This window comes from Zingiber officinale, chromosome 6B (genome assembly GCF_018446385.1).
Source record: "Zingiber officinale cultivar Zhangliang chromosome 6B, Zo_v1.1, whole genome shotgun sequence".
Taxonomy (NCBI): Eukaryota; Viridiplantae; Streptophyta; class Magnoliopsida; order Zingiberales; family Zingiberaceae; genus Zingiber; species Zingiber officinale.
The window spans coordinates 15250140-15321640 of record NC_055996.1 but is presented as its reverse complement, the minus strand read 5'-3'; the positions used below and the strand labels follow the sequence as shown (position 1 = coordinate 15321640).

The 71501-nt window shown below is 39.6% G+C and overlaps 5 protein-coding genes across 8 annotated transcripts; 3 read left to right on the top strand and 2 right to left on the bottom strand.

Annotated features, from left to right (window-relative positions):
• The first annotated feature begins 30028 nt into the window (after positions 1–30028).
• On the top strand, positions 30029–32508 carry LOC121992079 (scarecrow-like protein 6). Its single transcript, XM_042546218.1, has one exon. The coding sequence runs from the start codon at positions 30386–30388 to the stop codon at positions 32414–32416; it is 2031 nt and encodes a 676-aa protein (XP_042402152.1). The 5' UTR covers positions 30029–30385; the 3' UTR covers positions 32417–32508.
• A 157-nt stretch (positions 32509–32665) lies between these two features.
• On the top strand, positions 32666–42263 carry LOC121992078. Of its 4 annotated transcripts, none has more exons than XM_042546217.1 (6): positions 32666–33027; positions 33268–33380; positions 39254–39321; positions 39391–41025; positions 41251–41389; positions 41497–42263. In XM_042546217.1, the coding sequence occupies exons 3-6, from the start codon at positions 39310–39312 to the stop codon at positions 42174–42176; spliced, it is 2466 nt and encodes an 821-aa protein (XP_042402151.1). In that variant the 5' UTR covers positions 32666–33027; positions 33268–33380; positions 39254–39309; the 3' UTR covers positions 42177–42263. The 4 variants fall into 4 exon arrangements, with proteins under 4 accessions (XP_042402151.1, XP_042402150.1, XP_042402149.1 ...); XM_042546216.1 differs by having other exon boundaries at positions 32667–33027; positions 39181–39321; XM_042546215.1 differs by lacking the exons at positions 32666–33027; positions 33268–33380 and adding an exon at positions 38564–38912.
• Positions 42264–42788: 525 nt separating this feature from the next.
• Positions 42789–48191, bottom strand: LOC121992080 (tetraspanin-18-like). Its single transcript, XM_042546219.1, has 6 exons — positions 47782–48191; positions 47578–47677; positions 45160–45240; positions 44970–45074; positions 44264–44452; positions 42789–43046 (listed from the first exon to the last, which is right to left on the bottom strand). The coding sequence occupies exons 1-6, from the start codon at positions 47946–47948 to the stop codon at positions 42987–42989; spliced, it is 702 nt and encodes a 233-aa protein (XP_042402153.1). The 5' UTR covers positions 47949–48191; the 3' UTR covers positions 42789–42986.
• Positions 48192–51148: 2957 nt separating this feature from the next.
• LOC121992077 lies at positions 51149–53726 on the bottom strand. The gene is made up of 7 exons (XM_042546211.1): positions 53433–53726; positions 52878–52964; positions 52535–52786; positions 52291–52455; positions 52166–52219; positions 51868–52014; positions 51149–51783 (listed from the first exon to the last, which is right to left on the bottom strand). The coding sequence occupies exons 1-7, from the start codon at positions 53604–53606 to the stop codon at positions 51406–51408; spliced, it is 1257 nt and encodes a 418-aa protein (XP_042402145.1). The 5' UTR covers positions 53607–53726; the 3' UTR covers positions 51149–51405.
• A 699-nt stretch (positions 53727–54425) lies between these two features.
• On the top strand, positions 54426–59166 carry LOC121992076. Its single transcript, XM_042546210.1, has 3 exons — positions 54426–54799; positions 56485–56837; positions 56927–59166. Exons 1-3 carry the CDS (start codon positions 54595–54597, stop codon positions 59066–59068), a joined length of 2700 nt encoding a protein of 899 aa, XP_042402144.1. The 5' UTR covers positions 54426–54594; the 3' UTR covers positions 59069–59166.
• Positions 59167–71501: the final 12335 nt, after the last annotated feature.

The following is a 71501-nucleotide window of genomic DNA, read 5'->3' as shown; positions in this document are numbered from 1 at the left end:
TTGGCTCGCCAACGTTGTGCTGGTCTCCAAGCCAGGTAATAAATGGCGAGTGTGTATTGACTTCAGATATTTGAACAGGGCATGCCCCAAGGACTCCTACCCCTTACCGCGTATCGATCAGATGGTGGATTCGACAGCCGGGGACGAGCTGATTTGCATGCTCAACGCCTATCAGGGCTTTCATCAGGTACCTCTCGCGCGCGAGGACCAAGAAAAAGTCAGCTTCGTTATGGCCAACGGGACGTTCTGCTATAGGGTCATGTCGTTCGGGTTAAAGAACGCCGGCGCCACTTACCAGCGGATGATGAATAAAGTGTTCAGGAAGCAGATCGGGTGAAATCTTGAGGTATACGTCAACGACATCCTCATTAAGTCCCTCCAATCTGTCGACCTATGTGTAGATGTAGAAGAAACTTGCCAGACTCTAAGACATTACGGGATCAAACTCAACCCGGCCAAGTGTCTGTTCGGCGCTAAAGTCGGGCATTTCTTGGGCTACATCGTCACCGAGCGAGGGATCGAAGCGAACCCGGGCAAAGTAAAAGCACTCCAAGACATGCCCCTGCCTTGCAATTTAAAAGAGGTGCAGAGGTTGACTGGAAGGATCACAGCTTTGTCAAGATTTATCTCCAAATCATCCGACCGGAGCCTGTCGTTCTTCAAAATTCTGCGGCGAGCAACCAAGTTCCAATGGGACGAAGGCTGTGACCGGGCTTTTGAAGAACTCAAGCAATATCTCAGCTCCTTGCCTATTTTAGCCAAGCTGATCGTAGGAGAGCCTCTCTGAATTTATTTATCATCCACTGAGTACGCGATTGGATCGGCATTAGTCAGGCAAGAGGAAGGAATACAACAACCGGTGTACTTTTTGAGCCACATTAAAAGATGCCGAGTTGTGTTACACTGGTCTCGAAAAGCTTGCTTATGCATTAGTTCTGGCCGCCCGAAGGCTCCGGCCTTATTTCTTGGCCCACTCCATAATTGTAATGACCAACAGCGTCTTGGGCCGAGTACTGCTCAATCCCGAGGCATCGGGTCGGCTAATCAAGTGGACTACTGAGCTCAGTGCGTTTGATATCCAGTGTCAACCTCGGTCGGCCATAAAAGCACAAGCACTGGCGGACTTCATCACAGAAGTACAAAGTCCTGAGCCAGAAACCGCATGAAGGATATACGTGGATGGATCGTCAGCTCGTCAGGGGAGCGGAATTGGCATATTACTCATATCTCCAAGAGAAGATCGGATGCAGTTATCCATTTGGCTGGATTACTGAGCCACCAACAACGAAGCTGAGTATGAAGCGCTCATAGCTGGTTTGCAAGCTGCTCGACATGTCGGTGCCACCAAGGTACTCCTACACTCAGACTCACAGTTAGCAGCCCAGCAGCTAAATGGAATGTTCGAGATCAATAGCGCGCGGCTCAAGCTATACGCGGAGGCCTTCGAAAGGCTTAAGGGGAGTTTCCAGGAGGTTGTTATACAGAAGATTCCCCGGTCAGAGAATCAAGTAGCAGACGAGCTGGCTAAGCTGGCTAAGCTCGCTAGCACAGTGATTCCGATCGTCTCCAGTGGCCCAATCGAACAGGTCTCCCTGGCGGCTCATGTTGACCGAACGGGAGGGATACTACTTCCAGAAGATTAGCGAACACCCATCATTGAATTCCTCCAGTCGAGGAGTCAGCCGGGGAGCCGAGAGGCCGATCGAACTCTTCGAAGGCGAGCCGCTCGATTCACATTAGTGGGTGAGCAGTTATATAAAAAGGCGTTCTTTCGTCCCCTGCTCAAGTGTGTGGATGTTGAAGATGCTGAATACATCCTTCGAGAAGTGCATCAAGGTTCTTGCGGGGGACATCCGGGCGGACGATCACTTGCAAGGAAGATTATTCTGGCAGGATATTTCTGGCCGACTCTCCAAGAGGATGCGAGCCGCATGGTGGCCACTTGTTTGTCCTGTCAAAAGTATCACAATTTGACACACAGACCGACCACCGAAATAAAAACGTCCACAGTCGCATGCCCGTTTGACCAATGGGGGATGGACATAATCGGCCCTTTTCCTATGGCAACCGGCCAAAGAAAATTCCTGCTCGTAGCGGTGGATTATTTCTCAAAGTGGGTGGAAGCCGAGCCGCTAGCAAGGATAACAGAAAGTATGGTCAAGAAGTTCATATGGCAGAATATCATATGCAGATTCGGCATTCCTCGCCGATTCATCTCGGACAACGGAAGACAGTTCACAGGACAGGAGTTAAAGGAATGGTGTGATGGTTATGGCATACAGCAAGCTTTTACCTCCGTGACCTACCCCCAGAGTAATGGACAGGCTGAGGTCACCAACAGGGAAGTCCTCCGAATACTACGTGTGCGACTCGACCATCTGAGAGGTAGTTGGGTGGATGAGCTGCCTAGCGTATTATGGGCGATCCGAACGACCCCCAAAGAAGGAATCGGTTTTCCTCCGTTCCATCTGGTGTATGGAGGGGAAGCTATTGTCCCCGTAGAAATTGACGTCGAGTTCGATCGGGTGGTGCATTATGGCGAGGGAAATGACGAAAGGAGACGGATAGAACTCGATATGATCGACGAAACTCGTAGCAAGGCGGCTGCTCGGCTTGCAGCATACCGACAAAGAATGCGGCAAAATTATAATCGGCGAGTAATCCCCAGATCTTTTCAGGTGGGCGATCTAGTTTGGAGAAGGGTTAAGCCGGTCGGTGACGTCAGAAAGTTGGAGGCCCCATGGGAAGGCCCATACAAAGTCATGGAGAGGCTGCAATCGGGCGCCTACTATTTAGAAGATGCGGAAGGAAGAAGGCTGGATCGACTATGGAGCGCCAACCACCTCCAACCTTACAGAGCTTGATGAGAGGTGCGCAAATGAATTCATGTACCCTGGCATGTATGTATTCTTGTTGAACGCAGGAAGAGAACAAGATAATTCGATTCCCCCCAGTGCATTTCTTATCGAGCGCGTCATCGACGGTCGAGCGGTGACCTTAAACCCTCGCGTCATCGACGGTCGAGCGGCGACCTTAAACCCTCGCATCATCGACGGTCGAGCGGCGACCTTAAACCCTCGTATGATCGATCGACAAGTAAGAACAAGACAATCACTTGATCATATTCAAAGACCATCGAAATATCGAAGAAAATTGTAAAAGATAAGACAAGAGCAAGTTACGCCTTAAAAGTTTATGCCAACTGGGTACACACGGTGGCAGACAAGTACAGCTCAAAAGATCACTTGGCAAACCAAGCAAAAAGGAACACTTTAAAAGGTTCACTCCAAATAAGCCAAGGCATCGTCGGGGATATAGTCATTGAGTTGGTCACGATCAATAGTCAAACCGGGCAGATCGGCAGGCAGATGACCCTTTTTCTTGAGTTGATAAAAAATGTTGTCCACGGTGCAGCTAAAGAGTCGGAGAACTCGGGCAACGAACTTATTCACGAATGTGTCGGACGGGATGTAAGCCACCTTCATCTCTTCGAATCGGCTAGGCTCGCTTTCTTTATGGGCCTCCAAGGCCGACCGGGCTCTCTCCAGATCTGCCTTCACCATCGCAAGATCGGCGTCCTTGTCGGATAGCTGGCTTCTTAAAGTGGCTTCTTCGGACTCGCGCGCTTGCCGCTCGGACACCAGCAGACCTTTGACATTGTTCAGTTTGTCTTCTGTCTGCTTTAACTTCTGCTCGAGAGCCTGGGCTTCCACATTTTTCTTCTCCAGATCTTCAACAGCCCTTTACTTGCGGTTGGTGGCCAGAGTGATTTTGCCCTCGAAGGTGGAGATCTCTTTCTTGAGTCGGTCAATATACCTGACCTGCTCGGCGCTCTTACCCCGTTCGGCGGTTAGCAGCTCTTCACTCTTGGCCAAGTCGGCCTGCAGTTGAGCCACCTGAGTGTCGTTTAGACCATGAGTGGTACCCGAATGGCCGGGGGTTTCCTTCAGCCATTTCAGCTCATCCTTCACAAAGGCGAGCCTCTAGCTCATAGCCAGGTCGTCCACCCAAAACTGCGAAAGTCAAAATCGGAGGGAGATCAGAAACAGGGCCAAATTAAGCGGTACGGAAGTTAAAAGAAAAACTCACGCCGGCAATTTGCCTAGTGTAGTTGTTCGCTAATACACCCGGAGGCGCGGCAGCCGCCTGGGCACGCGCATCTTCCCATATGTCGGCCAACTGGCCTAGAATGATGATCCAGTGTTCAGTCTGATCGACCGAGCCTCCCGGCACTGAAAGATCTTCGGTAGGAAGGTGGAGGGTGGTTGTGACGTGTCTCCGTCGGGTCGTGGCTGAATGGGAAGAGGCTGATTGGCTCGCATGGGAGGAAGAGGGTACGGGGTTGATGTTTGACCTTAGGATGCGGCCCTGAGCCGATAGTGGAGGCAGACTAGCGGCGGGAGAGGCAACGAGAGGGTCGGAAGGTGTTCGGTCAGAAGAGATATTGGCGGCCTCCGGCAATATCTGGCCAGAAGCGCTAGTCTGATCGGCGACCCTCGCGACTAAAGACGCGGAACGAGCAACTTTCTCCGCTCGACGCCTCTTGCGCGTATTCTCAAGTGGCGCTTCTGAGTGCGAGCCCTCTTCTGGAGCTAGCTGATCCGCCGGAAGCTCTGTGATCAGCGCTCCCACCGCTGCTGTTCCAACCGGCATCAAGTTCGACTCCCCACCGGCCTCCTGAGTAGGCCCCTGTTCAGGCAGTATCGGTCCGGGGAGATCTTCTGGCTGAAACCCCCGTTCGGCCAAGACTTCAACCACTACCTGGTCAACATCGGCAGTGGTAAGCTTCGATTGCCCGACCAAACGCGCTTGCATCATGATGTCGGCTGCAAAATAATGAAAGAAATCAGTTAGATAAAGAGAAAAGAGGTAAATTAATGGTGTACCTAGGTTGATTGGTTCGTCTGGGTTGATCGGACTAAGGCCAAAAAGTGCCAAGACTCCTTTCTCCAGCAGCTTGTGAATGTTGAACTTCTGGCCAGCTAGCATGGAGGCAGCAAGTAAGTAGGCAGGAGTGTTCTTGTAGTGAGGCAATGAAGGTTGAGGCCCCAGCGAAAGTTGCCAAGTGTTTGGAAGGAGGGTCGGTCGGGGAAGTGGACAAAAAAGAAGTATTCTCTCCAATGTTTATTGGAGGAAGGCATCCTGTCGAAAAAGACCAAGCCCGGTCGAGCTTGGAAGAGGAAGGTGCCCAACTGATCGAACAGCTTGGGGTAATAAAAAAAGTGAAAAATCAAAGGGGTTAAGGGGATGCGATGTAAGCGGAATAAGATAATTACCCCGCACAAAAGGCGAAAGGAATTCGAGACTAGCTGAGAAAGGGATAGACCGAAGTATTTACAAACATCAAGGATGAAGGGATGAAGAGGAAGTCGCAGACCGGCAGCAAATTGGTCGCGGAAGAAGCAGACACAGCCGGTCGGTGGAGTGGAAGGCCGATCGGTGGCTAGCAGGACATGGATCTCGTAGCCGGGAGGGAGTTCAAAGGTATTGGCTAGGGTTCTAGCATCATCCTCGTCGAACCGGGACTCCATAGTATCGTACCAAGGGCCCGAGGCAGAAGACGAAGGCTGCGATGCACCGGCCATGGCAGAAGGAAGGAAACAAGAGGAGTCGGGAAGAGGTGCAAAAAGAAAAGGGGGGCAAGGGCTAGAGAAGGGCTCGTCGGAAAATCGAAGAAGACAGAGCAGTAAGGAGCTACAGAAGAAGGCAATAGACTCACCCAAGATGGGAACAACAAGGGAAGCAGAGGGATTTGCTGGAGAACATGAAGGATTCGCCGGAGAACACAAGGGAAATCGCTAAAGAACACGGATGAAGTCGTCGGAAACAAAAGCACGGAAGAAGGAAGGCGGCGGCGACGAGCTTATAAACATCAAGAGACCTCGCCTAGCCGTCCGATCGACAGCGCGAACACCTAGAGGTAGATCTGGCCGTTAAAATTCAAATAACCCAAAGGTCACATTCCAGCCTGTCACTTCAAACGTGTGCCGGCAGGTGGCGACGCGTGGCGTGCATCGATAAGGCAGTTGTTAGAGTAATTAAGGAAGCGTGCTTCACATCAATGTCTCGGGTTGGTGCGGGTTTCAAGAGATTTTACGAAGAGTGCCCTGGCAACGGCTCCAAGAGCCAACCGAGCAAGGATAGAAAGCTCGTGGATAGACAATCCTGCATGCCGGCCGATCGACTCGCCAGAAGCATCCCTTCGAAAAAAAAGGGGAAGGAGTTCGATGAAGGTGGGCCGACCAGCATAGTTGACCGACACACCCGTAGGAAATCACATCTTCGCAACATTTTCTCCAGTCAGTCAGACTTACAGCCTCCTTCGACTAGACTTAAAGGGGAGGCATGTGATCCGGTGATAATCTAGGAGGGCCCACCTCCAAGGAAGTTCAACGCTTAGGTGGTCGTCAAAGTCAAGAGGTGGTCAGCTAAGGGACTAGCCGAGCCGAAGTCTCTACAAGCCGGTCGGCCAGAAGAGTTCGGCGATCGGCCGAAAGAATTCGCGGAAGGTGGGCCAAGCCTACAACCTGATCGGCCGGAAGAATTCAAGAAGGGTTGGTCGAGCCTACAACGCATTGTGACCAAAGGCACTCACGCCGCTCGGCTCAGATATACTCGAAGGAGGTTAGGGAATTGGCTGGCCAGGTCGATCAAAGGGAAGTTCAACCAGACTAACGGCCGACAAATCAGATGGGGGATACGTGTCAACATCCTTTTGGGAGTCAATGCCGCTGGCTGACGGCGCTGATGGACAGAAAATCGTACGGGAGAAGATTCCGCCGCCTTGACAGGGATGTGTTCGTCTCGTTATAGTAAGACGTCAGGGACCCTTTCTCGATGTTAGCTTTTGGGGAAAGTTTGGGAATGCGCGTCTGCCCGGGAAGTGTGCAGTCAGCTCGCCGAGGCTCTATATAAAGAGGGAGGTGGTCATCCATGGAGGTACGCGCAGACGTCTTTTGGCACCACTATTCACTTCTTTACTTGCTCTATTTTCTCCTTCTGCTATTGTGTGACTTGACCGTCTGAGGGCCATCGCCGGGAACCCCTTCCCAGCTTGGTACTAACGACTTGTGATTGTAGGAGCGGAGCACCTTCACCGCAGACGAAGACCCACGTCAGCGTTATTTCCCGGTGGCCATCTACTCAGCTTCAGGGCAGGATCAGCTGATATTGCTGAGAATGAACTATAAGATGACTCTGAAAATGATGTTGATTCTGTTGATGTTGGAATGATGGCTGAGTAGTCTGATTTTGTGGTGGTTGCTGATAAAATGTCTTCCCATACCTTAAATTCGGGTGATCCCTCCATCCTGGGTTATAAGTTGAAGAATTGGGATCATATTTGTGTTGCTGAAATTGAGGTCTTGAGATGGTTGCAACATATTCATCTTGATGTAGGCTAGGACAATAGTCCGAAGAGTGATCTTGGCCCGAACAAATACCACACAACTGTTGGGATGTATACTAAAAGTCTAGCTTTTGGTATAAACATTTATAAGAATCACATTGGTTAAATGTCTACATTTATGATAAATGTAGTTGTTCAATTAATTTATATTGTAGATAACATGGTGTGTGGTGTCACACACAGAGGATCATGTTATTAGTACCTTATAAATTATAAACAGTAGCTCACAACCAAAATGGAAAGGAACAAACCATTGGAAGGTCATAGTGTAATTAGGTATTAGTTTATGTTAACTATATAATTACACTAGTACACTTAGAGTGTATTGAGTAGGACCATTAGAGGTCGTTTCTTTTATACTGACTTTATAAAGGAACAAAGACCTCAGTTATTATGGAAGTGTGTGCTCTTAATCCTAATATAATAACAAGCACATATATTTGACATTTATTTCTTTAATTTATCAATGGGTGAGATTTAGTTCGATAAATCAATAAGCCCGATAAGTTGGGAAATGATATCACTTATAGTGTGTGTTGTTGGTTATAGAAGGAAACTGTGTCCTAGTAATCTAGGTTGAGAATGTCCCCAAGAGGAGCTCATAAGGATTGTCATGTTAAACCCTGCAGGTGGACTTAGTCCGACATGACGATGAAGTTGAGTGGTACTACTTGAGCTAGATATTAATTAAGTGAGTTGTCAAGAACTTACTTAATTAGTGGACATTGTTATCTTAAACACAGGAGACTAACACACTCATGATAAGAAGGAGTCCAAATGTAATTGGGATTGCGGTAGTTCAATAATAGTTCTCTAGTGGAATGAATTATTATTGATAAAATTAAGTTGTGTGCAAACACGGATGCTTAATTTTATCGGGAGACCAAAACCAATTCCTCCTCTCGGTCCCTATCGTAGCCTCTAGTATATAGAGATTTATACTCACCGCATACCACCTTCTTACCCATCCAATGGGGCCGGCCAAGCTAGCTTGGAACCCAAGCTAGGGCCGGCCAAGACCAAGTGGATGAGCCATGTAGGTGGCCGGCCAAAGCTTGGGTCCCAAGCTTAGGTGGCCGGCCACTAGAATATTAAAAAGGATTTTTATTAAAATTATTTCTTATGTGGATATCATGATTTTAAAGAGAGTTTTAAAATTAAAAATTTTCTTTTATAGCTTTCTACAAAAGATTAAGAGAAGAGATTAATCTCTTTCCTTATTTGTAGTTTAAAAGGATGGTTTTAATTTTTGGTAAAAACTTTCCTTATTTGTAAATCATCTACATGTTTAAAAGAGAGTTTAAAATTTGAAATCTTTCCTTATTTGTTGATTAAAGGAAGATTTTAAATTTTAAGAAAACTTTCCTTTTTAATCATGTTCATGATTTAAAAGAGAGTTTAAAATTAAATATTCTCTTTTATAAGTTTCTACAAAAGATTAAGAAAAGATTTGATATTTTTCCTTATTTGTAGATTAAAAGAGATTTTAATTTATAGAGATAACTTTCTTTTTATCCACATGTTTAAAAGAAAGATTTTAATTTATTAAATTTCCTTTTTATAAACCAATCATGAAGGATAAAATTATTGAGAAATTTTTATAAATTTCCGGAAGCAAATAAGGAAGTTTTAATTAGTGTTTAAAATTTATTTGCTTGAGATTATGGTGGCGGCCATTGAAAAATTGAAAAGAAAATTGTTTTAATTAAATAAATTTTCCTTTTCAATGGCAAAAGAATTAAGGAAGTTTTATTAAATTTTTCTTATTTTCCAAGACCAAGGATTATAAAAGAGGGGTAGAGGAGGCTTCAAGGCTAAGGACTCTATTCTATTTTTCTCCCTCTTTTCCTTGGTGTGGTGGCCGACCCTTCCTTTCTCTTCTCTCCTCTTGTTGTGGCCGAAATCTATCATCTCTTGGAGCTTGGAGGATGTGGCCGGATCAAGGAAGGAGAAGAAGGAGAGAAAGCATGCATCCCTTGGAGCTTGGTTGGTGGAAAATTCTTCATCCTTTGGAAGTTCTTGTGCTTGGCCGAAACTTGAAGGAAGAAGAAAGAAGGTGCCTAGGTGGTTCTCATCTCGGAAGATCGTTGCCCACACAACGTCCAAGGTTAGAAGAGGAATACGGTAGAAGATCAAGAGGTCTTTCTAAAAGGTATAACTAGTAATTTTTCTTTCCGCATCATACTAGTTATTTTTGGAAATAATACTAAATACAAGAGGCATAAGATTCTAATGTTTCAAATTTGTTTTCGATATAGTGTTCTTTTGTTTTTCTTTTCCTTGTCTTTTCGGTTGACCTAAAGTTATTTTAGGAAATTAAATATTAGCTTTCCTTAAAAGGTTTTGTCTAGTCGGTGGTGGTTGCTCTTATATCCAAGAAGGTCATGTGCCTCGCCACGTCAGTACTGGGAACCAATTTTGGAAATTAATATTTAATGAAATTAATAACTTAGGTGATTTGGATCAAACATGTTAAGTTCCGCAGGAGATCCAAGTCAAAACCTAAAAGAACAAATAGATTAAGTTTTGGATCAAACGTGTTAAGTTCCGCAGGCGATCCAAAATTTAATTTAAAAGAACACATGGTAGCTAGGAAAAGGTTCAGACCTTTGTACAAAATTTTTGTACAGTGGAACCTCTAGGTTTTCCGAGTACCAACCAACAACAACTTCATCATTGGTAAGGGAAAATTTGAAACTTGACAAGAATTCTGCAACGCCATTTGCTTTACTAGAGAGGTCAATTCTTGCAAATTGTTTCTAATTTCTTGTTGCTCAGTCGAAACTAAATGAGTTTCGTTAACCACTCTAGTGCCAAGAGCTCTACTCCTAAATTGCTGTGAGTTTTCCGCCATATTTGAAATTAGTTCTCTTGCTTGATTTGGAGTCTTATTCACCAAGGCTCCTCCAGCTGCTGCATCTATCATGCTCCTATCCATAGGAAGTAGACCCTCATAAAAATACTGAACAAGAAGCTGATCACTAATTTGATGTTGTGGACAACTCAAGCACAGCTTCTTGAATCTCTCCCAATAGTCATAAAGAGTCTCTCCCACTACTTACTGAATACCACAAATGCTCTTCCTGATGGTTGCAGTCCTAGAAGCTGGGAAAAATTTCTCCAAAAATGCTTTCTTCATATTAATCCAACTTGTAATGTATCCAGCTAGAAGGTAATATAACCAGTCTTTTGCTGCTCCCGTCAAAGAGAATGGAAAGGCTCTCAACTTAATGTCTTCTTCTGAAATCCCCTGTGGTTTCATGGTAGAACAAACCACATGGAATTCATGTAAATGGCGGTTGGGATCCTCTCCTGACAAACCTTGAAATTTGGGAAGCAGATGTATAAGTCCTGATCTGAGTTCAAAATCTCCTGCCAAGTCTGGATAAGTGATGCATGAGTACTTGTAAGCCACATCTGGAGCTGCAAGCTCTTTCATGGTTCGATTGCCTTCTGTTATCTGATTATCCATCTCTAAAATTCTGCTCTCACAAGTTGCTGCTGACCTAGCTTGTCTCCTTAAAGTCCAAAAGGTTCTCTCAATCTTCGCGTCAAGTTCAAGCAATGTTGCTAAGGAAGACCTAGTCATGCAAGCCAATAAACAATCAAAATTCAGTAGATAGTCAATAAAATCAGGAAAAAAAATCAGCGAACTAAAGCTGAGAAAATTATTCACAATCCAAAACAAACAAACAATTCTAGCAAAGTTTAGGGTCCCCGGCAACGGCGCCAAAATTTGGTAGCTATCAAAATTGATGTCACAAATTAACTTCCAAATTAATGTTCAGATCGAAAACCCACAACTACACAAAGCAATGTTTTAGTATAAGGCCCGATTTGAATTTTCCGAGGATTATGCTAGCATCGTGTTGCTTTGGATTTGGAACACACATTTTTGGGTTTTCTGGATATGAAATGGGGGTTTGGTATTAAATGTAAAAGAGAACAGAATTGAACTTGCTGGCAAATCGTTTATTGCTGCAGAAATAAATTTTAAAACAAGCTAGAAATCAAACACTTAAAACACATTTTCATTAAATGGAATTCAACCAAATTGCTCTTATGAAAACCACATATTCTAAATTATTCCCAAACAAACTTAAGAACTAACCTTAGGTTATCAGAAATTAATTTGAACTGAATGCACTCAACTAATTAAATTGACCAAATGGGAATCAAATTGCATAATTCAACTTAATTAACTGCAGAACAAAACGTGCAAGAGATTAACACCACATCTAACTCGTCACACTACAAATTCTCTATTCTATAACTCCAACTAACTTATCAACTAATAGAAGGCTAAAACAGAAACACTGCTCAAACAAAGGAAACAAAATTGCAGAAGGAACTGCTGCACAACCAAAACAAAACAGAACACCAAAGAACAAAAATAAGTAGAACAAATTCGTGCAGAAATTAAGACTACAAACTAATCTAAGCTATGAACTAGTAAATTCAGAAACAAAAAGTGCAGAAACAAGAAAATCTAAACTACGAATCAAACTGCAAAGAAAACCTAACATCCCTACAACTCAAATCTTAAATCAGTTTATCTCGTCTTTGCCGTCACACAAAGAATCTACAGAGAACACTCCAACAGAAGTCGGTCTGGTGTCCTCAAGCTTCAAAACGAACTCAGATTCACTTGTATCAGCTCACAAATCTTCAGCGAGATCAGATTCTGACATGGTACTCTGTTGCACGCTGCTGGTTTCTCTGGAACTAGAATCGCAAGCTGGAAAAAGGGCTACGAAGGATGGAAAGCTGTCGGAAAAGGTTCAGAATCACCGGAGGACCACCGCCGATAATCCCGTGAAAAAATGGAAGCTCAACCCAAAGAAACACTGCTGGGCTGAGAAAGAAAACACACCCCGCAGCTACAGTGCTTCGCCTGTAAAAACGCTCGCTGGAGATGTGCTGAAGGTCGGAAACTGGTCGCCGGAAGCTGAGGAACTCCACGCCGATGATGACAACTTGATTCGAAGATCTGGGAGAAGGGAGGGAGTTGCGTTCGCGCCGTCACGAAAACTAGCACGATGAACAGTAGCGCAAGCTCACTGTTCACCGTGCCAAATTCCAGCTTTTATACCTAGGGTTTGGTCCAGCTGGGGTTTGACTCGAGTCCGAGCTCAATTGGGGTCAGTTAGGGTTTTGGGCTCCATTTGGTTGAGTGAACCATGCCTCTACTTGAATCATGAACCCATTAGTACCCTACAAGACCAAATTCACATAATGAGAAATAAATCATGCATAAGATGGAAAAACATCATAAAGCTCATAAAAACCTTGTTTGGGGAAACATGATCAAAATTGGAATTAAACATGTGCAAATATATAAAGAACACCAAATATTAACCCAAAATTAATGTGACAATTCATAGCTTATAGAAAAGAGATATTGTATGAAATTTTAGATATCAGGATCAAAACTTTGGTTGTGATCAATGAACAAAGTGGCCATGATACCAACGTATTAGACCTACGTTAGGCCTGATATGATCCCATATTAGGCCCACATTCAAGTTAAAATTTATAATAATGTTGAAGCACTTCTGAAGAGCCTTAAATAAGTAATGGATAGCGTTGGAATCCTTGCAACACCAGTAACTCACAAAACTTGAAATGAGTGTAATCGGAGTTCTCTAGGTCCATCGGTAGATTTTGACCAAAATCTACTGATGGACCTAGGGTATTTAGATTTCTACAAATTCATAATTGCTAGGAAGGGTTAAGCGAGGAGAAGCAAGATATGGTACCAAAACTTAGTTCTTACTACTACCGATGAAGTTCTTGTGCGTGCAGTTGGCACGGAATAGTGCACTTGATGGATTTCAATGAACAACACACCCTATCAAATTTTAATTTACAAACACAACGACACCATTTTGTTTAAGTCATAACTTAGAGTCGAAAATAAATTTACAAGATTATTTGAAATTTCCAAGCACACTATGTAGATTTGAATCCCACTGTTAGACCTAACCTATTTGAATTTCTGAAAAATCGCAACCACTAGCAAGTTTTTAGTTTACAAAACGGATATATCGTGTGAAGTTTTAGATATTGGGATTGGTTTATATTTCTCATATCATAGATAACATTGTATTAAACAACAAATACTATATACAAAGATATAAAAGTAACATCACTCTACACAATTGTAGCTTTATAGTCCCTACCCAAATATTTTTCTTATAACAATATAGATAATTAATCCGATATTTTGCATAACTTGTCCCTCAAAATTGATACTAATACATCAATTCTATTTTTTTTTCATGTCTCCTTATTTGAAATTCATCTTTAGATCATATAGCATATATAGAATATATTGCATCACAAAGAAGCCATAGTTAACATTATAAATAACATCAATAATTTAATGTTCAATAATTTATATTCATATATTCATATTGTTTATTTTTTACTTACCTACTTCTTATTGTGGACATTCTACTGTGAGAGAGATACATTGGTGCAAGGGATGATGACTTTCAAAATATGAATGAATAGCAGCAAGTTATTGACTACTATATTGTTTAAAATCCTATACCTGTAAGAATGAACACAAAATTAAAATTATACATTAATTAGAATTTATATTGCAATACTAACATACACATAAATATTGGATACTCGTCGCTGCTTCAATTCATATCTTGATTTACTTCCACTCGTAAGAGAATTGTAATGATTGAAAGTCATTGTTTTGGTGTCCACTGACAACAAGTGAAAGTGTGCACTATCACTACACAAAGGTATCAAAATATATCTAAACCCTTCATCTTCCATATTTGTCTTTATCACTTTTTGCAAGGCAAACTTGCTTGAGAATTTTATTGTTGACTACAAAGATGCAAAGTCATACATACTTAACCAAATAATAAAATATATTCTAATATTATATATTCTCAAATCATTTATAATCCTTACTGTGAAGAAGGTTGAATAATATATAAACTTGTTGTATGACCTAACAGACGAGGATGCCTCCTGATCCTGTCCGAAAGTCGAAGAGATGGAAAACTAGGGGCGTGGCGCTCCCGCTGACCGCTTGTAGACTCCGCTCCGACCTGCAACACATATGACATCAGTGTCAAGCCAGGGAAGGGGGTCCCCGGCGTTGGACCTCCGACACTCAAGTCAGTCACCGGCGATGAAGTATAAGGCGGAGCAACAAGAAGATTACAGCGCAAATAGTGAATATCGCATACCTCTGCTGATCCTTGGACCCCCTTTTATATAGAACTCCTGTAGTGTGCATTCACGGTCCCCAAGGTGAGCACGTTTCCCAAAGTTTTTCCTAAAAAAACTTATCAGTAAAGTATCCCTGACACAGTACCTTAACATGCCGAGCATATCTCTGAAGTGACGGTGGAAGCTTCAGTCGTACTATCTTTTGGTTGACCATGCCGGGTGTCAGCTGCACTAACTCCCAAAAGGATGTCGATGGATAATAGAGAGAGTATGTTGCTGGGCCGAGCGGGCTGGCCGCTCGGACTCCACTGTCCTTGTGTCCCGTTCGCTTGATCGGGACTTCGTTGCATGGGTCCGCTCGGTTGAAACTCCTCTGTACTCGTGCTACGTCCGCTCGGCCAAAATAACAGTGTGCCAGTGTCACACCCGCTCGGTCGTGGCTCCATTGTGCCAATGTCGAATCCTGCTGCTTGTCCAAGCGGGGTAGCCGCTCAGCCCGGATTATGCATGTCATCTCCTCTGGCATCCTCCCTTATTGAACGTTGGTTATTCGACGTATTACATGAGTCAGAGGTGGGGTCGGATCGGGCCCTTCTCCTCCCGGTCGATGCATGATCGTCCCGATCAATCGATGACCTCTGAGCGTTGACCACCTTGACTTTGACCTTCGCTGCGGCAGCTATCCCCTGTAGGGTGGGCCCCGCCTTATCACCGCATCACCCCCTAAACAAAATTTTATAATAGATGTCAATTATCTCCCTTTTGGTAAAACCCTCTCCATTCACACCTGATAAAAAAAATACATATTTAAACCAAAGATGGTTCCTCCAAAATTAATTCAGTTGTAAACCTGCAAAGTAGTTTAATATAAATCAGGAAAATAAATTAAATAACCATAAATTATATCAATTTATCACTTAATTAAGGAAACTATGTATATTACTATACTTTAGGTTCTTCAATTGTTTTAACAAATATGTCACATCTTCATCTTGTTTTTTCTTTTTCAAAGTCTTAAATTATTTTTTCACAAACTACGACGTTAAACATAAAATATATTTAATTAATGAATTAAATCAAACAATAAAAACTATTTTATATGCAAATACACACTTATTGTAATGGCTTATTTCTTCATTTTGTTAAGTTGGGCAATGCTAGTTGCTTCCTTCTCTGAATCTTCTTCGAAATTGCCTTCCATAATTGTGATGTCGTCTCTTTCTTCTTCCATATCATCCTCATCAAATTTTCCTTTCCTCTTGCCCACAACATCAAGTTCTTTTACAAATTTTTTACCCTATACTTTTGGTAAAACGTTCTCCACATGCTCATATATTTGTATCTTGCTCTGCTTCCTCTTAGGTAAAAGTTGTAGCCACAATGGACTATCAATTGAAGTATTCCTATAATTATAATGATTTTGGTCACATCCCCTCCTACTCCTTGTTCTAAAAGCTACTGGTTCAAAATAAGGATTGACTACAAGATCACTTGATTGAACTTGCATACCTTTATTTTCTATTATTTTGAGTAATTCTTTCACCCTTTCATTCAAATGCATGTTTTTCAATGTTAGATCCTTTATTTGGTTTGCTTGAATAATAAAATTACAACTCATTATTGCCTTGGCTTCTTGCTTCTGTGTTATCTAATTGTGATGTTTCCATTGGACATGGAATGTCATTAACAAAATCAAGGTTCTCAATAATTGTTTTTTCATATTTGATCAATGCTTTTTCATATTGGGTTGGGATTAGTTCAATCATAATCTGTCAAATTATAAAAACAAATGCGGCATATTAACCTATGTTAGGTGACAATCTTCAATATTTACCTTTTCAGGTGAGACTCGGTTGAATAAGGCTCTCACCTTACTAATATGTGAAGGAATATTAATATTCCTCCACTTGTTTATTCACGCTCCTTCAATATTGTATGATTTTTGGATTGGAATATGCTCCAAAAACCATGCTTGATTCATCGAAACAAGTGTTACATATTCATAAATGCCTCTAAAATATTATCAAATTTAACATCAAAAATAAACTCACAGCCAAAAGATTAACAAATCCCTTTAGATAAGGGAGGTTGGTGTTGGAGTAATATATTTGAGTTGATGAAAATATGTCTCCAATCTTAAGTAATTATAGAACCATAAATTTATGGATTACTTCAACCCAGTTGAATTTAATAAGATTGTCAAAATCATCTGTTATATCTATAAGATCTAAAGGGATCTTATATATACTAGAAGAAAATAAGACACAAATAAATATATATATATAATGTAGAATTTGTAAAATAATAAAATATCATCATCTACTTCAACTCTATTAGTATAAAATTTAAATAACTCCTCAATTCTATCTGGTAGCTTCTTTTTTATTTGAGAAGTAAACAAAAAAGAGGTCACCTGATGCTTTAGTTGAATTGATAGGAACCAAAGCACCTAGGGGTGTAATACAGCCGAGCCGAGCCAAACTCTTGAATGTTTGAGCTTTGCTTGTTTATAATCGAGCCGAGCTCAAGCTTTATTTAATGAATATATTCATAGCTCACGAGCTTATTCGAGCTTTTATCGAACCTAAACGAGCTTAATAAATATAAATCATAAATTTAAATATTCATTAAAAACTAAATTATATATTTAGAGAAAATTATAATATTATTATTAAAATTTATAATTTTATTCTAATAAATAAATTTAATATATTTGTCTATATTTTTCATAAATAGAGTGTAAAATCTATAAATTCAATATCAAAACTATTATTTTTTATTTAAAAGTTGCTTAATGAGCTTAACGAATTTGTTCACGAGCTAACGAGCCGAATATTGCGAAGCTTGAGCTTGGTTTGTTTATCTTAAAGAGCCTCATTAAACGAGCTCAAACGAGCTTTTATCGAATCGAGCTTCGAATAGCTCGCGAGCGGCTTGGTTCATTTACACCCCTAAAAGCACCATGGTTTGTAATACCAAGCAACAAAGAAAGTCTAACCAGTACACCTATAAAACTTAAATGATTAGTTATCTTCTATGACATGATGAGCCTAATATAAGATAATATCATGCCCACATTGGGCCTGATATGAGATCATATCAGACCCACGTTGGACATGATCCCAATATCAGGGCCATCTGCTAACCAAAATGAAAAAAAAAGATTAAGTTTTTTAAGGTACTTTATTTTACTATTCTACTTACTAATTCATGCTTAAAATTCACAATTATAAGTTGTACCTGAGAATCTAAAGATTTGAGTAGTAGAATCTCAATTTTGAAATATATTAACCAATATACTATGGATATACTACATATCTTTATGTCTAAAAAAATACTAAAGGGAAACTGTTTGATCATCGCTATGTGTCGATCATATAAAATAATATATCCATGATTCTTCCTTTCATTGTTGATGCTTAAAAAAACTGTTTAAATGACCTAACACATTGTTCTAATGTAATTTTTGCCCAACATCAGCTGAAGCTTGCAAGTTTTAAAAATTAAATTTATTAACAACCAAACCCTAATTGGTTGAGCTTTTCCAAATCAAGATACACATTATTTCTGAATATATCCAACAATGTTGTTTTGACCTAGTCAGGTCTATGAGTTTATAAGGTGAACATATCCAAGATAAATACCTTTACGAATAATTGAACAGTAGAGCCTGAAACACTCGTCGAACTTCCTACCGTCATTCTAAAAGGAAAGTTTTGATGAAAACCTTAAACCCTTCATTGCAGAGAGACGATCATTGTAGATTTCGTTGGAAACTCTTGACGCCACCTAAGGAACACACGAAGACAGTTGCGTAGACTTTCAGTGGGAAATGATCTCGCCACTAAAACATAGCACTAGATTTTTGAAATCAAAGAATTAAGAAAAGATATTAGACCTGCACTTGCTAAGAGAGAGAGGGAGAAAAATGTTTACGCCATTAGTACGACAATTTACCAAAAGGCGTACTTAGGTTTTTGAATTTACCAAAAGAAGCATACTACTTTAGCATTTACCAAATGGCGCACCTTTTTACAGTGGTCTTCCTATTCTACCCTCCTAACAAATTTAATTGATTTCCTTTTTCTTTTCTTTGTCATTTCTCTCTCTTCTCTTTCCTATTATGCATGCAATGTATCTTCTCTTTCCTTCTTCTTTTTTATCTTCTCTTTGTTTTTTTTTTATTTTTTTCTCAAACATGTTATAAGAGATCAAACCCACATTGAGCTTGATATCTCTCCATATCAGGCCCAAAGTGGGCCTGATATGGAGAGATATCAGGCCTAACAACAGGGAAAAAAACAAAAAAGGAAAAAAAGGAGAGATTTAGATTTCTCAACACCTCTAGTCCACTACTAGAAATGTCGAAAATAACAATGGAGAGCATATTTAGACTCCTTGCAATTTTAGAAATCTACAGGATCTGAAATGATTGCAATCTGAGGTCTCTAAGTCGATCAGTGGACTTTAACCGAAACTCACTTTTGGACCTAGAGAGCTCCGATTGCACACATTTCAGTTCCTATGTATTTCTAAAATTGCAAGGAGTCCTAATATACTCTCCATTATTTTTTTTGACATTCCTAGTGGTGGACCAGAGGTTTTGAAAAGCCTAAATCTACCGTTCTTTTTTTTCTTTTTGTTATTAGGCCTGATATGAAGAGATATCAGGCCCACGTTGGGCCTGATATCTCTTCATATCAGGTCTAATGTGGGCCTGATATCTCCCCATATCAGGCCCAACGTGGGCCTGATATGGGAGATATCAAGCCTAATAACAAAAAAAAAAAATTTTAAAAAAAAAGAAAGAAAGAAAGAAAGAAAGAGAGAGAGATTTAGGTTTTTTAAAACATCTGGTCTACCACTAGGAATGTCGAAAATAATAATGAAGAGCATATTTGGACTCCTTGCAATTTTAGAAATCCACAGGAACTGAAATGGGTGCAATCGGAGCTCTCTAGGTCCATCAGTGGGTTTCGGTCAAAACTCACTGATGGACTTAGAGAGCTCTGATTGCACTCATTTCAGTTTCTGTAGATTTCTAATATTGCATGGAGTTAAAATATACTATCTATTATTTATTTTAACTTCTAAAAGATGTTAAAATATAATAAGAAAGAATCAGCAAAATAATCCCTATACATTTTAGGTTTTTCAAAACCTCTGGTCCACCACTAAGAATGCCAAAAATAACAATAGAGAGGATATTTGAACTCCTTGCAAAATTAGAAATTCACAAAAACTGAAATGGGTGCAATCGGAGCTCTCTAGGTCTAAATCTCTCTTTCTTTCTTTTTTTTTCTTTCTTTTTTCTTTTTTTTTTGTTATTAGACCTGATATGATGGTTAGTCCTAGGAAGATCATACCGGTTTCACTGTACAAAAATTTTGTACAAGTGTCGAACCTATCCTAATAACCTATTGTGTTCTTTAGAAATTAAATTCAGAATCGCAAACGGAACTTAACATTATTGATTCCAAATTTAACTTATCTGTTCTTAATGGTTTAGATTTGGATTGCAAATGATGCTTAACATTATTGATCCAAATCCACCTATGTTATAAATTCAATTAAATATTAATTTCAGAAATTGGCTTCCAGGTTAAACATGGCGAGGCACTAGGCCTTCTTGGATATGGGAGCAACCACTACTTCCTAGACAAAGTCTTTCAATGAAATCTAATATTTAATTTCCTTATATAACCCTACGTTTAACCAAAAGGAACAATCAAATCACAAATTCGAAAAACAAAAAAAAACACAAACTCGAATCACAAATTCGAAACCTAGAATTATATGCCTCTTGTGTTTGGAATTCATACAAAGAAAAAACTAGTATGATGCAGAAAATAATTACTAGTTATACCTTTCTTTGTAAGCAACAACCTCTTGATCTTCTACCGTATTCCTCTTCTTATCTCGGACGTTGTGTGGGCAACAATCTACCGAGATGAGAACCACCCAAACCCATCTTCTTCCTCCTTGCAAGTTTCGGCCAAACACTCCTCCTTGAGATGAAGAGTTTCGGCCACCACCACCAAGCTCCAAGGGATGCTAGAAACAAAGCCTCCTTTCTCTCCTTCTTCTCTAAGCTAGAATCGGCCACCAACAAGAGCTCCAAGAGAGGGATGAAACCGGCCACTAAAGAAGAAGAGAAGAGGAGAAGAGCAAGGTCTAGGGCTGGCCACCACCAAGGAAGAGAGGGAGGAAAAATAGAATAGAGTTGTTACCCATGAAGGCACCCCTACCCCCTCTTTTATAATCCTTGGTCTTGGCAAATAAGAAAAATTTAAATAAAAACTTCCTTATTTTCTTTGCCATGAAAAGGAAAATTTAATTAATTAAAACTAATTTCCTTTTCTTAAATCCACATGGTCGACCACCTCATAGCTCCAAGCAAGGAAAGTTTTAACACAAGAATTAAAACTTCCTAATTTGTTTCCGGAAATTTTTAATAAAAATTTCTCTAATAATTTTTCCCTTCATGGTTGGTTATAAAAGGAAATTTTATAAATTAAAATCTCTCTATTAAAACATGTGGATGATTTCCAAAAAGAAAATTTTTCTCTAAAATTAAAATCATCATTTCAATCTACAAATAAGGAAAGATATCAAATCTTTTCTTAATCTTTTATAGAAACTTATAAAAGGAAATATTTAATTTTAAAACTCTCTTTTAAATCATGAACATGGTTACAAAAAAGGAAAGTTTTATCAAAAATTAAAATCTTCCTTTTAACTACAAATAAGGAAAGATATCAAATTTTTCACTTAATCTTTTGTAGAAAGCTATAAAAGGAAATATTTAAATTTTAAACTCTCTCTTTTAAACCCATGATATCCACATAAGAAAAGATTTTAAATAAAATCCCTTTTATTTTCTAGTGGCCGACCACCTAAGCTTGGGATCCAAGCTTTGGCCGGCCACCTTAAATTGGCTCCACTCTTGGCTTTGGCCGGCCCTAGCTTGGGCTCCAATCTAGCTTGGTCGGCGACCTAAGGGTGGGTAAGAAGTGGGTATGCGGTGGGTATAATTCTCTATATACAAGAGGCTACGATAGGGACCGAGAGGAGGAATTGGTTTTGGTCTCCTGATGAAATTAAGCTTCCCGTGTTCGTCCCGAACACCCAACTTAATTTCATTAATAATAATTCATACCACTAAAGAATTATTATTGAACTTCCGCACCAATCTCAAATTACATTTTGGGCTCCTTCTTATTATGAGTGTGTTAGTCTCCCTGTGTTTAAGATGTTGAATGTCCACTAATTAAATAAGTTACTGACAACTCTCTTTAATTAATATCTTAGTCCAAGAGTAGTACCACTCAACCTTATCATCATGTCGGACTAAGTCCACCTGCAGGGTTTAACATGATAATTCTTATGAGCTCCTCTTGGGGGTATCAGGACACAGTTTCCTTCTATAATCACACACACTATAAGTAATATTTCCCAACTTATCGGACTTATTGATTTATCGAAATCTCACCCTTGATAAGTTAAAGAATGAATACTAAATATATGTGCTTGTTATTAACAGCACACACTTCCATAATAACTAAGGTCTTGTTATTTTTTAAGCACAAAAGAACTTACCTTAAATGGTCCCGCTCAATACACCAAAGTGTACTAGTGTAATTTTATAGTTAAGATAAACCAATACGACTATTCCAATGGTTTGTTCCTATCCATCTTAGTCATGAGCTACTGTTTATAATCTATAAAGAACCGATAACATGATCTTCTGCGTGTGACACCATACACCATGTTATCTACAATATAAATTAATTGAACAAATACACTTATCATATAAATATAGACATTTTTTACCAATGTGATTCTTTATTTAAAAATAAATGTTTAAAAAAGCTAGGCTTTTAGTATACACTCTAACAAGGGATGTTAGAGTATATACTAAAAGCCTAGTTTTTGTAAACATTTATTTTTTGAAATAAAAGAATCACATTGGTCAAATGTCTACATTTATTTGTTAAGTGTAGTTGTTCAATTAATTTATATTGTAGATAACATGGTGTGTGGTGTCACACACAGAAGATCATGTTATTAGTTCTTTATAAATTATAAACAGTTGCTCATGACTAAGATAGAAAGGAACAAACCATTGGAATAGTCGTAGTGTAATTAGGTATTGGTTTATCTTGACTAATAAATTATAATAGTATACTCTAAGTGCATTGAATAAGACCATTTTAGGTAAGTTCTTTTTATACTGACTTAATAAAAGAACTAGACCTTAGTTGTTATGGAAGTGCGTACTCTTAATCCTAATATAATAACAAGCATATATATTTAGTATTTATTTCTTTATCTTATCACAGGGTGAGATTTAGTTCGATAAATCAATAGGCCCGATAAGTTGAGAAATGATATTACTTATAGTGTGTGTTGTTGATTATAGAAGAAAACTGTGTCCTAGTAATCTAGGTTGAGAATGTCCCCAAGAGGAGCTCATAAGGATTGTCATGTTAAACCCTGCAGGTGGACTTAGTCCGACATGACAATGAGGTTGAGTGGTACTACTCTTGGATTAAGACATTAATTAAAATGAGTTGTCAGTAACTCAATTAATTAGTGGGCATTCGATATCTTAAACACAGGGAGACTAACACACTAATGATAAGAAGGAGCCCATAATATAATTTGAGATTGGTGTGATAGTGCAATAATAACTCTCTAGTGGAATGAGTTATTATTGATGAACTTGAGTTGTGTGTTCGGGGCGAACACAGGATACTCAAGCTCGTCAGAAGGCCAAAACCAATTTCTCCTTTAGGTCCCTGTCGTAGCCTCAATGAAGCCTTAAATCCACTCATATAAAGCCCATCTTGGTTTCCAAGAGGAGGGTCGGCCCAAGGCTTGGTGACCAAGCCAAGGGGCCGGCCACCATCTTCTCTAAAGGGGCCGACCACAAGTTTTGTAAAGGGGATCGGCCATAAAATTCAAACTAGGAGGGGTGTTTTGAATTTAAAATCTTCTCTTTGTAGATATCTACAAGTTTTAAAAGAGATATTTTAAAATATAAAACTTTCCTTATTTGAATTAGGCCACATGGTTTAAAAGAAAGTTTAAAAGTTTTAAAACTTTTCTTTTTTAACCATCCTCATGGTTTCAGAAAAAAGGAAGGGAGTTTTAAATTTGAAACTTTCTATTTTTGTAACCATGTTAAAAAAAGAAATTTTAGAAGAGAAGTTTTAAATTTTAAAACTTGGTTTTAATTTTTAAAACTTTCCTTTTTTTAACATCCACTTTAGGGAATTAAAAGAGAGGTTGTAAAATTTTATAAGAGCTTTTCCTTCTTTGCTTATAAAATTTTTACAAAGTTTTTTTTCCTCTTTTAAGGGGTCGGCCACCCTTGCTTGGTGCCCAAGCAAGGGGCCAGCCAATCAATGATTGAATCAATCAAGAGGAAGGAAAAGGAAAAATAAAAGGGGAAAAGGAAAAACAAGAGGAAGATTTTAATTTTTGTAAAAATATTTTCCTTATTTTCCTTGGGCAAGTACTATAAAAGAAGGGGAGGGGAGACCTCATGATACATCAATTCTTATTCTCTTGTTGGAGCTCTTCATTGTGGCCAACCCCTCTCTTCTTTCTTTTCCCCTTGCTCTCTTATGTTCCTTGGTGGTGGTGGTGGCCGAATACTAGAGGAGGAGGAGGAGCTTTGGGTGGTGTTCATCTTGGAGGATCGTCGCCCACACGACGTCCAAGAGGAGGCGAGGAATACGGCAGAAGATCTCGAGGTTATTAGCATACAAAGAAGAAGTATAACTAGTAATTATTTTCCACATCATACTAGTTCTTCTTTGTTAGAATTCCAAACACAAGAGGCATATGATTCTAGAATTTCATATTTGTTTCGAAGTTGTGTTTTTTTTGTTTTTCGAATTTGTGATTCGATTGTTCTTTTCGGTTAAACCTAATGTTATTTTTGGAAATTAAATATTAAATTTCTATTAAAGGCTTTGTCGAGGCAGTGGTGGATGATCCCATACCCAAGAAGGTCTAGTGCCTCGCTATGTTTGACCTGGGAGCCGATTTTAGAAATAAATATTTAATCAACTTTATAACATAGGTGGATTTGGATCAATAGTGTTAAGTTCCGCTTGCGATCCAAATCTAAACCATCAAGAACAGATAAGTTAAATTTAGAATCAATAATGTTAAGTTCCGTTTGCGATTCCTAATTTAATTTCTAAATAACACAATAGGTTGTTTAGAAAAGGTTCGACACTTGTACAAAATTTTTATACAGTGGAACCGGTACGATCTTCCCGTTGAGGCAATTTCCCTAGGGCAAGTTTGACCAGTTTGACTAAGCTTGAGTTGAGTCAAGCTTGAGTTGGGATTGAGTTTTGATGTTTGACAATATATGGAGATTGCTGGAGCAATCGTCCGATTATGGAGATGGTCAAGGAATTGATCAGGTTGATGAGAAGACAAGTCAAGTGGGTCAGTGTTGACCGGAGACTTGATCAGGTAAGTCCTAACTGGAGTTTAGGCAATGGGAAAGTCCTAACTGGAGGTTAGGTAATAGAGAAGTCAAGTAGGTCAAGGTTGACAGGAGACTTGATTGGGAAAGTCTTAATTGGAGATTAGGTAAAGGTAAGTCTAACAGGAAGGTTGGCAAGAGTGAAAATCCAAATAGGTTAGTGTTGACCAGACTTGATGGTGAAAGTCCTGATAAGTGAGATCAGGCAATTGGAAAGTCCTAGTATGGCTAGGCAAAGGGAAAGTCCTGGTGAGAAGCCAGGCAATTGGAAAGTCCAAGTGTGATCTTGGCAAAAGGAAAGTCCTGGTGAGGAGCCAGACATTTGGAAAGTTCAAGTGTGAACTTGGCACAGGTTGAAAGTCCAAGTGTGATCTTGGCAAAGGAGAAAGCCCTGGTAAGGAGCCAGGCAATTGGGAAGTCCAAGAATGTGGTCTTGGCAAGGTAAGTCCTAGTGTGACTTGGCAAGGAGAACTTGATAACTAGGATAAGGCTGAAGGAAGCTCCTGAAGGCAAGGCATGAAGGATGGGTAGATATCCGAGGGACGCAAGGCTGATGGAGGAGGCTAGAAGGCTAGTTCGAGGTTGATCGAGTGTGGTGTATAATCCGACAACTAGGATGAGGCCGAAGGAAGCTCCTGAAGGTAAGACGTAAAGGATGGGAGATATCCGAGAGACGCAAGGCTGATGGAGGAGGCTAGAAGGCTAGTTCGAGGTTGGTCGAGTGTGGTCAAATGCTAGTCATGAAGACCCAACAGGTCACGGTTGACCGAGAGTTGGGTTGGAGAGTTTGGACTTGAGTTTGAGTCAAGTCCAGGTTGTTCAATCGATCGGGTGATCGATTGAACAAGGCTCCAATCGATCAGTCGATCGATTGGAGTGTGTTGCGAGTGTGGAATGGCTCCAATCGATCGGTCGATCGATTGGGAGCATCACTCGCGAGCACAGAAGGCATCCCAATCGATCGGGCGATCTATTGGGAGTCCCAATCGATCGGGCGATCTATTGGGAGTCCCAATCGATCGGTGGATCTATTGGGACCTGAAGTTCTCGTGCGAGGAGTCGCGAGAACAGCTGGATCGATCGGTCGATCGATCCAGCCATTTCCAGAGAGCACAGAATGGTCTGAATCAATTGGCCAATCGATTCAGATGGTCCCAATCGATTGGTCGATCGATTGGGAATTTGACCGTTGCGCAGGTTGCAGGCGATGGACAGCTGGGATTGTGCAGAGCTGACGTGGCAGTCGATTGGAGCTATTTTGGATCAATTGGAGGCACTGTATATAGCCGTTGTGAAGCGTTTTCTCTGTAGTTCTTTGCGAACTTTCTTGCGCAAGCTTACTGCGATCCACAGCGATTTTCTCCGAGCTTCTCCGCCCGTTCTTGAAGGCTCTTAAGATGCATCCCCAAGGTTCAAGAGGCCACGACAAGCAACAAGTAAGCAAGAAGAAGAGTGTATTGAGTTGTATTTTTTGTTTCTTCTTATTGTATCTATGTTGTGTTGTGTGTGAGTGTTGTACGAGGCTTCTCCGCCTCCAGCTGCGACTGAGAAGGAGGTTTTCATAGTGGAGATAGGTGTGTCGTGTGGATCCTTGGATTAATCACTTCATCTTGAGGTGGATACCAAGTAAACCCTAGGTCTTAGCGTTGTGAGTGTTTTGTTTTGTTTTGTCTTTGTATTCCGCTGCACATTATCAAGACGAAGTAAGAACGAGCAAGTGCGACAAAACGCTATTCACCCCCCCCCTCTAGCGGCCATATCGGTTCCAACACTTCCTAGGGCCAACCAACAAGGGTCACGTTAAGCCTGATATCTGTTCATATCAGGCCCAATGTGGGCCGGTTATCTCCCTATATCAGGCCCAACGTGGACCTGATATGGGAGATATCAGGCCTAATAACAAAAAAAAGAAAAAAAATTTAAAAAAAAAAGAAAGAGATTTTGATTTTTCAAAACCTCTGGTCCACCAATAGGAATGCTGAAAATAATAATGAAAAGCATATTTGGACTCCTTGCAATTTTAGAAATCCACAGGAACTGAAATAGGTGTAATCGGAGCTCTGTAGTTCCATTAGTGGGATTCGATCAAAATCCACTGATGGACCTAGAGAGCTCTGATCGCACCCATTTAAGTTTATGTGGAATTCTAATATTGCAAGGAGTTAAAATATGTCATCTATTATTTATTTTAACTTCTAAAAGATGTTAAAATATAATAATAAATAATCAGCAACATATTCCCAATACGTTTTAGGTTTTTTAAAACCTCTGGTGTACCACTAGGAATGTCGAAAATAATAATGAAGAGCATATTTGGATTGCTTGCAATTTTAGAAATCCAGAGGAACTGAAATGGATGCAATCAGAGCTCTCTAGTTCCATCAGTGAGTTTCGGTCAAAACTCACTAATGGACCTAGAGAGCTCCGATTGCACTCATTTCAGTTTCTATGGAATTATAATATTGTAAGGAGTTAAAATATGTTATCTATTATTTATTTTAGCTTCTATAAGATGTTAAAATATAATAAGAAATAATCAGCAACACATTCCCCAAATGTTTTAGGTTTTTCAAAACCTCTGGTCCACCACTAGGAATGCCGAAAATAATCAAGATCCATTAGTGGGTTTTGACCGAAATCCACTAATGGACCTAGAGAGCTCAGATTGCACCCATTTCAGTTCCTACGGATTTCTAAAATTACAAGGAGTCCAAATATGCTCTTCATTATTATTTTCGACATTCCTAGTGGTGGACCAGAGGTTTTGAAAAACCTAAAATGTAAGGAAAATATTTTGCTGATTATTTCTTATTATATTTTAACATCTTTCATATGTTAAAATAAATAATAAATAGCATATTTTAACTCCTTGCAACATTGGAATTCCACAGAAACTGAAAGGGGTGCAATCGGAGCTCTCTAGGTCCATCAGTGGGTTTTGACCGAAACCCACTAATGGACCTAGAGAGCTCCGATTGCACACATTTCAGTTCCTGTGGATTTCTAAATTTGCAAGGAGTCCAAATATGCTCTTCATTATTATTCTCGACATTCCTAGTGGTGGACCAGAGATTTTGAAAAACCTAAATCTCTCTTTCTTTCTTTTTTTGTTATTAAGCCTGATATCTCCCATATCAGGTCCACGTTGGGCCTAATATGGGGAGATATCAGACCCAAATTGGGCCTGATATGAACAGATATCAAGCCCAACGTGGGCCTGATATCTCTTCATATCAGGCCTAATAACAAAAAAAAAGAAAAAAAAGAAAGAGAGAGAGATTTAGACCTAGAGAGCTCCGATTGCACTGATTTCAGTTTCTATAGATTTTTAATTTTGCAAGGAGTTCAAATATGCTCTCCATTGTTAGTTTTGACATTCTTAGTGGTGGACCAGAGGTTTTGAAAAACCTAAAATGTATAGAGATTGTTTTGCTGATTATTTCTTATTATATTTTAACATCTTTTAGAAGTTGAAATAAATAATAGATAGCATATTTTAACTCCTTGCAATATTAGAAATCCACATAAACTGAAATTGGTGCAATCAGAGCTCTCTAGGTCCATCAGTGGATTTTGACCGAAACCCACTAATGGACCTAGAGAGCTCTGATTGCACCCATTTCAGTTCCTGTGGATTTATAAAATTAAAAGGAGTCCAAATATACTCTTCATTATTATTTTCGACATTCCTAGTGGTAGACTAGAGATTTTGAAAATCCTAAATCTCTCTTTATTTATTTATTTATTATTTTTTTCTTTTTTTTTTGTTATTAGGCCTGATATCTCCCATATCAGGCCCACGTTGGGCCTGATATGGGGAGATATCATGCCTACATTAGGCCTGATATGAAGAGATATCAGGCCCAACGTGGGTCTGATATCTCTTCATATCAGGCCTAATAACAAAAAAAAAAACGGTAGATTTAGGTTTTTCAAAACCTTTGGTCCACCACTAGGAATGTCAAAAATAATAATGGAGAGCATATTTGGACTCCTTGCAATTTTAGAAATCTACAGGAACTAAAATGGGTACAATCGGAGCTCTCTAGGTCCATCAGTGAATTTTGGTCAAAACTCACTGATCGATTTAGAGACCTCAGATTGCAAGCATTTCAGATCCTATAGATTTCTAAAATTGCAAGGAGTCTAAATATGTCCTCCATTATTATTTTCGACATTTCTAGTAGTGGACCAGAGGTGTTGAAAAATCTAAATCTCTTTTTTTCCCCTGTTGTTAGGTCTGATATCTCTCCATATCAGGCCCACATTGGGTCTGATATGGAGAGATATTAGGCTCAACGTGATTTTGATCTCTTATAACATGTTTGAGAAAACAAATATATAAAAAAAATAAAAAACAAAGAGAAAATAAAAAAAGAAAAGAAAAGAAAAGAGTTGATACGTTGCATGTGCATAGTAGGAAAGATAAGAGAGAGAAATGATAAAGAAAAGAAAAAAGAAATCAATTAAATTTGTTAGGAGAGTAGAATAAGAAGAACACGGTAAAAAGATGCGTCATTTAATAAATGCTAAAGTAGTATACTTATTTTGATAAATTTAAAAACTTAAATACATCTTTTGATAAATGGCCGCCATTAGTACCCAAACTTCAATAATATTTTTAAATCATTTTCAAATAACAATCTGATTAGATATTTTGAAAAATGAGATAGGAAATAAGGATGTCAGTGTAAGGGACGTCCTTTGATAAAATAAAATTATAGTGCACCATTTGATAAATTCAAAATTTGGTGTACGTAAATTGCTGAAATTAATATGATTATAGTTAGTTATATAATATTATTTTAAAAAATTATAACCAGACAATTAATGATGGTTTTGATCCATACAGTAGTTGAAATATCGGATAGAGCCGATATATCAAGAGAGCGTTACGATCTATTTATCACTGTTCTTGATTCGATGCCCATGCCAATTGAATTCGTGGCGCAGAGTTAGATGCAGAGGCAGAGAAGAACAGGGAACTTTCCTGTTCCTTTTGAGCTAGGAAATTGCTGGATTGATCTCAGCGGAGGAGAAAGCATAGCGTCTGCATCGGCGCACTCAAAAGCGACGCCATGATCTCGCCAAAAGTTAGAAAGATGAAATCTTTTCTTTCCTGCTCCAACCAGCTCGCGGAATCATGGCAGCGGAGCGTGCTGAGAGAGAGAGAGATCCAGTAGGTGCGTGAAGCTGCGGAGACTGCACTGGGCTATTTGCTGGGAGGTGCGGAATCGGCGGGTTGTAGTGCTGTTAAGGATCATCAGATGAGGGGAGGGACGCCCCTTGCCGTCCCACAAAATGGGGCTTCTTTGCAGGTCTTGGAGGGAGAAGAAGGTCTCCTCTGGTGCGCTACTTCTGCTATGGTTGCTAAGAGGAAGGAGAAAGGAAGGGAGAAGGAAAAGCTGCTGCTTGAGCCGCGTTCGGTGCTGGAAAGCAGGCGGAGCCCTAGCCCGCCGAGTTCCTCCGCCTCGACGCTGTCGTCCTCACTCGTCGTTGGTGGAGGAAGGTCTGCCTCCTCTGACGGATCCGCGATCACCGCCACTCCCTCGGCGGCGGCGGAAGGGGCCTCGAGGGCGGAGAGCACGACAGAGCTTCTGCCAGTACCAGCTTCCCTCGCCGGTGATTTGGAAGGCTTGTTCTGCGAACCGGCCGCCTCAATAGGACAAGACCAAAACTTTCTTGGGTGGATCATCAGCGAGGCTGATGACACCTCCGGCGGCGGTAACTTCGATTCGCTCTGCGTTTTCGAAGGTGCTGACAGTTTTGGTTGCGGGATCCCGAACCCTAATCTTGGCCTTGCTCCTTCAGCCGATATCCTCCCTCTTCTGTTGCCTCCGTTGCCGGCGGAGCTTCATTTGCAAGACGAAAAGCATCTCCTTCCCAATCAGGAGAACCAGGCCCAACCACCACAGCTCTTCCCTTCCTTCTTCCTCCCATTTCATCAGCAGTCGACTACCTACCACCGGGGTCAGCCGTGCAAGCACCTCGCCCCTCCTACACGCAAACGCCCTGCCGTCGATCCCTTCCCTACCTCTCGTGCTCCTGAGCTCCTCTGCCAAAACGTCCCCCATCAAATGGGATTCAGACGACAGCTCGATGCCGCTGGATTCCAGCTTCAACCGCCGTCAGTAAAGCCCAAATTAGCAAGTGGAGACGAGCCGTCCGTGGCAGCTGCGACCCCAGTTCAGCAGCAGCAACGGGCATTGTTCGACCAGCTCTTCGAGGTGGCAGAGTTGATCGTGGCCGGGAACACCTTCAGCGCCCGTGGGATATTGGCGCGGCTCAATCACCAGCTCCCTTCTCCATTGGGGAAACCTCTCTTGCGGTCTGCTTTCTACTTCAAGGAGGCTCTCCACCTCCTCGCCGGCAATTCCCCCCAAGCACCGCCGCCGCCGGTGTCGACACCATTGGATGCGCTGCTCAAGTTCGCCACCTACAAAACCTTCTCCGACGTCTCGCCCATTGCCCAATTCACCAGCCTAACCTGCGTCCAGGCCATCTTGGAGGCACTTGACGGTGCTACCTGCATCCACATCATTGATTTCGACATTGGCATCGGCGTGCAGTGGTCAGCCCTTATGCAGGAGCTAGTTCACCGGTGTTCATCAGCAGTGGCTGCTCCGCCATACCTAAAGATCACTGCTTTTACATCTCCCTGCTCCCATCACCCTCTAGAGCTGCACCTCATTCACCAGAATTTGCTCCAGTTTGCTAGAGGTCTTGGCCTCGTTTTCGAATTCAACATTCTCGACCTTGACCCGTTTGATCCATCAGCGCTCTTAAGAATGCGTCCCACGCCCAATGAGGCAGTCGCCGTGAATCTCCCTGTTGGTTCTTCAATCGACCTGCTTATTCTGGATCTCCTACGCTTTGTGAAGCAGCTTTCCCCAAAGATTTTGGTCTCTGTTGATTATGGATACGATCGCATCGACCTACCTTACGGGCACAATATTCTCAGCTCAATTCGGTCATGCATACTTCTCCTCGATTCAATCGATGCAGCGGGTACCAATCCAGACGCCGCCAACAAGATCGAACGTTTCTTAGTCCGGCCAAGGATTCAAAATGCTGTTTTCCGACACCTTCATTTGTCGAACAAGAAGGCAGTTTCATGGAGGCATCTCTTTAGTTCTGCTGGATTCGTGCCTGTGCAGTTCAGCAACATCACAGAGACACAAGCAGAATGCCTTCTGAAGAGGGTGCTGGTTCAGGGATTCTCCGTCGACCGGAGCCAAACTTCCCTTTCCCTCTGCTGGAAGCGCGGGGAGCTTGCATCAGTATCAGCATGGAAGTGACGAGCTCTTTGCTTCCTTTATTGATCGTAATCGGTATCGAAATATGTTTTAAGGTGTAAATTGTTGTAGTAAGAGCTTCCCATCGTAGCTGAGATTTGTGTTCTAGAAATCAACCCGAATCCAAATCCGTAAAATGAAATGGACGACGACGAGGGCTGACGTGGAGGGCTCACGACGGACTCGCGAAGGCGGTCGGCCAAACCTCTGACCTCCTCCCTCTATAAATACTGTACCCCCCCCCCCCCCCCCCAACCCCAACTTTGTGCGGTCCTCCTCTACCTTCGCCTCCGAAGCCCCAAATTCGCCTCCTCCTCTTCCCACTCGATACGACCACCTCAATTGCTACCTCTGAAGCGAGATCGGTCGGATCTCAGCTTCTCGAAGCGGTCTGAAGATCTGAAGCGCCCACCGATGCCTCCGAGATCGGATCTGTTTTCACCGCTCGGCTAGAGCCCGCTTGGCGTCGGTCGTCGGATAAGGCTCCGCGGCCTCGCGGTTCTGGCTCTCCTCCAGCAAGGAGGCGCTGCTCGGTTCGTATACTCCCTTTGTGGTGCTTCTCGTGGCAGCTATGTTGCACGGAACGCATATTTCTTGAGGGCCTTCGCGCAAGCGTGAGTAGTGCTTATCCTCGATCCCTGAGCTTCGATTTCAGAAATTTCTTAGATGTTTTATTCAGTAGGGTTTACGATTTGCTCTCCATCTTTCCCTGATGTTGCGTCCCGAATTGTGATAAGGGTAACTAGAATTTGGTTCTAGTTGTGAGGATCGTGTAGCGAAATATTCAAATCATTTGTTGTTATAATTCCCTAGTATTCCCTGAGAATTCTTGTTTCCTATTTGGTAAATTTTAGCTATGAGATTGCGGCAGAATGTGCTGATGATGATGACGACGCCAAGGACACACAAAAATGAGTTGAGGAAAGATGTTCTTGATGAGCTTAAAATGCACGACTCAGTAATGCAGGTACTATCTAAAACATTTTTTTTTCCTACCTTCTATCAGATTGAGTTATCTACTTTTTCCCCATTCTGATATACACTGTCAGTTGACAGAGATGAAATTGTATTGTTACATTAAAGGAGAACAAAATAACCCTATATATAAACTTAGATTACTACAAACATACTAACTCAAAGGTTTTGAAATTTTGATGATGCAAATCCTTTGGGTGAAGTAGATAACAATTTCAAAAGAATTTTTTATTGTTTCATTCTGATTTTCAAAATAGACGATTTGATCTTCAAAATAGACGGATTATTTTACTACTTGATCATGTTTGGCGATAATATGGTGGGTTACTTAAAACTTTAACCGTGTACTTAAAACAATATTTGGATCATAATATTCACTAATTACTCTAATTGGGTTATCCGGTTTACTTTCTTTGTTTTGGTACCTCAACTATGTTGTGCATAAAACATATTTCTATGCCAAATTAGGTTAATCTTGATTAGATAGTCGAATGATGATTATTAATGAGATATGAATTAAGTGTTGGTTTAGGGTGCACAGTCACAGGTCTTAGGTACCAAACCATGCCTTTGTTGTGTGTTAAAAATGCCATGGGGTCATGTCTGACCAATATTTATACCTCCTCATTAATACTAAAATATATTTTATAAGTTTCTATATTTTGTTTGTTTTAGTATACATGATACAAGGATTATATTTTGACTTATTTGCAAAATCTGATTCTACATTATCCTAGTGTTGAAAATTGTGTAGATGCTAAGAAGTGTCATTAAGTGTAGAAATGCTTACATATGAAAATGAAGGCAACAAATACCTCTATTGTATAAAACCATATTTTTATTAGGAGGATCGAAGAGAAAATATGGGGGCTTTACCTAGGAGAATTGAGAAGAAAATCCTAACCTCAGGATAAATGCATCTTTGATTCCAAGTGAAAAAGTATGAAAATGGTAATGTTTCCGTAAGGAGAACATTTACACCAAATTTATATGACTATGAGAGCCTTTCTCAATGACTAAGTACTCCATGGGGAACTAATCTATATAGTCTCATTATTATTATCATCAAGCCATGTTTCTTTCTACTATTTGGGTTCTACTGCGTGGATCTTATCCACAAACTCTTACTAAGGTTCCTAACCCTCATAATGTTGGAATCAGAGTACAGACAAAAATGTTTAATATGCCATAAAGTTTAGGTGGCATCCAAATCCAATAACTTTTAGAAATGTGACCGTTGGATTAAAACAACTGATTTAAAATCTAAAACTGGATAAGTGATCACTATTGTACTCATTCCTATCACTTTGACAAGCACACATACTTTTTGATGGGTACACTTTTACATCTGTGAATTGTCTTTCCAGCTTATTCACCGTGCTTTGTTGTAGAGAGCAAAAAATAGTCTCTTATGGTTGTACCAGCTGTTGGCTAGCACATGATGGTGTTGCGACCATAAGATTTGGGGGTCAAATCCCGGCTAGTAGCCGGGTGCTTGTCCTTCTCCATGTGCTATCAACTATCTAAGGCTGGTAGTCATCCGTGATTTATCTCTTTCTTTTTGGGACAGGATGGCGAAGGTGCTGGGTATGCAAATTGCCTGTTGCCACCATGAAATAAGTCAAAATTAGATTGATAAACTAGTAGAGCACATCATATTGGAAGAAAGATGATGAATTCTGGTGCATGCTAGCTTTTCACAGGCTCTAACCCTGCAACATGCATTACTAGTGATGGTTTGTTAAATTATCTTTAGCAGATTGATTAAATTATGCTCATTTTAAATTTTCATTGGAGGTATTGCAACAATTTTTATCTATCATACAGTTCACATTGGCAATTAAATTTCCAGGTTTTATTAGCTGGACAGGCGATGACAGTTCAAAATTCCCTTTTCTTCCTTTGGAACTTGCTATGAGTTTGTTTATTAGTTGAATGTTTAGATCTTACCGTCGATACACTTGTTTTTTTTTTTTTTTTGAAGTAAAATAAAATTCCCATTGTTCATCAAAATATGGGAAATGACGATATAAAGATCATAAATTATTGTATGGTCGGATAGTTACTGTGAATAATATATTGGTTAGGTTTAGACTTGCTCCTCTTTTGAATATGTATCTTAGTACTTATTTACATTATTGATGGTACACCACATAATTATCTGGGTATCTGTGTATATGAAGCCATCTGAGAGAACCAGTTATGCAGAATTAGGGAATTGATCCCTCCAAACTCTAAAGAGATAATTCCATTGGAGGGGGGAGGGCTTTATGCATTCTTGGGTAAAGAGCTCCAACATACTGAAAACTGAAGGAATGGTATTCCGTACAAGAAGTGGATGACACTTGTTCCTCCACAAGTTTTTAGGTATTTGGATACCTACAGGCAATCATCAATTGTTTTTTAATTTCGTCCATAATTTAACACTAGATTATTGTTGGTCCAAACCCGTACCAGATAAACTTATTTGTAGTGCTTACTTTTGCGTTTCTCTTTTCTATTGTCTAGGAATATGCCACGCAAATAGAAGATTTACTTGATAATATGAGGGGGCGTTTGGTTTAGGAGAATAGGAATGGGAATCATTGATTGTCATTGTTAATGTTTGGATTATAGGAATAGGAATATAAATAAGGGAATGAATCCTTGAAATTGGGTAATAACTCATTCCCATGTATCTTCCCTTCAATGAGTCATTACCCTATTTTCATCAATCAAAATATTCCCTTATTCCAAAAATACCCTTAACCTAAAACTAAAATTTTCTCCCTTAATATCAAATATCAAAATTTATTTATTTATTTTTTTCTTTCATATTACTTCTCTCTCCTTATTCTCTCTCATCATATTTTCTGTCTCATCATTTTATCACACACTTTCTCTCTCCTATCACACACTCTTTTTCTCATTAAACTATCTCTCTCCTCAATCTCTTCCATTGCACTCTCTTCCTTCTTTTTTTCTCATCACACTTTCTCTCTCATCATACTTTCTCTCTCCTCAATCTCTCCCATCACACTTCCTTTTTTCTGATTACACTTTTGCTCTCATCACACTTTCTCTCTTTTCAATCTCTCTTGTCACACTCCTTCCTTTTTTTCCTCAACATACTTTCTCTCTTATCATACGTTCTCCCTCATCATACTTTCTCTCTCCTCAATCTCTCTCATCACACTCAATGTTCTCTTTTTTTCATCACACTTTCTCTCTTATCATATTTTATCTCTCACCATACTTTCTCTCTCATCACACTCTCTTTCCTCATTTTTTTCTCATTACATTTTCTCTCTCTTCAACCTCTCTCATCGTACTTTCTCTCATATCATATTTTCTCTCTCATCTTCTCTCATCATGCTCTCTCCTATTACACTCTCTTTTTGTCATTTTCTCTTATCATACTTTTTCTCTCTTCATTCTTTCACATCACACTTTTTCTCTCTTCATTCTTTCTCATCACACTTTCTCTCTCATCATTCTCTTTCATTCATCTTTCTATCACATCTAATTTTTTCTCTTATTTTTTTAAGGGTAAAAAAGGAAATTTTGATTAATTCCGATAGAAAATATGCAACTAACCAAACATTACTTTTAAGAGTGATATCAATGCTCATACCCATTTTCATTCCATAATACAATGATTCTCATTTCGATTTCTATTCCTAGGAAAGAACCAAACGTCCCTGAGTGTTTCATTGACTGGTGGAGAGCTAGAAATAATAGAAAAGCTTTACCTCCAAGCTTTTGCTACAATTGAAGTTGAGTTATGTAATTCCCAGTCTATTATTGCCCAACTGGTGGTAGTTCTGTTCACCAAAATGCTTGATAAGGAAACTCAACTGGTTATATTTTCTGATTTTGACTTGACATGCACTGGGCTTGATTCCTGTGACATGAAATCCTAACTGCATCCAAAGTTGTTCAGATTGACACTCTGATTCTTTGGCGAAGATCACGATCAATTGCGAGGAACTCTTGGACATACTTTCAGAGCAGTATGCAGAGTATGAGCTGTGCTTTGAAAACTTGCTTTCAACGGACGAAGGTTACTTTTTTATGCAAATTAGTTAAGAGTTGATTAGAAATAACAAATGTTTCTTCAGTGGGGATATGCTGTCGCAAACTAATACTCGCACCATCTTGTTGCTCAGCTGAAACATTTGATCATGGAAGCCTATGTAAAGGAATTGTGAACCTCTCTGATTTTGAAAAAAAAAAAGGAGAGTAAATTCTATCTTGAAGACATCAAAAGGACTGGTGGTGCGATTGATCCAACAATATGATGCAAATATTTTTTCCGTGATAAAGGAAAACTTTGATGCTGATTTCATTATGCTGTACCTTGGTGAGATAAAGAAGCAAAGGGAGGCTGTAGGGGAAGATTAAAACCCATGGAAAGGTTTACCAGGTGTTCTCTACACTGCATCTGGCTGTTCTGCTACCAGCATTTCTCAATTTATTCCGGTGGTTGTCCATAGGCATTGCTCGTATAATTCACATGATAGGCGGTTGATTGTAGTTCCGTTATCCTGTACATTTGGAATAAAAAACGTGCAAAATCACTCATTTCAGTTTTGGGTGTTTTTAGCCAAGAAGGTGAGAGAATACACGCAGGAAGAAATGTGTGTCCCGCTTGGCAAGCTAGAAACTGAACCATTACCATTCCAAGATTCATCCGTATCGGTGAATCATCATCCCCAGTGCATTAAACACGCTCATAGATAGATATATTGCTATAGTTTGCCAATCATGTCAGAACTCGGCGTCGATAATTGATGGGTGCCATTTAAGATGTGAGATTGAGATTCTTTGCCGCGGGCAAGGTGCAGTTGCAGGTGCAGTAGCCATCGGATAAAACCACGGGCTGCAGGTCACACACCACTCTCTGCTCGCCTCCCGTGATATTAGACACCAGAAGTTGGACCATCATAAAGGTAATAAAAACTTGGCTTCACCTTTTTTTTCTAAGCGGTCCAAGACAAAACAAAGAGTCGGTGATCAACCACAACTTGATCAACTTCAATGACTATATTCAACTATTTTCTGCTGGGATATCTCCATTTGACAGAGAGAGGAACTATTTTTTTCTTTCCTTGTTATCTTTTCGGTGCTGTGAATGGCAAGCTCGATGACTCCAAAAATTAACGAATGATTCCTGATTTCTTATCTTATCGCCAGAGGATGCAGATACGTAGCTTCCCTCACCCGTCTCAATCCGCGCCCAGCGGATAATAAAGCCAGATCATTTCCCTTCCTTTCGCCGTCCTTCTCCCCCACCCTCGCTGTCTCTCTCGCCCACTTCACGTGCGGCGGTTGAGTGCGAGTAGAAGGCGCTTCCGCCGGAGGTTTTACTTTTTAGCGTGCGGCGAAAGCGAGAAGAAGGGGATATGGTCGGCGGCGGCCGTTTGTTCTTGGATCTGGATTCTTTTGTGCGGCGCTCGGTGTGTGCTTTTTAGATTTTCGGACGCGGATGCCGATGGTTGGAGCACTGGAGATCGCAGTCCGCAGGGGAATGCAGCGTTCCGTGGTGGGTGATTTCGGCTTTCGGTTTTTGTGTTTCCGATTTAACATGTTGATGATCGTTGAGCTCGGTGACTCCACTGGAAGTGTTCTTGATTCTCCTGGAGTCTATTGGCGGTTCTCCGCCTTTGATCGCAGCTTTTTCACTGAGAAATTCCAGTAGCTTTGTATTGTTTCAGATAGCTTTAAAGTATTATTTCTTTTTGTTTCTTCTCTTTGCATGTGCTTTCTTTCTTCCTCATCCTTTTTCTTTCATATTGTCTCATCCTTCTTAGGGATGATAATTCCGGTTAACTGGGATCTGGACACAAGCTTTTGCCATTAATGTCGGACATTCATTTCTTGCAGCTGCTAGAGGCTATTCCAATACCATAAAGAGGTCGATACATCCTGTTGTGGAGGATATGGGGAAACAAGTAAGCACTTACATTTATGTGAAGATAGTTACTCTTTTTTTTTCTGGTCTAATTTGCATCTAAACACAGATAACAAATGAACAAAGGAGTAGTTGTCCCGATGAAATATCTGGCAGAACTCCGATGAAGATGCTAATATCACAGGAAATGTGTGGTGGCACAGAGTCTACAAAGAAGCCACCAAGTGTTATTGCGAGATTAATGGGTCTTGATTCTATACCAGTGCAGAAATGGGAGACAAGCAAGGAGAAAGTAAGAAACAATAGCTATCTTAGCAATGGTTTGGCCGATGAGCTACATCAATGCAAACACAACCACAAGGAGTATTTTGATGTATATGAAGTAGAACAACCGACGAAGGATATTTGGATCGATGAGCAATCTGTGCGGAAGGCAAGATTAGTTGAGAATTCACATAAGATAAGAACAGTCCTTGTTCGGGAGAAGTTTCTTGAAGCTAAACGCTTGGCTACTGATGGCAAGTTTCTTGATTCTCAGGAGTTCCAAGATGCAGTTAAAGTTCTAAACTCAAACAGAGATTTGTTTATTAAATTCCTGGAAGAATCCAACTCAGTGTTCACAAAACAACCCTTGAAGCCACAGAGCCTCTCTCTGCCTTCTCAGACAACTCCTATAACTGTGCTGAAACCTTCCAATACCATGGACAGTAAAGGAAACCAGTCCATGGGAAAACAGCTTTTATCTGATTCTGATGCAAATATAGGAAAGGTAAGTAGGCGTTATTGGGGCACTGGTTTCTGTGAGCCAAAGCATGATGCCTTATCTCAACGAACAAGAATAGTCATCCTAAAGCCCAGCAATTTACATACATTGCAAGGCACACATAACTCTAGTCGAGATCTGATCGCTGCTGATGAATTGGTAAGTTCAAGAAAAGAACTCGAGGAGGTAAGTGAGGAGGAGGAAGAAAGCGTATCTAGCATCAGAAAAGATGAAGCTTTGTCTATGTCAGTATTATCAACTGGATACATTGGTGATGAGAGCTCATTCAATAGGTCAGATTGTGTGTATTTGGAAGATGAGGTTGGCAGTACAAATGAATATGATGCTACATCTTCAGCTACAGAGTATTCATGGGATTACATCAATAAAATTAGTAGTCCACTCTCGACATCATCCTTTAATCAAACATCACCTTCTCCTGAATCATCAGTTATTGTAGAAGCCAAGAAAAGGCTTTCAGAAAGGCTATCAGCTTCTGTCGCATCCAATGTTCATCTTCGAGAACTTAGACATTTAAGAACCACAAGCACCTTACGAGAGATGCTTTCCATTCCCGAGTCAACGAAGCAAGGAAGAATTGAGGAGGACCTTACTCATTCTAATAAACCATTTGATGCAGAAGATATCCTGAATGCACCCTCAGCATCATTACCTACATTTGAAGAAACTTCCCAGCAGAATTCGTTGAGATCTTCTTTGGCTCATGGAATTGACGATTTTAATGTCGGGCTCTCTGGGTCTTTAATGGTCGAACCCACTGTTCGAACAGTGGTTCCCAAGTCAAATAACAGGAAGTTATCATTCAAGGACAAGATCTCAAGTTTTTTCTTCTCCGGAAGCAAAAATTCTAGCAGAGACGAGCTTTCTAGAGCTGCCTCAGTCCCTGACGTGATATCATCCTTCAGTGATACTTTTGTATCACCACATGGTAGATCAACTGAAATGTTGATGCTTTCTGAGGTAAGACATTTCTCCTCCATGTTTTATACAAATGTATTTCATTTGGAAAGCCTTTCACTTCTTTGTTCTTAGCTGAAATATATTAAGCTGCCACTTTGTCATATTCCTTATCCTTGATACACCTTGATTACTTTCTGGCTCCAATATTCTTTCTTATCTGTAATTTATTAAATATTTACCAAATCTTTTTATTTTACTCCTGAAATCTGGTGGCATGATCTGCAGGGTGTTCCCAAAGAAAAATCCAGAAAGTTAACTGACTTCCAGGATAAATCTGGCCATAATTCAGCTTCAGAAGACATGCTACTCGATGCAGAGAATAGTTTGTCAGAGTCTTTTGGAGGGACCATTGCTGCACGTCCACGTAAGAATTGCATAACTAGTTATGATTCTAGTGGCGTATAGTGCCTAGTTCTAATTCTAGTCCCGCACATACTCTATCGATAACCTGCCAATCTAATTCATCAGCAGTGTGTAGGTCTCCACTAATCAAATCCGTTCGCTCCTCCTACTTGGACTTGGCATCAACAAAACCTTCCAATCCTTTTATGGTTTTCACCAAGGCAGATGAAGAGTATGAGCAGTTTGCGTTCCTCCAGAAACTGCTATCTTCTTCCGGAATGAACAGCATTAACCAAATGCTGTACAGCGGGTGGTATTCACTCGATAGCCCTTTGAATCCATCTCTACTGCACGAGTCCCTTCACATGGAAGACGGGAAAGAGAAATCCCAGACGATACTCTCGAGCCGGAGGCTGTTGTTCGACTCCATAAACACAGCATTGTTAGACATCTGCCAGTCTGCATTGCACGCCGCATATCCATGGACCCAAAGGCCAGTTCACAAACCCAGAAAAGAACACCATGACGGTGATGCCGCAGTGGCAGAGCAAGTCTGGGCGATCGTTAGAAAAGGGTCGAATGGCGACAAGTGGATATCAAAGGAGCCCTGTTATAATAGCAATATGTTGACAAAAGGCGACTACTGTTATAATAGCAATATGATAGATAGATTGGTGAAGGAAGAGGTCGCAGGGAGTCAAGGAGATGCAACAAGGTGGCTGGAGGTGTGTGAATTCAGCAAGGAGATTGGTGGGAAGGTGTTGGAGGAGTTGGTCGAAGAATTACTTTCTGAATTATCCCATAGTTGAAGGTTGTCATCATCCGGCCCTGTAATATGATTGTATTATCAGATAATTGGTGCTAATCCATTAATGAGAACTATGTTTTTTGTATTATGATATCTTTGGATGGGAACCAGATTAGAGCCATTAAATAAAGAGAGATTCTCTGATGAACTTGTGGCAGTTAACATTTCAGGGGAAGGAAGAGGACAAGGAGGTGGAAACAAAGCTCGTCGTAGCAACTGGTATTAGCTAAGATCTGGCATGAGCCAGTGTATTGTTATTTCGTTGCAGGATCAACAGTTCACGTTTTTTTGTATTGGAAGCATGTGGAAAATATATAGAGGTACATCTGCTACTGCTATGCAATTTTAAATGTGTTTTTTTAATATAAGTTGAACTATTTCTTTAATGTTCTCATGTCTAGAATTATACCAAACTTTTTCTCGCCTACATTGATCCCCCCATCAACCTAATAGCGTAGTAGGAAGATGCTTGAAATGTATGTGCTCCCATAGAAAGAATTTGCCTTCAATTCAGCAAGAAGGGACGGGACAAATGCCAGAGCAGCAACAATAAACACTGAGAAAACACATGGGGCAAGCAATCTCAAAGCACGGGCAAATTGGCACGGACATGGACATCATAAAAAGGAGATATAAGCAGCATGATACCCGCAGAGCTCCACATGGACACGAGTCCAGGACAATGACAATAAATATGATACAAGCGACTACACATCTTTTTTACCTGCCAAACATGTTCTACAATATCAGCTTCAGTTCCGAATCTACTGCTTACAGGATATGTCACCATCTTCCTTTTCCTGTATCCATCTTAAATGCAGGGTTTTGGATCCAGAGAGACTTGTGAGAATTCACTTTGGTTGAGCCCATACTGCGACAAAGTATAATAAGATTCAATGCGATGTACGAATCATGTAACAAGAAAGAAATGCAAAGGAAGACGTCAAAATTGAGCACCATTGGAGAAAGCCAGAAAGAGTGGTGTGTATTGTGGCAAAAGGAAGGAACATGTAGGTTTCATAATCTATAAAACACCAGAACATTTTATTTGTGAGAAGTCTAGCAACTGTTCCTGATGAAATATTTAAAATATGCATATGAACCAAAATATTTGTATTCATAGTTGCAAGCACGAGTTATTTTTCCTTGAAAAGAATCAATATTCCGCACTGATCAAGTCATAGGAAGTTAGTCAACTTCAATAAAAACATACATTTTTTCTCTAGTCTATAGGGAAAAAAAACAAAGTGTCTACTTCCATTAAATCAAGCATCTAACGGATAGGTTAGTTATGCTCAAATTGGTGGAGAAAATGATATTGATGTGTCCTTTCCTTTTCTTCAAAAGACTATATATTGGTGATTTAATTATGTATGCCAGTGTGACAATTGGCCATTGACCAAATCATTCATGTTGCCTATCATGGAGATAGAATTCCATATTTTACTTCTCTTCGCCTTCATAACCTTGTAGTAGTTTTTTTTTCTTCACTATCATGGCACCAACATGATTGATACCAGGCATTGGCTTAAAATAACCATTGCTTCCATAGTAAACAATACCCTGATTCATTCCCAAACATACAATGATGGAGTATTCATCTCTTAAAGAATTAGTCTGATTGTTACTCAAATTGCCTTACTGGTTCCATCATATCGAGTGATGGACTTCAGCTAGTTCCAAGCTCTAATCTATTGGTGCAACCCAAACCCCTTATGCAAAGAATTACTGTTTTCATCTACAATTACAATCATTCAGAGTAGGATCCATGAATTATGTTGAAATCAAGATTGCTCTCTTGGAGATAAAACATCTTAGCATCTCAGATATAATGGACCTTCTATAACTATGATATCATTAAAACCCAACCAGTATATTAATATACCAATCCTTAGCACTCATATTCGTATAACTCCCTAATGTGGAATGAGCCTACTCTGTTAATTGTTCAACTCATCATATGGAAACAGTTGTTGATTAGCTGAACCACCTAAGGTCGTACACCCTTTCCATAACTCTAGGGTTCATTCATTCAAGCATCATAAATAAAACAAGGATAGAACAATGAAAGCCATGGCACCAAAGTACCTTCTGTCTCATCCTAGAATTCCAATTGTCATAGTAAGATCTCCTGACGTCAATTGAGGTTGAGGGCCCTACCCCTTTTGGATCCAAAAGTGGTTGCCTAATTACAACAAAATCTTCATCACTGTCGTATGTAACCCTTCTATGAGCAGTCGTGGCACGCAATATCAGTGTTAACAGAAGTGAGAGAGCCTGTTCCACAGAAATAAGGATTGTAAAAAAAATGTGGAAATAACATATACTAGAACACAAGAATGAGCAGTGACAGTTATAATAATTTCACAGAATATGCACTGCAGGGATTACAATTCATATGGAGAAAAAATAATATATTATGCCCAGGTCTGATTTAATTCAAGAAGTGATGAATCTTCTCTAAATGCCTATGGATGTTTTAGCCATTCCATAAATTATGTAGGACCAATAATTAATGATACAATATAAGATAAGCCTTGGCGCAATGATAAGGTCGTTGCCGTGTGACTCAGAGGTCATGGATTCAAGTCTCGGAAACAACCTCTTGTAAAACAAGGTAAGACTGTAATATAGACCCTTCCCCGTGAGCATTGGCGGGGGCTTCGTGCACTGGACTGACCTTTATACAATATAAGATTAGGCGATTATATTGACCAAGTCTCAAGCATGTAGGAAGTACCCGTCACTAATAATTAGAATTACAATATTAAACATCCACCAATTGGATACTTGCCTGAGTAGCAATGACACAAACAGCAACCCATGTGAAAATATCCATGTTATCTTCTATAAACACTCGTAGATGTTTTAGTTCTCCAGTGGAGTCATACGGAAGTTCCTGTCAAATGATAGAATTAGACAACATTGCTAGACATTAACATAAATACATAATACTAACAATCATCTCTAATTCAAATGCTTACCTCTTCCCAGTGCTTATTTAGCATTAGCTGCCCCACTACAGCCACTTCTAGTACAATAAGCATGACGGTTAAGATTGCATGCTGTCATCCATCTAAGCTAAGGAGATAATATGCAACGTAATTTACAAGAATATTATGATATTATTGTGCTCGAATCCTATATCTTCTAGTAAATACACAAAGGCAAGAGTGAGGAAATATGATTATGTTTTCCAACAGCAACAAACCTTGATGAACACTTTGGTACTTGCACTGCTCAGAAAAAAGCCGATGAACCAAGCACTTTAAAATTAAAGATCAATTATTTATGCAGAATATTCACAGCTAACCATTATTTACTTAATATTTAAGCCAAACATCAATCTATTCAAAATTTTATTTTTAGGAATTATCTTACAGTTATCTGATTTATTTCTGATTAACAACATTTTGGTGCTCAGCAATTAGTGCTGTGGTAGTGTCCAGAAGAAAATCTAACAGAACTGTGAAGACTCTCAGTGATACTTAAAACACATTAGTGCTCCTGTGAAACAAAATTGTTGTACTATCTCTAAAACTCCAACAGCATTGAACAAAATTTTATTTTATTGAGGATTTAAGACATTAAAGAAACCCATTGTATGAATCCCTAAAAGGCATAAAAAAAAAGTTAGTCTTTGTTTTGCTCAAGAATAATGATTTGCATGAAGTTCAGGAAGAGAAGGCAAACACTTATGAGGGAAGAGGGGAGCAATTACTCAAGCCAAGCCAACTTGATTATGTTCAAGTTTATTCATTTCTTATCGAGCTTGTTTACTAAAAATGTTATTGAGCTCAACCTGAGCTTGAGCTTTTTAGTAAGCTCAACTAGATAAATTATTGTCCTTATAATGTAGTAAAAAAAAATCTAATAAATGAACCATACATTTTCTCATTTTTAACACTATATACATAAATTTGAAATTACAAAACAATGTAATATTATTCTTTAGATATTTGAATAAAAACATAAACAAATTAAGATTATTATTCAAAATTGTTACGATTTTGTTCATGAATGTTAACAAGCCAGATTCATTAGTATTTAAGCTAGCTTGTTTACTTAATATATTTCCCACTACCAAATGAACAAAATGAACTCTTATCAAGTTGGGTACCAAATTTGTTCATGAACAAGCTATTAATTTACGCCCCTAGAGGGAAGTGCTAGTCACCATCATGGTCCTTGCCTCTATGGTTTTTTGTCATGTCTTCATCGTAATTGCCAACTCACCAACATTGTCATTTCTAGTTGTTTCCTCCCAAGGGTAAGTTCTTGCACATTGCTCCCTTGTTTGTTGATAAAGAAACTACTTTCTATTCAGCTTGCATTTCATCCTAAGATAAGAATGAACTCTCCATGAGATTCATAGATGTGTTACATTAGTAGTAGTTTGCTTGGTTTTAGCATTATTTATAGTTTCCTTGTTGATTGTGAATTCCTTTTCAATCTTATATATCTAAGAAGTATCACACAATGTCACACCAATTGAATCACTTTTTTGAGACTTGGATAGTTGTAACTCCATTTCTTCACCACATTGATTCATATAGCAAGTACCACTTGAACACGACCATTCAACATAATTAGCCATTTGAAATAGCATATCCTCTACAAGCATATCTTCTATTTTTCACCATACTGCACAACCATACGACATAATTAGCCACCTAGTTTCCACCATGTTAAAATGAACAGGTACAATCTACCTACTCCTTCTCTATTACTTCTCATTATTTGTAACCACCTCTGCTTAATCCACATCTCATTCCCCTCATAATATAGTGTTAGTTTGAGTTGATGGCAAATTGTTCAAGTCACTAACCTTTAGCAGATGGAGAACAATTGTGCCTAATAAAATTTCCTTGAGACTCAGAAAGTAAACAGAATTTATGTGATCACATAAATCCAAGCCCTATAGTTGTGCAAGAAAATAATAATCTGACACACTAAAATTTTCATGTGTTATGAAAGTTATGCTTTGAACCGATGAGGAGCAATTAGCCCTAATACAGCATAAATAAAAGTAGATACCTATATCTAGGTATGGCATAAGTGTTAAAAGGAACTAATAGCAGGATAGGCCACCTTAGCTCCAGAATAAGATGGCGCCAGTAAGTGGTTAACATTTCACAAAATTTGAAATTTCTTCCTACTTTGAGTTCATCAAGAATACCATGGAGGCAGAACCATAACGATACTAGCACAACATGTTTCTGACTAGGTTTGGTTCCTCTGTAAAAAAAAAAAAAAACATAAAATTCGAAGTAATCAACAATCAATTAACCAGTGCAATAAGTGAGAGCAAAAATAACAATTTTTTTTTATTAAATCGAATCCGGCAATACAATCTGAAAGTTAGAATTACACACGGATATCATGATCAACTTGAAGGATACGAAACAGAGGCAGCATCCATAAACCGTCTCAGCTGCCAGATACCCAATCAACGAAATCAAACATATCAAAATCCCAACACCCATCGAAACGCACACGAACCTGTACGAAATTATTTTTATAACAAAAATAACCAACAACAATAATAATAATAAACAAACAGAAGAAACGCGCAAACAACAGAGAAAAGCGCGATTGGAGCTCACCAGGGCGCTGGGAGATCTGGGAGATCGAAACTGAGGTAATCATGGCGACGCCAACGATTGAGCACCCACAGGGAATAGATCAATACGGAGGCGCCGACGAAGGTCTGTAAGAAGTGCAAGAACTTGAGGGCGAAGGCAAGGCAGCTCCGGCAAAGGCTGGGACGCATCTCTTCTCCCTCTCTCTCCTTCAGCTCCCTCCTCCTTATCACAGAGCGGATCGAGAGCCCTAAATGCTCGGGCGAGGTCGCGAAGCGGTCGCTTCGGTTTCTTCGAAGATAAGAGAAGACGAAGGAGACGAAAACTCTGCCGATGATTGGAGAGAGAAGAGGCAAGAAGCAGAGCTGCGGAAAAAAACGTTACGGGAGAGACGGCACTCCATCGGTTACCCGTGTTTGAACTGCAAGAAAAGCTGGGACCACAACCAATAATTTATGACCCCCGTTATGGAAGTGAATAAATAATCATAGATATTTTTTAGTAGATTTTTGTAAATAATTTAATTGTTCAAAAATTATGTAGGAGCTTTCCGTAAAGCGGCTCGAAAATTTTGAATTTTCACATATCAAAGAGGCGCCCTTATATTTCATACTATCAAATGGTCAAAAATATTAAAATAAAACACCCTCATTTTTAAAAAAATCATGAATGCTCCTTTTTTTTAAATCATGAATGCCCTTTTTTTTAAAGGCTAAATAACTTTAAACTCCCTTATATTTTCCTTCCAAAAGTAGTTTACCCCCCTATATTTAAAAAATGACACTTATCCCCCCTATATTTTAAAGAAAAAAGATAAAAAATAATAAATGATCAAAATAACTCTTACTTTGCTATTTAAATGTTAAATTATGGCTAAATAACTTTAAGCTCCTTTTATTTTTCATCCAAAAGTAGTTTTTCTCTGTATTTAAAAAATGACACTTAGTCCGTTATGTTTTAAAGAAAAAAAAAATAATAATAAATGATCAAAATAACTCTTTTACTATTCTAAATGTTAAAATTATTCTAACTGAAACATCCTTATTCAAGGTAACCTTAGATTTTTAGATAAACAGAAAAGTAAAAATAAGGATGTTTCAGTTAGAATAATTTTAACATTTAGAATAGTAAAGAAGTTATTTTGGTCATTTACTATTTTTTTTTAAACATAGGAGGCTAAGTGTCATTTTTTCAATACAGGAGGGAAATTATTTTTGGATGGAAAATAAGAGGGGCTTAAAGTTATTTAGCCATAATTTTAACATTTAAATAAAAGTAAAGGTTATTTTGATCATTTATTATTTTTTTTCTTTTTTCTTTAAGACATAGGGGGGCTAAGTGTCATTTTTTAAATATAAGGGGGCAAACTGTTTTTGGATGGAAAACACATGGGGGTTGAAAGTTATTTAGCCTTTTTTAAATACACTCTTTAATATTATTATCATATTAAATTATGAATCCGGGCCTATTATAATAGCTATGAAATTATAAATACTATGACATTTATAACTACTACAATATAAATATTGTTAAATAAAATAAATTTAAATTGTAATAGTTATAGTTTTGTAGTTGTATATTGTAAAATAAAATAAATTTAAATTGTAATAGTTATAATTTTGTAACTGGTATAATATGAATGTTAGATGAATATGTCGATTCTGCACTATAACAGCTACGTTTTGAAATAAGTTAAATATATGTAGTAATAATTATAATTTTATAACTGTCACTATATAAATATTAGATGAACATGTTAAATCTACGTTGTAATAACTATGAAATCATAACTATTACAACGTGAATATTTTTAAACATATTATGTATGTATTGTAGAAACTGTCATAGCTATTACAACGTGAATGTTAGGTGAACTCATTGAATCCACGTTGATTCTGTCTGAAATCGGTGAAAGCTAGTCCACTGGTGATATGGCTTCAAGGTTGACAGGGAGAAGATCTCGAAATAGGGACATCTTCAAACCCATAAAATAGAGAGGGAACGAGTGTTAGTAAGTAGGTCAGGGAGTGTCTTGGCGCAACAATTCTGATGCTCAAGTCAGTGAGGTGGAGGAGATGTATAAGCATATCATATTGCGTACATGTGCTTGTGTACATAGACTAAGTGTACATGTGCTTGTAGGAGCAAGCCGTTTTTATAATATCTATATGATCTTTTTCATTAATTAGGCATCATATCAAAATATCAAATCACTATATATTTATTGTATTGATCAATCTCATCGCTTATATCCTGTATTTATATAGTGATACTATTTCACATGCTTATGATATCCCATGTGCAACTTTTATTGAGGCGTTAGCCCATGAACTACGAAGCCCGTTAGGCTTGCAGGGCCTAACCACCTAAGAGGAGTTTAGCTAATGGAGACGTAGTGGGATAGTGCAAAATATAATGGTGGAGCCCCTGGTCTGATGACGTACTTGTTATCTATAGGGAATCGTGGAGAGTCGAGTCCCTAGAGTTGGAAGGATCCAACCGGAAGATGATAGGAGTTGGTTGATCGACTTATGGACTCGGAGGGAGCATGATCCTTGGGGATTGAGGGAGTCCAACCGATCGAGCGTCTTTGAACTAACTGAGAGTGTTGGTTTGGATGGAACATATCGATTAGGATTAGACTCATCTAATTAGCTGAACATTTTCTAGATTTGACAGACAAGAACCGAATCAAAGGAAACATAACCCTCTGGAGTCGGGAGGGTACAATTGGCAACATGCCTTTGAACTAAGAGGATTCAAGTGCAATGAGTTATCATCTTTGGGGGTCTGTATAATCTAATCGGTTGTCCACAATCGCATTAACTCGACTGGACTTTGACCAACCTAATCACAAAATGATTGACCATTTGATCTTATGTGGAGGCTTCTAATATTTATTATATCACAAACTTCTCCTTTAAATCTAGTCGAAAAAGACTGATATCTAACTGACTAAACAGTAATATGTTCCTGTCCACTAATTGACTGAATTCCCTAGAGCTAATGTCATTCAGATAACCTTATCGTTGTACTACGTTGTCTTGAAGATATGCGAGTGAGGCGTCATAAATATTGACGATATGCGTGATGGTATATCTCAAATTGGTCATGAATGTGGCCTTATAGAAAATTGATGCATACCACCGTCATGTTGAGGCTGTCTTTTCGAGGCGATGCGTTGCGATTCCATCGATTCAGCTTTCAATCGAACGGATGTGGAGTTAGCTGCCCTTTTGCATTCTGGATTGGACGGTTTGCTTGTTTGTTTTTTTTGATCGGACGGTTGTGATTCAAGGGTAGAGAGTTTACTAGGGCGACGAAGAGAGAAATGCGAACGCCTTCAACATCATGCTCCTCCTTCTGTGATATCCACAGCGATACGCCACAATTGAAAATTTAATATTAGATACTTGTTAACCACTTGAAAAGTCTAACTACTGCACCATAAAAACAAGAGCAATTTCAACAAATAAAAGGCCCCTCTTGATTATTGCCCTTATCAAATTACCCCTTCTTCGACTTTCGCCTTTGGCATGCCAAAACCACTAAACTAAGCTACTTTTCCCAACTGCCTAGGAGCAAAAAGAGAGTTTTAGCTTGAATGTTACAAAGTTGAAGATGAAAGGAGATTCCCAATTGGTTTCTCTATTGGCAATTAGAGTTTCTGCCTGGTCCTCCATAGTAGAAGTACTGCCCCCAATCACCATTGTTTCCGTTCTGCACGTCGTAGCAGTTTGACTGCTCCGTGAACGATCCGACCCCCGTCGGGGCGCTTAGATGGTTAGAGCCATCAACTATCTGAATGTTCCTGAAGTAGCTTGCTTTGCTGTATCCTTCTTCAGGGAAATGGCCACTGCCCATCCCAGTAGAAGTGTGCTCCCCGTCTGGGTCTGAGTTCAAAACCTCCCCTCCCCATTCGATCATGGACGCACTGTCGGCGAGGTATGAGAAGAGGACAGAAGGCCAGTAGCCCAACACATGATCCCTCCCAAATTGCATCCACCAGTTCCCTTCCTTGGGATCCTGCTCAGTTTCATACAATCATGTTAATACCACTATTTCAATAGATAATTTTGGTGGGGCATTCCATGTGAACTGGGAATCTACCTTCCAAACCAGTATGCTTATATCATATTGCGAACCGTCGTAGTTGGAGATCGGGGAGATGCTGGCACCCATTGCGATCGCATTGTTTATTTGAATGAATCCAGAGCACAGCAGGTTGTAGCATCCTGTTGCTTGGTATGCGTCGCTCTGGAATTCCATGTTAAAACAAAAACTACTATAAAAAATTGATTACAAGCACCCAATGAATGACCTTGTGAAGTGAAGAATTTCTGATAACTTCATCTTATTTGTATGTGGTACTTCAAAAAAATAAATAGAGAAAGGGCATTGAACTTACAGTCCAATAAGTAAACAGCCTAGTGTTATTGTCCCCATACAGCTCAGGGCTGACCTAAAATCACAACACCAATAGAAATGAAACTGTAAGCCCTTCTCTTATACGAAAGTAGAATGGAAGCATACCTGCCAACCAGCTTCGATGCTATTAAGATCCTGCCCAAAAGAGCCCCCTAATATCCAGAGCTGAGAGAGACTGAACTCATTGGTTTGCTGGATCTTTGGCTGCCAGACGTTAATTGTTGCTTTTGCTCCATAGTATTTGTCTCCCTCTACATATGCAATTGCATGCTACTCGAAGAATCATAACAACAAAGCCATTGAGAAAGGGGAAGAAATTAAAAGGGGTGGTACTTTTGGATCAGGATACCTGGTGTCCATTCTCATTAAGAAGGTCAGGCTCCACAGATAGGGGGTTGGGAAAGCTTTTATGCTTCTTCCTCCCGTATCTTTTAATGGAGCTAGCCCGTAATACATCACCCCTGGTGGTTCTCCTGATAGGGATGGTATCCTCAGGGCATCTCCCATTCTGATGCCACGGCTGAGCCATGGAGGAAGCTTTCTTATCTGATGTTGCCTTGCTATCATCAAACAACCCTTCTGGGTGGAAATTTGGCCTTGTCTATACGAATTCAGCATTAAAGAAATTGGTCAGGTAAAGAAACCATCAAAGGTGATTAAAAAGTAGGGAGTTTGTATGCAATGAAATAAACCTGGATAGTATGGTTCTTGAGGAAAGGATGATCAAAGGCTGGTTGGTGAGACACATGAACACAGTCTATGGTATCTCCATCTGGACTCTGCTTATTTATGTAATTTATCAAAGAATCATCATTAAACAACAGAGAATAGCATATTGAATTTTTGTAAAAAGAAAAGAAAGAATCAGGCACACATAAAGATCTAAAACTTTTTGATGGGCAGATAACTCTAAACTTTTGTCAAAGCAACCACCATGTTGAACAACACTCCCAATCAGCAAAGATAGCAGAAAGCTGCATTCTTGAAGTAGAAAAAACTGGCATATTAATTATTTGCCCTTTTAAACCATGTGTACTTGACCTAAACACATCGTTGAAGCTGGAAAATCCCAAATATCAAACAGCACAAGTTCGATAAACTGAAGTGAAGAACATTGAACAAAATTGAAGAAAATGATGTTTTTTTTTTTTACACATCTCGTCCAGATTGAAGTAACAAAAGAGGAGGAAAAAAAGTGCGGAAAAATCGATGAACAAGAAAACCTAGAAAAGGGCACAGCCAAGCACCTTGATGCTCTTGACGGGGACTTTATTGAGCCGCTTGAGGTGCCGCCTCACCTCCAACCGCTGCGTCTCTCCCGGCCCGCCGACGCGCCCCGCGACAGCGCACGATAAGCAGGCCACCATCGCCAGAGCCAGCGCAGCCACCATCCGGCGGCCTACATTAACGTGCGCCGCCATATGCTCTTCCACTCTCTTCTCCCTCACCCGCAACCTTCTCCTCCTCTTCTCTCGCTCCACTCGCAGCCCTCTCTATCGCACGGATCTCTCGTCCTCTTCCATGGGAGAGTCCAAAACCTCGCTTGGAGTCACCCCCCGCCAAACTTAACCTTTCCACGTGTGCGCACGCTGAGAGAAAGCGAAGCCGACGAGGCCGTGGAGGTAACCACACCCCATCCGGTGACAGGATAGCGAATCACGGGATGGATTCGACGGATCCGATAGACGGCCACGATTGCTCATCGACTCAAAATGTTCAAAAATTTGACCGTCACCTGCGTGAAGATTTGTGCACGCATGGGATCTGACTCCAATTTATGACGTGGCGACAGAGAATCTAACGATGGCACGATTTTATCGTACTATCGACGCTAATTAATTAATTAATTAACAGGAATAACTTGGTCAATGATGGTTTAATCATTCATTTCAATTTTGTGATTAAGAATTTTGCGAAAAAATAGTGGAAGCATTTAAAAAAACAAAAGTTTGGCTACCGTGATTTCTGCCTAAACATACGAGTCAACGCATTGACTGTCGTATAACCAGTCAAACGTTTGGCAGGGGTTGATTATTTACGTAATAGTCAAACCTCACCGAACAAGCTAAGTAATTTAATGATTAAGTGTCAATGGGGTTAACCCGAGCTGAGCTGGCCACAACCTGATCTGATTTAGCCTAGGCTGGGCCCACGGGCCATGACCATGGGATCGGGCCAGGTAAAAGTACGGCCCAAGGCCTAAAAATTCTGAAATTAGGCTCGATGGACCAGACCTATCCGCTCGGCTCGGCGAGGCGTCTAGCGACGACGAAAATAAGCCGGCCTCGCCCATTACTGCGACGACCGCTTCCTCGCTACTCATCGCCCATCTCCGGCTGCCTCCTCGACTCACGCCATTTGCTTGAATTCGTGGGTATACGCGGACGATTGGGTGGGATCGAAGCGGTGATGGCGGCCGGCGAGGAGCAGGGTGGCTGCGGGAGTCGTTGGACGGCGTCTACTAACTGGATCCTCGCCGGAGGATCTCTCCAGAACGCCATCTCGTTCGAAACCTCCGAGGAGGACGCCCCCTCCCCTGAGATTTCGGATCCTCTTCTCCTAGTACGGCCTCCGGCCGTGGCGGAGGAGGACTTTCTCCCTTGCGAAGTCACCAGTGAGTTTGCCGATCTCGTCGTACCGTATCTATAAAATTTTAGCCTTTTTTTGCCCCCTTCAAGGGTTTTCCGAACACCTTTAACCAACCCAAAGGTAGTATTCAGTCATTGGTACTTTGTTTGCACTTTTTCCCTGATCCCTCTACTTGAGTATGCCATGTGTGTGTGCGAGTGTGCAGCAGCAGTTGCCCATTAGATGCTTCGAGGGTTTGGTGATACAAAATCACCAGGATGAATCGAAATATGAATACTACTAAGACATTGATTTTGATCAACAAGCCGATGTGAAAAAAAACACTGTAAAAACAAAAATGCTTCCCGATTTTGTTGACCTTGAGGGTAATACCCTCACAATTTTTGGCTTTACCAAAAGATGCTTAACTGGATGAGGATCTCTTTGACCTTAAAAAATGTGAGATTTCCTCGTTTCTTAACAATGTGAGACTGAAATCCCCTTTAGATTCTTGTTATTCCCACGCGAGGTGGAACTTACTTAGAGCATTTTTTGCATGTTAAGTGTTAGTCTATTCCCGGAGCAATTTAATCTATTTATCTTGATAGGTGTTAAGAGTTTGATTTTTTCTTCATCTTCAATCTTTCATTCATCTTATCAAATTATATGTTTGATGTAAGATGAAAACAGGTATTGGTCTCTTCCAACGTCTTGCCTTTCTCTTATTAATTGTTTGTATTAAGTCTTAGCATCTTCTGCCTCTCTTAAATGATTAGAAATTTTAACCTCCTTACCAAATTGCTCCTTTCGTGGAGAAAATATATGAAAAGATATTGGAACTCTAATCTCACTTATGTCTGCCTTACTTTTATTAGTCTCTTTGCCAATGCAATTTCGAAATATTGGTTACTCTTTGTCTCTATTTCAGTATCCTCATTTTGTGGAGTCATTGTTGGTATTTTACTCAGTCTCTGCAACATTTTCTCCTTATCATAGAGCATATTGGATTTTTGTTAGTTTCTCTCATATTATTAACTATATCAAGAGTAGGTAGTAGGTACCTTAACTAATGGTTTTTTTTGTGTCCTTCACAAATTGTCACTTCTTTACAAACTTCAAAATCCCATGATACCTTCAGTTTGAGGGAACTAAGGAAGAACATTCTTTTTCACATTTGAAGATCAAATCAGTTCAAGTTTTCATTGTCCAGCTGTCAACTCATTTGAAGCTTTATTCAAAGCCCCGAGTAATCAAGGCTCTAAATTTGATAGACTAGTTTCCTGTCATCATCATCATCATCATTGTCTTTTTTTTCTCTTTTAAAAATAGAATTATATAACACACATGTTTGAGGGGAAGTACGAAGAGTTATTAGAATTATCGCATGCATTGTAGATTTTGTTCCACATGGCTATTTAGTGATTGGATGAGACGTTCGGAATCTGTATATGTTTAATAGTGTATTTTATTCTTCAACATCACTTCCTTTGTCCCTATTATTTTGAGGTTGGCTACATGATGGATCTTATCTTAATATTTCTCTCCATGCAGAGATATAACTAGTAAGTTCTCTATTTTTATTATGAAATAATAATTTCCTTCTCCACTTTCCATAAAAGAAGATTGTGTCAGTAGAATATCAAGTTCTTTATTGAGTTTGTGAGGTGATTTGATTGTGCTACCTGTGTAACTATAGACTTGTTCATTTACCTGATATTTCGTTTGTTGCAGTTCTTTTCAGTGGACAGTATGAAATACGTAGGATATATGTGCAAAGTACTGCTCGAGTATATGAAATATACTATGCTGCAGATGAGAGGAGCAATTCTATGGAATATCTATGCACGGTACGCTGTGATGTTGCCGCTAAAGAAATGACACCACCCATTTCTTCCATGGTTTCTGTTGAAAGTGAGAGTGTAAGTCATACAATTTTAGAAAAACAAGATAAGATGTCTGTTGCTTATAGTAACTCTAGCAGTGAAGATGGTTGGGTAGAAGTAGTCACTGATTCTGCCTTGCATGATGTCAAAACAAATTCCATCTCCAGGCAAGTTGATGAGAATTCAGATGCTGGCTTTCAGGTAATTGTTGTATTCTATGACTAGTAAAACTTTGTCCGTATTTTGTTCATTATGTTGCTTCTTTATTTGGTACAACCTTATCCTTGCAGACATATTATGAGGCAACAGCTGATATTTCGGATTTCAATCCTTGTATGGCTGTTACACTTCGTTTTCTTTCACTTCAAACCAAGACTCGTGTACATATATCAGAGATTTATGTATATGCTGATCCTGTTGAAACCTCCAGTCCAGGCACTCCTGTCACCACGGAGGAAAATTTTGGGGGAACTTCACTCCTGACCATGTTTATTCCAACTCTTTTGCAATTATCAAAATCAGCAACGAGCAGACAAAATCACTTCTCTGATGCTTTTGGGGTTCATAGGAACCAGGATGGAAGGCAGGATGTAGCTGAGGTTGCAAGCTCAGGAATCACATTGCCACTAGAAACAAATTCTAGCAAGGCTGATCTTTTACTTGGGGTTCATGAAAGCAGTCAGTTCAAACCAGAATTTTTTTCATCTGCATCGAACATGGAGGTAACTGATAAAGAGTCGGATTCATCCTTTGGAAATAAAAAAATGGATCTAGTTCATGAGAAGAGTGATTTAAAACCAGAAATAACAGAAGATATAGCATCCTCAAGTAAGATTCTGCCTGAAACCAAGAAAATACATGAAAATATGCACTTTTCAGATAGCAAGATACAAATTAATCCTGATCAAATTTCCATATCTGCTAAAGAGAGAGTTATAGTTGGTAATCGTATTGAAATGGTTCTTGATGAGCTTGTTTCAAGGGTCACGAGAATAGAAGAAGTTTGTTCAAGATTTGAGGAACATTTGGTAAAACCACTTAGTTCTATCGAGGGAAGACTTCACAAACTGGAGACTATGCTTGCAAAATTCACTCAAGGAAAGCAGTTTCATCGACCAGGTGGTTCTTCACGGATATTTTTGCCAGAATATTTTTCTGATGGATCTGACCTTGAAAACGAGGACACTAATGAATCTTCATGCACATCAAGGGATGGTATTATTTGTCATGATTCATCATTAGCAGCCGATGTCTTACAGAATCCATCACCCATAGTTGATGTCAGAGAAATTGCAACTGAATCTAAGATTTCCCCAGGTTTTGAAATCAAGGCTCCTGAATTTGCCATTGAAGACGATGAGTGCTTACAATGTGATTCTAGCTTAGCAACTGATGTGAATTTTGGCGAAGCTAAGAAGCTTTCGCCTATAGACAATGATGATGATGAGTGCGGTAAAGATGATGTAGTTAATGAGCTTGGTAGAGATGATGCTAGTTTACCTTGTAACGTGAGCTCTGGTGAAGTTAAGAAGTTTTTATCAATAGATCATGCATTGGCTTCTTCTTTGGAAGCATTTATGTGCTCAGAACTCAAACCTACAGTGCGAGAACATCATAATCTTTCTGCCAGTGATAAGAGCACTTCCAGTTCCAGTTCTCCTGCTAGAGATTTGCCAATTGCAGCTGGCAATTCCGACAGGAGCTTAAATGAATTGGAAGATGAAATCACTGCTCCTGACTCATTGTCCTTTCCAGCTGCTTCTAAGATGATTGTCAACGATTCAGGCAAGGATAGTGACCATAGTACATTCAGCATATTAGAGGTGTCTGATGCTTTCCATGACTTATTTATTCCTTGCGACACTTTGATGTCTTCTTCACCTTTCTTGGATGATGGTCTAGAACTCATGGCACCTGACTGGGGGAATTTTGTTGCTAGCAAGGAGTATCAGGAATCTTTGCTTAATGCTCGGGATGATGTCCGAGCAAATCACGATGGCCCAAGCTCGAGCCAATTTGATGCCAATAGTGTGCAAGCTGTTAATGGAACAACACACTTAGCTGCCAATAGCACTGCCAGCGAAGTCAGTATCATTTTCAATACTAAAGATTCCAACCAAGCTCAAGAGACACCAGAGTTACCTTCATCTTTTGATCCTGTTATGGAAATGAACTTCATTACAGAAAAAGACTGGACTAGTGGAATTCCACTGGAAATCTTACTGGGTGTGGCATTGGATAGTAAGGCTGAAGATTCTACTGTTGCAGATACTACTGAGGAAGGCATAGTAGCCGATCAACTTCTGGACGGCATCGAGAACTTATCGTTTCCGGCCGACAGTTCTTACTCATACAATGACGGCATTGCAGAATCAAATCCTGATGTAGATCTTGATGACTTCGGCAAGAAAAACTTCTCTAGTTTAATATAGACCAACAAAAATAAATTGTACAGCAAGTAACTGGAACTGGTTATAGAATTTCTATAGCATAGCATGTAGTTATTGGCATCTCGCCATATTTCGTTTGCTGTTTATTATGCTTTTGTATCGATTTTTTTTTTCTTTTTTTTATTCAATGAATTGATCTCCTAAAATATTTTCAAAGAGAATGATTTCCTAAAAATATACATCGAACATGGGAGAATGAAACGTATATTATTTTTAATTTTTTTATAATTATAATATTTATATATTTGTTATAATAAATGATTGATTTGATTTGAGATGATTGTTGATTGATAAATTATTGTATTGTTTTTTATATCATTACAATTATCTTATAAATAGGGGGTTTTGGTAAAAATAAAAGATAAGATAATTTTCTATTTAATTCTCTTTCTTTATTATTAAATTATAACACGTTATTAGTATGAATATTTTTTTTTTATAATATGAATTTATAAACATTTTTATTCTTAGTCTTTTTTTTGTGAAAGCTTTCAAAATAGCACAAATTTTTTAGTTTTATGTTTATATTAATACTTTTGAAATAGTATAATATTTAGATTTAATATTAATGCGTAGTCTAAATTTTAAATGTATACTGATGCTTAAAAAAGTAACTTTTAATTCTATATTGAAGTTCTTGAAAAAGTACAATTTTTAATACTACGTTGATGTTCTGAAGTAGCACACCATGAATTTATATTGATATATTGATACATCTAAAATTTAAAATATAAAAATATAAGATTTATAAATATCCTTAAGAATATTGATCAATGATATAAATTTTATTAATGTTCTTGAAAAATATTAATTTACTCGACACATATCAATATTCTTGAAAATTTTTAATTAAAGATATAAGATTTATCAATATTCCTAAAGAATTTTGAAAAATATATTAGATTTGATAATATTATGACATGCTTATTTAGTATTTGTTTCCTTTTAATTTTTGTTACTATAATATTTTATGTGGACACAATTATTTAATTACATATTTAGTATTTGTTTCCTTTTAATTTTTGTTGCTATAATATTTTTATATGGACATAAATATTTAATTACATATTTAGTATTTGTTTCCTTTTAATTTTTGTTGCTATATATTTTTGTGTGGACAAAAATATTTAATTGTATCATAACTATGACAATATAATATATTTTGATCCTATTATGATACACTTGTTTAATATTTATTTCCTTTTAATTTTTATTGCTATAATATTTTTGTGTGGAAGAAATACATTGTGTTCCATAAATAATATTATTTTAATTATTTTCTTAGTTTACTCTTATATAGTGATTGATATGATAAATATTACAAAGCTTGGATTTGAAGCACTTATCTAACTGGGAAAAATTATTTGTCATGAATTTTAAATACCAAAATACACCTTGTCGCTAAGAGCTTAGAAGATACATAAAAGAATGAAACAGCAAATCCATTGTGCAAAAGCACTTTTTTTTTTTGTCTCCATCTTGATGATGAATTGAAAGTTGAGTATCTCATTATAAAAGAACTACGAGAACATTGAAAAAATTTGAAAGAAATATTTGATCATTAGAGAATTATAGTTTTCCCAAAAGTTGACCATCTCTGCTTGCAAGATTTTAAACCTGTAAGTGATTATAACTCAACATTATTCAGGATTATCTCTAAACTCACACTTTGTGGAAAAAAAAATTACTAATCAAGATTTATTAGAAAAAAATTTTCTCCACTTTTCACGCATTGAATGTGCTCTGCATCATCAGTATGGTGAGCGTGGATTTAAAAAATATTTTAAGCTTATGTCATATATACTAGTTGCTGAACAAAATAATTAGTTACTTATGAAAAATCATCGATTGCGTCCAACTGGCTCTACATCGTTTCCTAAAGCAAAGGAAATATCATTCTTCGAAGTTAATGCTAACTCATCTCAAAATTATAAGATTGAGATAAGTCATGAGTGTGGCCGTGGTCATGGCCAAAGAGAAAATTATTAGCAACAAAATGGTAAAAGATTTAAAACAAACAACCAGCAATGGAAATCTAACAATAAAAAAGGAAAAAGGAAAAGCTCAAAAGAATATGAATAAAAGTGTTTTAAATGTGGGATGGAGAGGGATTGGTCTTGTATTTGTTGTACAATAGACATTTTATGGATCTATATCCAAATTTGATAAAATAATAAGGAAAAATATAGACCAATTTTGCTAATGGTTATGATCGAGTTGACGTAACTCATCTGAATGTCTTTGATTTCTTTGCCTAGCCAAATTATAATATTGATCATTTTTTTGTGGCGACGCGCGACAATATGAAATAGTTGTAATTCTATTTTAATGTCTTTTCCTTTCCAACTTTATTTTTGATTTAAGTTGTAAATAAAATCTCTAAAAGTATGGAATGATTGTCTTTCAATCGAGTTACAAGGTAATTTTTATTTTGAAATTTTATTTTCTTTTAAGTTGTCAATGAGAGTTACTATATTAGTTCTTCATTTAATAAAGTGTTTTATTTATAAATCTTACAAAATGTTATATTGGAATTATAAACTTATACATTTATTTTTTTAAGATTAATGATGAAATATCAAGATGAATGTCTAGCAGATAGTGGTACAACACAGACCATCCTTCAAAGCAAAATGTATTTTTTGGAAGTTAACACTAGCTAAAAATAATGTTATAATAATATCGGACGCATTAAAAATTATTGAAGGTCATGGAAAAATAAATATCATTTTATGAAATGATACAGTCCTATATATTGAAAATGCACTTTATGCTAGCAAATCTAGTAAAAATTTGCTTAGCTTTAAAGACGTCCATCGAAATGTATATCATATTAAAGCATTAAATGAAAATAATATTTAATACCTTTATATTATACCTATTATATCTAGCAAGAAGCAGATAAAAGAAAGATTGTGTCTGCTCCCTTTTGAGATGTATTGTATAACAATGAAAGTAGTTGAGACAAACATAATAACAAACTATAAGTTTGTTGACAAACATGGTTTCATATTATGGCACGACCGTTGGGCATCTTGAGGCAACAATGATGCGAAGAATAATAAATAATTCATGTAGACTAGAAGATTATTTTACATAACAATTTTTTAGCTGTGACTTGTTCACAAGGCGAGCTAATTATAAAATCCTCCCTCACAAAGGTTGATGTTGAAACTCCAACCTTCTTGGAGAGGATTTATGAGGATATTTATGGACCTATACACCAACCACATGGACCATTTCAATATTTCATGGTATTGGTTGATGCTTCAACTAAATGATCACATTTTAGCTAGTTTACTTTCATCTCAAAATATAGCCTTCACTAAATTACTTGGGAAAATTATTAAACTACGAGCTCAATTCCTTGATTACACAATCAAGGACAATTTGCCTTGATAATACTACTGAATTTGAGTCACAAGTATTTGATGATTATTATTTATCAATCGAAATTTTAGGTGAGCATTCAGTTGCCCATATTCATATACAAAATGGACTAGCAGAATTATTTATTAAACAGTTGCAATTAATTGCTAGACCACTACTCATGTCATAATACACACTGCATCATTGATTCGTGTAAGACTAACTAATTATCACCAATTCTCACATTTACAACTTACCTTTGGTCTTGATGTTTCTCATCTTCAAGTATTTAGTTGTGCAGTACAAGTCTCTATCCCACCTACACAAGAAACTAAAATGGTTTCACAACGTAAATTTGAGATTTGAGTGGGATATGATTCATCATCCATTATTGGATATTTGGAGCTTTTTACAGGCGACTTATTTATTGCAAGATTTACAAATTGCCAATTTGATGAAATGAATTTTCCAACAAGGGGAGGAAAGTTGTATCCTAAAGAACAACAAAAAATTTATTGGAATGAAAAAATGTTAACTTATTTTTGATCTCCACAACAATCAATGTGAACAAAAAATAGAAAGAATCATTCACTTGCAAAGAATTGCAAATCAATTGCCTAATGTTTTTGTTAATACAAAAATGTGACATAATCATACATACAAGTAGCGAATACTCCAATAAAAATCGATCTCTATAGGACCATCAATTACTTTACTTGCAAATGTATCTAGAATACGCCAGAAGCATAGTTGACTAATTGGCTCAAAAGACAATGTGCCTCGAAAAAGAAAGGTACAAGAAAAGAAAGAATCAAAAGCTCTAGGAGAAGCAATTCCATATGATCAATAAGAGAAATCAATAAACCAGATGTGGATAATGTTGTTTATGAAGAATTACAATTACATGAAAACAATGAGATTTCAATAAATTATTTGATGTCTCATAAAATATAAGATCGAAACAATATAACTATTGATGATATTTTCACTTTCAATATAACCCTTAACATTGTATAAGGTGATGAAGATGTCGAACTATAATCTGTCAAAGATTGTAAAGAAAGAAATGACTACCAAAATGGAAGGTAATTATACATATTGAACTAGAATCTCTAAAGATACGTAAAGTCTTTGGGTATGTAGTTCAAACACCTATAGATGTAATCCCAATAAGATATAAATGAGTGTTTATATGAAAAAAGAATGAAAAATGTGAAATTATGAGATACAAAGCCAGACTTATAGCTTAAGGTTTCTCATAGAGACTTGAAATTGATTATGAGGAAGCATATTCACCTGTGATGGATGTCATTACTTTCTGATTCTTGATTAGTCTGGTTGTATCAAAAAAATTAGACATGCGAGGAGGCATTGCTATATAAATTGGACATATAAAAGATGTGATCTTGTCCGAAAGCCGGGGAGATGAATGCTGGGGACGTGGTGCTCTTGCTGACCTCCGGTGGACTTCGCTCCCGCCTGCAACACAAGCAGCGTCAGTGCCGAGCCAGGGAAGGGATCCCCAGCGATGACCCTCCAACGCTCAAGTCAGTCTCCGATGAAGCAAGAAGAAGCAAAGAAAACTGTAGCGCAACAGTAGAAATCACGAGAAAAACATACCTCCATCGATGCCTGGAACCCCCTTTATATAGGGCTCTTGTAACGTGTGTGCATGCTTCTTAAAGCGGGCACGCTATTCCAAGCTTTCCCTGAAGAGATATGCCAGTAAAGTATCCCTGACACAGTACCTTAACGGGCCGAGCATATCTCTGAAGTGACAGTGGAAGCTTCCGTCGTACGGTCCTCTGTCTGACCATGTCACCTGTCAGCGACACTAGCTCCCAAAAGGATGTCGAGGGATATCCCATTGTGTCTGTTGCTTGGCCGAGCGTAATGATCGCTCGGCCAGAATTCTGATATCCCTATGTTATCTGCTGCAACACCGAGCGGGACAATCGCTCGGTTGAAAGTCCACTGTCACGCCGAGCGGGAGAGCTGCTCGGCTGAAAGTTCTCTGTCCGTGTCGCCCACTTTCAGGCCGAGCGGGATAGCCGCTCGGCTCAACTTCTACACGCCCCTTGAGTGTCGATCTGATTACTCCCCGCGTCCAAGATGATGTGTCGATGCTTAACCTCCCGATCAACGTGTAACTCGCCCGATCAGCCACCCTGTCGCCCATCCATTGACCATCTTGACTTTGACCTCCACGCGGCGGTAGGGTGGTGTTGGTTGCTACTCGGAATATCGTACAGGTTCCCTTGTACAAAAATTTTGTACAAGTCCTGAACATTTTCTAACAACCTATTGTGTTCTTTAGAAATTAAATTTGGAATCACAAACAGAACTTAACATTATTGATTCCAAATTCAATTTATCTGTTCTTAGAAATTTAAACTTGGATTGCAAACGATGTTTAACATTATTAATCCAAATCCACCTAAGTTATAAATTTGATTAAATATTTATTTCAGAGATCGACTTCCAGGTTAAACATGGCGAGGCACTAAGCCTTCTTGGTTATGGGAGCATCCACCACTTCCTAGATAAAGTCTTTCAACGAAATTCAATATTTAATCTCCTTATAGTAACCCTAGGTTTAACCAATAAGAACAATCAAATCACAAGATCAAAAAACAAAAGAAACACAAATTTGAATCATAAATCCGAAACCTAGAAACATTAGCCTCTTGTGTTTTGTATTTCAAGATCTAAACAAAAGAATAAACTAGTTATAATGCGGAAACTAATAACTAGTTATACCTTTTGTAGCTTATAGACCTCACGATCTTCTATCGTATTCCTCTTCTTATCTCGGACGTCGTGTGTGCGACGATCTACCGAGACGAGAATCCACCCAAGCTTCCTTCTTCTCCAAGCAAGTTTCGGCCACCAACAATCTTCAAGTGATGAAGAACTTTCGGCCACCAACCAAGCTCCAAGGGATGCTAAGAAACAAAGCCTCCTATCTCTCCTTCTTCCTCTAACAAGATCTGGCCACCACCAAGCTCCTTGAGATGAAGATACCGTCGACCACACAAGGAAGAAGAATAGGAGAGGAAGAGGAAGAGAGGGCCGACCACCACTAAGGAAGAGAGGAATAATAGAAGATATATTGTTATGAGGTGAGGCACCTCTACCCTCTCTTTTATATTCCTTGGTCTTGGCAAATAAGGAAAGTTTTAATTAAAACTTCCTTAATTTCTTTGCCAATGAAAGAAAAATTTAATTAAAATTTCCTTTTCTTGTTTCTATTGGTCGGCCACCTCAAATCCTCCAAATAAGAAAAGTTTTAAACACAAAATTAAAACTTCCTAATTTGTTTCTAGAAATTTTTAAAATAAAAATTTCTCTTTAAAAATTCCCTTCATGGTTGGTTATAAAAGAAAACTTTTATAAATTAAAATCTCTCTATTAAAACATGTGGATGATTACAAAAAGAAAAGTTTTCTCCAAAATTTAAATATTCCTTTTAACTACAAATAAGGAAAGATATCAAATCTTTCTCTTAATCTTTTGTAGAAAGCTATAAAAGGAAAGATTTAAATTTTAAAACTCTCTTTTAAAACCATGAGTATGGTTACAAAAAAAGAAAAGTTTTATCAAAAATTAAAATCTTTCTTTTAACTACAAATAAGGAAAGATATCAAACCTTTCTCTTGATCTTTTGTAGAAACTATAAAAGGAAAGATTTAATTTTAAAACTCTCTTTTAAATCATGGCTTCCACATGGAAAGATTTTAAAATAAATTCCCTTTATTTTTTATATGACCGGCCACCTAAGCTTGGGCTCCAAGCTAGGGCCGACCACACCTCAACCCATCCAAGCTTTATCTTGGCCGACCCTTGCTTGGGCTCCAAGCTTGGCTTGGCCGACCACCTTGGGATGAGTAAGAAGGTGGGTTTATGTGGGTATAAGACTTTATAAATAAGAGGCTACGACAGGGACCGAGAGGAGGAATTGGTTTTGGTCTCCCGATGAACTTGAGCTTCCTGTGTTCGCCCCGAACACCCAACTCGAGTTCATCAATAATATCTCATTCCACTAAAGAGTTATTATTGAACTACCGCACCAATCCCATATTACTATATGGGCTCCTTCTTATCATGGGTGTGTTAGTCTCCCTGTGTTTAAGATATAGAATGCCCACTAATTAAATGAGTTACTAACAACTCACTTAATTAATATCTTACTCCAAGAGTAGTACCACTCAACTTCATCGTCATGTCGGACTAAGTTCACCTGCAGGGTTTACATGACAATCCTTATAAGCTCCTCTTGGGGACATCATCAACCTAGATTCCTAGGACACAGTTTCCTTCTATAATTAACAACACACACTATAAATAATATTATTTCCCAACTTATTGGGTCTATTGATTTATCGAACTAAATCACACCCTTTGATAAATTAAAGAAATAAATACTAAATATATGCGCTTGTTATTATATCAGGATTAAGAGCACACACTTTCATAATAACAAAGGTCTTATTCTTTTATGCAGTCAGTATAAAAAGAAACTACCTTAAATGGTCCTGCTCAATACACTCAAAGTGTACTAGTGTAATTTTCTAGTCAAGATAAACTAATATCAAATTACACTACGACTATTCCAATGGTTTGTTCCTATCCATCTTAGTCGTGAGCTATTATTTATAATTTATAAGGAACTGATAACAGATCTTCTGTGTGTGACACCACATACCATGTTATCTACAATATAAATTAATTGAACAACTACACTTGGCATATAAATGTAGACATTTGACCAATGTGATTCTTTATTTCAAAATAAATGTTACAAAAAGCTACACTTTTAGTATATACTCTAACAGGTGGGGTCATGCCTAATCACCGCATCACAAGCTTTCCCTCCAAGTCTAGTTAAGGAGGCTGTGGTCCGACTGACTGGACCATTGTGTGAGCAGATTCCCTCTCAATCGGCATTCGTCGTTGTATGAGCTTCAAATGGGATATGGCATTTCTTGCCGATCAGCCTGCTGAAGTTTGCTGAACGAGCATAAGTGCGCTCCTTCTATCTGATCGGCTTGACGAAGGTTTGCACTTGTTAAAAAAATTTCGTGGAATGCCTCGGGCGATCGTGGGTTGTGCTGACGTCATCATGATTTCTTGGGAATCATGCAAATCCCTTTTCATTGAGGTAAAACAGGTTCCCATGCCTCCGTTAACTGCTAACCGGTGGTAGCATGCCACATGCCACACCCATCGCCGCCGCACGCCTGACATGACCGACATTGATTGCGACGCTTGGCGGTTTGAATTCAGCGGTGAGATCTCGTCCTAGGTTTCAGTGACCTAGATCGGACGGCTCCGGTCGGACGAGCCCGGGGTATATAAACCCATTGCGTCGCTGACTTCTCTACGCTTTCATTGATTTGAGTGCCTCTGGCAACTTGTTGATCCCGTGCGCTTTGCTCTCCGGCGATCCTCCGCCCCCCTTTTCTGACGACCCCTCTTTTTTATAGTAAGCTATCTCCTTATCACATTCGTTTTTGAGCAGTTGACTCATTTTTCGATTCCAGTGAAACCCCCAGCGACTTTTTTCCCTTGATTGTGTTTCTATCTCTCGGCTACCCCCCTTTTCCTTTATTTTCTAGATGGCAAGCTCTTCGCAACCGTCGGCTCCCATCCCGGGACTCTGGTATACCACCATGGAGTCTAGGTTTGACGAGGGCGACGCTGAAGGCCTTAGAAATGCCTTTGAAATTCCATCCAACCATGAGATCATTCTGCCTTCCTCGTCCGATCAGCCAAATGCTCCCCCGACCGACACCATCTATCTGTTCAGGGATTACTTTACCATCGGTATGGATTCCCTATCCATCCTTTCATTATCGCAGTTTGTAAATACTTCCGCATCTCTCTTACTCAACTCATGCCGAACTCCTTCCGTCTTTTGTGTGACGTCGTTATCTTGTTTCAGCTGCACGACATCCCTCTTATCCCTCGGGTCTTCCATTATTTTTATTACCCGAAGCTGTCGAGCTGGGGACTTTCCTCTTCCAGTCTAAGGTCGGTTTAGTATTTTTTATGATAAAATATCAACTTCCAATAAACATTGGAGGGAGTACTTCTTTTTCATGCGTCTTCCCGAGCGACCGAAATTCTCGACCCGCTGGCAGCTCGAAGTGGCACCTCAACCCCCACTGAAAAGCTACAAGAGCCGATCGAACTATCTGAATGCTGCAGCGATGTTGGTCGGTTAGAAGTACGACATCCACAAGTTACTGCTTGAGGGTGTCCTCTACATCTTTGGTCTCAGTCTGATCCATACACGGCTCCCGACCAACCTAGGTATGCAACTACTTTACCCTTTCCCTTTGATGCTAACTGATTTTTCTTTTTCTCCTGTAGCCAAAGTCATGATGCGAGCGCGGATGGCCGATAAGGTGAAGCTTACAGACACCGCAATTGAGGCGAAGACTACCGAAGAGTTGACGAGCCAAGGTCTGCAACCGGTCGACTCCCACGAAGATCCGCTCGGCCTGAGCGAGGAGGTGCCCGTGGAGGTGGGCGAAGGCGAGGCCAGTCATGCGCCGAGCGGAGGAGCCACCCCGAGCTCACAACGCTCGGCAGAGCGGTGCCCCATTATTCCCGTCGAGGAACCATCGGGCTCAGCCTCCTCTAACGTGCCACTAACCAGGCGCAAGAGGCGCTGAGCGGAGCCATCTTCACGTTCTGCTACCTCGGGCGTGTAGCCGGTCGAGAGGGTCGGAACTTCGACTCCAGCTCTGCTCCCAAAAACTATGGAGGCTTCATCGTCTGATCGAATGCCCTCCCTGGCCGAGCTACTGCAGGGGGCCATCGTCGCATCGCCCATGGCCTTTATGCCGCCACCACCTAAACCCCTGAAGGTTAACTGGTCTGTCATCCTACTGGCCTACAGTCGGGAGGCATCAGCTCACTCGGCCCCGAGCGGCCGATGGTTTGTCACGACGATCCTCCATCTACTAACGGAGGACTACAGCGAGTCGAGCGCCCAGTCCTGGACCCCCGAGCACCAAATCATCATCCGGGGGCCGCTCGTCGAAGTCTGGGAGGATACACGGGCCCGTGCGATGATACTACCTCCAAGCGTCCTGGCCAACAGTCATACCCAAATGGCCACCGGAGTATGTTTTTTAATGTAAATTCATGGCTTACCTCCGTTTGGCTCTAACCTTTTCCCGTTTACCCACAATACAGGGTGGAGAGTATGATCATGTGCCACAAGCTCGCATTCTTGGAGGATGAGTTCAAGAAGCTCAAAGTTTTGAGTGGCGCCTCCTCCTCCCAAGGGTCGTCAACCTTTGAGATCGAGAAGCTAAAGGTCGACCTGGAGAAGAGTAATAAACTTCTGGAAGCCAAGCGGAGAAAATCCGCAAATTAGGAGGTGATACTGGCTCGGCTCAACAAACAGGTCACCACCTTCGACAAGGCCATCGACGACCTTGAATTGAAGAACAAGGAGGCCCGGAGCCTTGCTCAGAAGCTTAAGGAGACCGAAGATTTTTTGGTGGCTGAGCGGAACAGCCGCTCGGCTGAAAAAAAGTCCCTCCGAGATCAAATTGTCTCCAAGGATGCTGCGCTAGCCGCCACCAAGGATGAGCTGGAGGGATCCTGTGCGGCGTTACAGATTTACTAGGATGCCGAAGGGAGTAGGTTTGAAGTCATAAAGCAAGCCTGATTTACTAGGATGCCGAAGGGAGTAGGTTTGAAGTCATGAAGCAAGCCTACCTCTGTTCAAATGCATTCTGCGACAAATTCACCGATCAGGCCCTTCGACTATTTGACTTGGCGATCGAAGGGACAATCGGCCAGCTTTGCGAGGGGGGGGGGGGCCAACTACAGACCACTGTGACCAGCAAGGTCATAAGCCGGGACAAACTTACAGTCGCGTTGCCCGATGACGTACTAGATTACCTAGAGTGAGGTCGAGTGCTCAACCTTTGTAACCTCTGACTTTTGAAGCTTTAATGAATGCCTGTAACCTCCAACTTTTGAAATATTAATGCATGTCAGGCCCTTGGGGTGAGCCTTTTTTTCTTACTATTTTCTGGTCTTCTCTCGATCATATTGCAGCCTCATAACTCCTTCGATCGACATTAGTTTGTATGCATGCCTGCTAGATTTGTTTTGCTTTCCAAGTTACGGAGCTTCAAGTATTCTGGTACATTCTCCCGAACGGGTCGTTCATCAGAAAATTTGGGGGCTTTTGGGCAACCCTTATTCGCAGTCAACCGTTTGACAGCCCGTGTAGACTCAGGTCTGTCGTCGCCGCTTGACTATTTGATGAAGTTTCGGGTTTAATGTCGCCGCTCGATGATTCGCAGTAGACCCGCGTTTAACGTCGCCACTTGACAATTTAGCAAAGACTCAAGTTTAAGGTCGCCGCTCGACTGCCGATGGAGACTTGCGTTTAAGGTCGCCACTCGACCGCTGGTGGAGACTCACGTTTATGGTCGTCGCTCAACCGTTGATGGAGACGAGGGTTTAAGGTCGCCGCTCTATCGTTGATGGAGACACGTGTTTAACGTCGTCGCTCGATGGTTGTAGGAGACACGCGTTTAACGTTATCACTCGATGGTTGGTGGAGACACGCGTTTAACGTCGATGCACGACGGTTGGTGGAGACACGCGTTTAACGTTGCCGCTCGACGATTTATATACACTCGCATCCGGATTTAAGGTCGCCGCTCGATTATTGATGGAGATGACCTTGAAGTGGCCTTTGCTTTTTTATTCAAGCTTTGCCCTGCATTCGACAAACACATAACAAATATAAAGTACAGGATTCACTTGCACACCTCTCATCTAGCGCTGTAGGGCTGAAGATGGTTCGTGCTCCACGGCCTCTCGAGCCACCTCCCCTCTTCATCCTCCAGATAGTATGCACCCGATTGGAGCTTCTGCATGACCTTGAATGGTCCTGCCCATGGTGCCTCGAGCTTGGCGATGTCACCGACTAGCGCTTTCTTCCAGACGAGGTCGTCGACCTGGAAGGATCTCGGGATCACTCGCCGATTGTAATTCTGCTTCATTCGCT

Bases quoted from the DNA above. Each gene is read 5' to 3' on its own strand.
- LOC121992078 (XM_042546217.1), top strand. The intron at 41,026-41,250 runs GTAAGACATTTC...CATGATCTGCAG, and splicing joins AAATGTTGATGCTTTCTGAG to GGTGTTCCCAAAGAAAAATC. The intron at 41,390-41,496 runs GTAAGAATTGCA...ATTCATCAGCAG, and splicing joins GACCATTGCTGCACGTCCAC to TGTGTAGGTCTCCACTAATC.
- LOC121992076 (XM_042546210.1), top strand. From the start codon at position 54,595: ATGGCGGCCGGCGAGGAGCAGGGTGGCTGCGGGAGTCGTTGGACGGCG. The intron at 54,800-56,484 runs GTGAGTTTGCCG...CGTTTGTTGCAG, and splicing joins TCTCCCTTGCGAAGTCACCA to TTCTTTTCAGTGGACAGTAT. The intron at 56,838-56,926 runs GTAATTGTTGTA...TTATCCTTGCAG, and splicing joins ATTCAGATGCTGGCTTTCAG to ACATATTATGAGGCAACAGC.
- LOC121992079 (XM_042546218.1), top strand. From the start codon at position 30,386: ATGAGGGGAGGGACGCCCCTTGCCGTCCCACAAAATGGGGCTTCTTTG.
- LOC121992080 (XM_042546219.1), bottom strand. From the start codon at position 47,948: ATGCGTCCCAGCCTTTGCCGGAGCTGCCTTGCCTTCGCCCTCAAGTTC. The intron at 45,075-45,159 runs GTAAGCATTTGA...ATCATTTGACAG, and splicing joins TAAATAAGCACTGGGAAGAG to GAACTTCCGTATGACTCCAC. The intron at 43,047-44,263 runs GTACTTTGGTGC...ACTTTGTCGCAG, and splicing joins ATTCTAGGATGAGACAGAAG to TATGGGCTCAACCAAAGTGA.
- LOC121992077 (XM_042546211.1), bottom strand. From the start codon at position 53,606: ATGGCGGCGCACGTTAATGTAGGCCGCCGGATGGTGGCTGCGCTGGCT. The intron at 52,787-52,877 runs GTTTATTTCATT...GAATTCGTATAG, and splicing joins TCAAGAACCATACTATCCAG to ACAAGGCCAAATTTCCACCC. The intron at 51,784-51,867 runs GTAGATTCCCAG...GAAACTGAGCAG, and splicing joins TAAGCATACTGGTTTGGAAG to GATCCCAAGGAAGGGAACTG.